This window comes from Chiloscyllium punctatum, chromosome 9 (assembly GCF_047496795.1).
Source record: "Chiloscyllium punctatum isolate Juve2018m chromosome 9, sChiPun1.3, whole genome shotgun sequence".
NCBI classification, from domain to species: Eukaryota; Metazoa; Chordata; class Chondrichthyes; order Orectolobiformes; family Hemiscylliidae; genus Chiloscyllium; species Chiloscyllium punctatum.
The window spans coordinates 115,148,708-115,220,796 of NC_092747.1; the positions used below are offsets into that span (position 1 = coordinate 115,148,708).

The 72,089-nt window shown below is 41.6% G+C and overlaps 1 protein-coding gene across 1 annotated transcript; it reads left to right on the top strand.

Annotated features, from left to right (window-relative positions):
* The first annotated feature begins 12,275 nt into the window (after positions 1-12,275).
* On the top strand, positions 12,276-55,483 carry LOC140481033 (DNA (cytosine-5)-methyltransferase 3-like). Its single transcript, XM_072576630.1, has 12 exons — positions 12,276-12,323; positions 12,486-12,559; positions 12,675-12,719; positions 26,214-26,293; positions 27,183-27,295; positions 29,066-29,237; positions 37,348-37,432; positions 41,370-41,464; positions 41,578-41,650; positions 43,330-43,469; positions 47,063-47,136; positions 54,871-55,483. Exons 2-12 carry the CDS (start codon positions 12,535-12,537, stop codon positions 54,995-54,997), a joined length of 1,029 nt encoding a protein of 342 aa, XP_072432731.1. The 5' UTR covers positions 12,276-12,323; positions 12,486-12,534; the 3' UTR covers positions 54,998-55,483.
* Positions 55,484-72,089: the final 16,606 nt, after the last annotated feature.

Genomic DNA, 72,089 nt, shown 5'->3' on the forward strand with positions numbered 1-72,089 from the left:
AGTTACAGGGCGATTTGCTCATTAATAATAGCCTGCATGATTAGATTCATTTATTTCTTTCTTCAGGTCTATTCAATGATAGATTGTTGTGAACGGGCAGTTTTCAAATTGAAGGGTAGCTGTTTGGTAGGTGTCCGGATAAAGGCTTGATCAAACTTTTTAACAACAGAGGAATTTCACTCAAAACGTATCAAACAATTCAGCAAACTCAGGCTGGTAACTTGGGGCTGTGAACATTTAGCAGATATGTGCCTGTATAATTTATGTAACCATTTATACATCACATATTAATAAGTACAAGATTCTCACATGGGATTACAAGTAATTTATTAGCTTGAATAGAGGTTAGGCTAACCAACAGAAAGTGGAGTTTTGGGATAAATAGGTATTTTTCTGGTCGGCAAGATGTGACTAGTGAAATGCCACAGGGTTTAGACATCAGGTCCCAACTATTTACAATCCATATAAATGATTTAGATGCTGGGATAGAACATACTAGAGCCAAAATTGCCAATGACACTGAAATAGCTGGGAAAATAAGTTGTAATGGTGAGATAAGAAATTTGCAAATGGATGGTGGATAGATTAGGTGAATAGGCACAATTTGGCAGATGAGGTTTAACGTGGATAAGTGTGAGGTTATCCATTTTGTCAGGGAAATAGAAACACAACTTATTATCTCAATGGAAAGTAATCTCTGTATGTTTCAGTGCAGAGGGATCTGTGTGTCCTCGTGCATAATTCACAGAAAACTAGTATGCAGGTGCAGCAGGTAAAGAGAAAGGCAAAAGGAATTTATTGTTAAAGGAATGAGTATAAAAGTGGAGAAATGTTGCTGCAATGTTAAAAGGCATTAGTGAGACCTTACCTGGAATACTGCTCACAAGTTTGGTCCCGTTACTTGAGTAGGGATGTAGTTGCATTGGAGGCAGTTCAGAGCAGTTTCACTTGATTGATTTCAGAGATTAAGGGTTTGTTTATGATAAAGGATTGAGCAGTTTAGAATTATAATCTCTGGATTTTAAAAGAATGAAAGGAGATCTAATTGAAATACATCAGATGCTAAAGGGGATTGACAACATTGATGTAGAAAGGATGTTCCCTCATGTGGGACAATCTAGAATGAGAGGTCATCGTTTTAGGGTAAGGAGTGACAGATTCAAAACAGAGATGAGTAAAAAAAAGACTTCTCTCAAAGGGTCATGAATCTGTACAATTCACTACTCTGGAGTGTGGTGAATGTTGGGACATGGAGTAAATTTAAGGAAATTTAGGATAAACAGATATTTAATTAGTTATGAAGAGCAGGCAAAAAAGTGGAGTTGAGGCTGAGATCAGACATGATTGTATCAAACAAGATGAAGGGGCTGAATTGCCAACTCCTGCTAGTTCTTATATGAAGCTTTTATGTTAGAATACAACTCATCGAGCAATCCAGTAGAGATCTGAGTTTTTGACCCATGCTCTGCTGTACCTGTAGCACAAATAAAAAAGCTGCATACCGCTAGTCCAGAGTCACACACCCATTCTTTTTATTGAATGGAAATTGTTATGCTATGGATGGGATATCCCAAAATGGAATTTAATGCTTATATTCCTCATTACAAAACAATTAATAGGGTTAAAATGGTAATGTCACTCTTAACAAGATTGCATAAATCTGACATTTAAATGATTAATATGATTCCAAAATAGTTCATAGTAAAAGCACAGTTTCTTCAAATGAAAGCTAAAATGCATGAAGGTTAAGGACCTTACCTATAGCACTGAGTAAATGCAGAATTATTTCAGCGTAGAGGAATGGTTTATACAAATAAGAAGACTTCTTAGTAGAGTCAGAAGGAGCACATCAAGTGGCCCAGCCTATTATTTCACAACAGAGATACAAAGACTCAGTAACACCAAAACTCATGGATTTTCTTTCCTGTGACAGTGCATGACTAATTCTTCCCCTCCCCCCATTAATCAGTTGGTATTGTTAAAAAAAGCTCAAAGTAACATTGGCCTGAATCTTCCCAGTCCCTGAGTGATGTGGGTCATGATAGGTCTGGGAAAATGAGATTCTTGTTGTTGAAAAGAAAAATTTCAGCCACCCACGGTTGAGAAGGGAAGATGGGAATGTCTCTACTGAGCAGCGAGAAGTCTCTTTCCATACATGCAGATTGTTATTAGTGCCTATTCTCATTTTATTTATGCACAGTTTCCTTCTGTCCCATGAGCTGGGGAGAAAACTGGATGGATACAGTTGCCTGACAAGTAAGGTTGAGTGGGAACAAGACAGATCCAGTTACCGCCTGTTCCTCCTGGTCTGCATCTTGGTCACAACATCTCAAGGTGTGCTCCATGTCTGCACCACACCCCCTACCCTCCCCCCGCCACCCCATCCCCCACCATCATCATCACCACTATCACCCACTACTGAGGCTGGCATCAGACACATACCAGCCTCACCACTTCCTCAACTCTGCATGACCCATCTCGCAATCACTGAGAGTATAGTTGTCCATCTCAATGCTGCGGTTTGGAGTGCACCAGCACCTTGCATTGCCATGCTGCTGCCAGGTCACTTTTCTTGCAGAGACAGGAATCTAACTCTTGCATTAGAGTAGGGCGTGTCTCAGGGGCCCCTCACTTGCTCTCTTGGCATTCACTTACTTCAGGCCAATATGCATCCACACACAATCTCTGTCTTGACTTTATGAACATTGCCACCTCATTTAGAAATTAAACGCTCATAGTCCTTGCTTTGACATCTAAAGCTAATGTTGTGGCTGTCAGCATTGATCGGTAAAGTGTGTTGACATGTTGCTGTAAGGCACTGTCTATTGTCACTGTCACAGCTACAGCAGAAGCTGGAGTAGAAAGCACACGGAATATGCTTCGACCAACAGGTAGGTCCTCAAATGCTAAGGCAAGCAGTCCTCAGTCAAATCGAAGGGGACCAACCAGAGCCAGTGAGTGTCCAATCTCAGTTCAGGCTCTTGACAATGTCAGTCAGACTCTTGGGGCCATCAGGGTCCAGGGTTCCATATCGCTGAGTCCAGACAGTTGGCCATGGTCAATACTGCAGGTCCAGTGCAACCAATCCAGAGATTCACAGTTAATCACTTGGGAAGCTGCACAGTTGGGATTCTGGCACTCATCAGACAAGGCTCTCCTTCCAAGTCAGTCAGTGTCAGGACCACGGTCAGTCCTAGGGGTCAGCTAACTGAAAGTCAAGGAGGCTGTTTAATACAGATTAGAGAAGCTGGGGAGGTCAATTGTAGATGTTGAAGGTGGTATCCCAGGAAGTGGGGAGTGGGGAGCAAATTCAATGTATAAGGCTGGAAGGTGATAGTGCAGTGGAGAACATTGGTTACTGCTGAAGAGGATAGTCACCACTGTCCCGGTTTTGATGGGAAGAGTGGCACAATACAAGGGATGGCTTGGACTAAGCTGTAGGGCTGGGGTTCAAATGGCAGGAGATGAAGATGGGAATATGTGGAAACTCAGAACTGATGGAGTTAAAAGGGAGTGGAAGGAAGAAAAGGATATGAAATTTGGGATGGCATTGTAGTGTACTCAAGAAAGAGCGTGCTGCATAATTCTAGCTTGCACAAATTAATCAATCAGAGACCTGAATGGTGGATTCTGAAGAGGTAGGAGAGTGATAACAGTATTCCGAGGAGGATAATGAAGGCATTGAACAGGATGAACATCAGTTGATTAGATCAGTTGGCTGGATAGCTGGTGAATCATGTCAGCAACACAGGTTCAATTCCTGTTCAGGCTGAGGTTAACATGAAGTTTATGCCCTCTCAATCTCACCTGAGGCATGGGTGACCCCCATGTTAAGCTGAATACCAGTCATTTCTAGTGAGAGAGCAGCCAATGGTCTCCTGGGCTTACAGTGACTCTACCTTTATGTAGCTACTTAAATACCGATATAAAGGTGGGATGCTAGTGACCAGCAGCCCAAAGTGGGAAAGCGAGCAATCCACCGACTGTTTCCCGATATCCAATCATCCTCAGTGATATTGTACTCTGTGACATCCAAGACCCAATCAATGCCAAACTCCAACCATGTTCCTTTAATTGGAGATTAACTGAACAACAACAAGGAAATTATTATGAAACTTCATTAAACAGCGGTTCCACCTCAGCTGTAATATTGTGTCTTATGTGGCTATTATACTTTGGGAAAGACATGAAAACATAAAGAGTTTGTTAAAATGCTTCATGACAATTGATCCAATTTTGAAGGACTTTGTGCCAGGTGTATACATTGCAGAAGCTGATGTTGTCTTCAAAGAAGGTTGAGAGGAAGCTTAAAGGAGTTTTTCAAAATCACAAGAGATCTAGCCAGAATAGATCAGGAGAAACTGTTCCCATTGAAACAAGGTCAAGAAACAGAATGAGCAGATTTAAAATGCTTTGCAAAAGAACTAAGGAAGATATAATACTTCTATGTAGCAATTAAACACTAAGTGTTGCAGATGCTGGAAATATAACACAAATGCAGAATAAACTCGGAGAAACTCAACAGATCTGGTAATATTTGTGAGGACAGTCTAGAGTTGATGTTTTGAGCCCAATATGACTCTGCAGAAGAGTCAACTCCCTTTCTCTCTCCACTGATGCTGCCAGACCTGCTAAGTTTCTGCCAAGTTTTTCAGTGTTTATTTTTATGCAGCAGGTGTTTATATGTGGAAAGCATTGCGTGAAAGGAGAACAGGGTAGATTCAACTGTTGCTTTCAAGAAAAAAAAATTAGTTAAACATTGGAAGGTTAAAAAATGCAGAAAGAGGCAGGAGAATGAGACTAGTTAAATTGCCTCACAGAGATAAGCACTTGTTCTTCAGGTCGAATTGCCTTCTTCTGTAGCGTTTCATTTTAAGCCCTTATTCTATGATCCTTTTATAAGGAACAGATTGCCAAGTTGAACTTCGGCTTGATATTTTTTAAGTGAAAACATGAAGTGATATTTATTAAAAATTGGGATTAGTATTTTGCTGACAATGGTGGCTTAAGTGTACGTTCCAGAGGAAAACCTACCCGAAGGACATGTGGTGGAATTCGAATTCAAAAAAATCTGGAATTTAGAATCTAATGATGACCATGAAACCGTGAGAATGATTTCAGAAAAACTCATTTGTTTCAGAAATGCCCTTTTAGGGAAGGAAAGTACTATCTTTACCTGGTGTGGTCTACAGGGACCAAGAGAAAGCGAGGACTGCAGATGCTGGAGATCAGAGTCCAAAAGTGTGGCGCTGGAAAAGCACAGCAGGTCAGGCCACATCTGCAGAGCAGGAGAATCGATGTTTCAGGCATAAGATGTGACTCCAGACCCATAGTAATACAGTAAATTTGTAACTGTCCTTTGGGCAATTAGTGATGGGCAATAAATGCTGGCCTAGCCAGTGATGCCCCTAACACATGAATGAGTTTTTAAAAAAAGATAATCCATTCACTGATTTCAATGGAAGGATGCAGTTGATATTGTAAGAGTGTGGAATCCTTCTGTACCTGGTTTCACTTTCTGTATTCCCACCAGTTGGCATAAAATCCCACAAAAACATGAAAAATGGGAAAATTTAATAGTTATCTCCTTGACTGTTCATGAGAAGCCAGGGACTGAGTCTGTAGAGAACACAATGCGACAAAATTCTGAGAGTTGGAGACTTATTATTATTACATTTTAGATTGGGTGTTACAAACAAAAAGTGCTACCTTTTCTGTTAAAAGCTTACTATAAACTTGTGTTTATCTTTTGCAGTTTCCACCACTTATACAGTTAAAATAAATCACTGAAATTGGTAAACAGCAAGCCAAAGTCAAACAAGTTGGAAATAGAGAGGATCCATTCAATGCACTCTCACCTGATTGTAATATTAAAAACAAAGTCTGTGCTGCAAAGATATGAAATTTGGAAATGCTCACACCATCAGGATGGCTGATTGTTACTATACTGTCAACTATACTTTGACAACATTGTGATAAGTGAACACTATTGAGAGGAAATGGAACTCAAAATGTTCAACTCTAACCAAGGTAAGATATTCAGTCATAAATATGCAGTGTGTGCAAGGTATTTTTAATGTAATTATTCCCATGCTATCCACATAAGACAGCATTCTGAATATTGCTAAACCTTTTTATTAGTCTAGACACTGATTGTTTTAATTATGAGAGACAAATAAATGGCCACAGTACAAAATAAAACAGCTGACAGTGGTGAAATCAGACTCTGTGTGAGTGGTTGCAAAGCTGATATTTACTCTAGCATTAGAGACAATACCTTTATATATGTTCACTGAATAGACTGAAGGCGTAGTCAGATATAAACAAAAGTATGCACCTGGTATATAATTTATTTCTCTTTGATAATGCAGGAAACAGGATTCATTACCTTACAGTGTTACATTTTGAATTGTGTTACATTAATAACAGAAGTTGAAAATGGTAATGTAGGTCACAGTTTAGAAATAGTCACAGATATACAAACAGGTTTGTACAAGTGGTTATGGTAAAAATGCGCAACTTGGAAAGTTCTCAACTTCAATATGGTTTTGTCAAGCTGACAACAAGAAGGTGGAACTCCTCCCCGGGTAGAAAAGCCAACCATAGAAATGAGATTCTTGAGCTACAGTTGAGGGCAACAGAACAGACCAAGGTTCCTGACCTCTCAGGAAGTATTGAAAAGCATATAGCCTAATCTTATGAACAGTGATTAAAGTTACCTACTGGGAACCTCTTCCATTTGGTCACAGATATAAGAAAATCAATATCTATCTGCTGATAAGTTTCATTAAAATGAGTGGATGCTAAATTCTGGAGAGTATTTCCAGTTGCCTGCAGGTAGTGTCACATTCCAAACATCAGTCTCAGTGCTGACTGTTGTTATTCATGAACGTTTCTGCTAAATCACTGTGCGTGCCTTAAAGTTCTGCAAATCACAGCATAATCAGCAAAGCACTATTGAAGCTGTGTCAAACCACAAACGTGAAAAAAACAAACCATATTGAACCAAACTACAGTATGAGATTGAAATTATTTTTCATTTATTCAATCATTCATAGCAAATGGGTTTCATAGGCTGGGTACTAATTATTGCTCATCCCTAATATTGAGAAGATGATGGTGAAATGCCTTCATGAACTGCTGCACTCTGTTTGTGGTTGGTAGACCCACACTTTGCCTTTAGGAAGGATTTCCAGGATTTTGACTCAGTGTCACTGTAGGGACGGTGATATATTTCCAATGGGGTAGTGAGCAGTTTGGAATGGAATTTGCAGGTGGTGATGGTGTTGCCATCTATCGACAGACCTTGTTTTTCTCGGCAGTTGTGATGGTAGGTTTGGAAGATCCTGACGAAGGAGCATTGATGAGTTGTTGTAGCGTATCTTGTCAGTGATGTACATTGCTGCTACGAAGCATCGCTGTTGGAGGATTTAAGTATTTGTGGATGGAGTGCCAATCAAGAGGGTTGCTTTATCCTGGATCATGTCACATTTCTTGAGTATCACTGGAGCTGCACTCATCAAGACAAGTAAGGGGTATTACATCACACGCCTAATGGGTGCTTTGTAGAGTCAGGAGGTGAGTTTTATATGCTGCTGGATTCCTTGCCTCTGGCTTGCAATTGTAGTTACAATATGTATGTGGCTAGTGCAGTTCTTTTTACCATCAATGGTAACCCCAAGGATGTTGATTTGTGAGGCTTTAGTATTAGCAATGCCACTGAATGCCAGGGGTGATAGTTGTTTCTCTCTTGTTGGAGTTGGTCATTGTTGACACTTGTTGGCAGGAATCTTACTTACCACTTGTCAGGCCAAGCTTAGATATGGTCCAGGTTTTTTCAGCATTTGAACATGGACTGCTTCAGTATCAGGGGAGTCACAAATGATGCTAAACATTAAGTAATCATTGGAGGACATCCTCATTTCTGAACTTATGTTGTAGGGAAGTCACTGATGCAGCAGCTGAAGGTGGTTACACTGAGGAACTGCTGCAGAGATGTCCTGGAGTTGAGATGACTGACCTCCAACAACCACAACCATCTTCCTTTCTGCCAGCTATGATTCTAACTGTTGGAGAGTTTATCTCCTGATTCAATTGACTCTGGCATTGCCAGCACTCTGTGATGCCACACTCAGTCAAATGCAATCCCTGATGACAAAGGCAGTCATTCTCTCTTTACCTTTAGAAGTCAGATCTTTTATCCATGTTTGAACCAAGGATGTAATGAGGTCAGGAGCTGAATGTGGCCCTGGGTGGAACCAACTGAACATCAGTGAGTAGTTTATTGCTAAAAAAGGGCTGATTGATGGCACAGTTGATGATTTATTTCAACACTTTATTGATGATTGAGTATACTGATTGGCTGGGTTGGATTTGTCCTTTTTTTTTGTATAAAGGACACAGCTGACCAATACTATTATTGTTGGGTAAATGTCTGGGTTGTAGCTGTTCTGGAGCAGCTTGACTTGGGATGTGGCAAATTCTGGAGCACAGGTTGTTCGTACTATTGCTGGAATGCTGTCAGGGCTGGGACTATTTGCAGTATCCAATGCCTCCAACAATTTCCGCATATCACATGGAATGAATCAAATTGGCTGAAAACTGGCATCTGTAATGGTAGGGACCTCTGGAGCAGGCCAGGATCCATTGTCTCCATTGCACACATGACTGAAGATTGTTGCAAATGCTTCAACCTTACCATTTGCGATGAAGTGTTGGGGTCCCCCATCATTGAGGATGGGATAGTTGTGGAGCCTCCTCCTCCAGTATATTGTTCAATTGTCCGTCACCATTCACAATGAATGCGGCAGCACTACAGAACTTAAATCTGATCCATGGAATCCCTTAGCTCTGCCTATCACTTGTTCTTTAGGCTGTTTGGCAGGAAGTAGTCCTGTTTGGTAGCTTCACCAGTTTGGCACCTCATTTTTAGGTATGCCTGGTGCTGCTACTGGCATGTGCTCCTGCACTCTCCATTACACCAAGGGTTGATCTCCTGGCTTGATAGTAATGTAGAGTGGGGGGATATACCAGGCCATGAGATTGCAGAAGGAGCTGGAATACAATTCTTCCATTACTGATGACACGTAGCACCTCATGGGTACCTCATAGATGTCCAGTCTTGATTTGCTGGATCTGTTTGTCGTGTTTATCATTGAATTTAAGCTACCTATAACTCTGAACTGAAAAAGAACATTAGATGTTGTTTTAATGTGGAGTAAGTGCATTTGATTCAGCAACAGCATGTTCAACAAGAGGCAATGCCTCTAACTTGGATGATGATTCACAGCAGGAATGGGAGGTGACATATTGTTTTGAAGTGTTTTATTGCCCATCCCTAGTTGCCCTTGAGAAGGTGGTGTTGAGCTGCATTCTTGAACCACTGCAGTTCATTTGATTTAGAGACACCTATAATGTTGTGAGGGAGGAGTTTCCAGGACTTGAGCCCAGTGACACTGAAGGAACAGTGATATATTTTCAAGTCAGGTTGGTGTCTGTCTTTGAAGAGAACTGGCAAATGGTTATGTTTCCATGTGTTTGCTGCCCCTGTCCTTTTTGATTTGATTTGATTTATTATTGTCACACGTACCTAGGCACAGTGAAAAGTTTTGTTTTGTGTGCAGTACAGGCAGATCATACCATACAAAGTACGGAAGGGTAGTAGAACAACCGAAGAATACTATTTGTCTAGATTTGAGTGGTGCTGGAAAAGCACAACAGGTCAAGCAGCATCCGAGGAGCAGGAAAATCGACGTTTTGGGCAAAAGCCCTTCATCAGGAATAGAGGCAGGGTGCCTGCAGAGTGGAGAGAGGAATACTATTTTACAGCTGGAGAGAAGGTATACAAAGAACAAGGTCAACATTAAATTTGAAAGGTCCATTCAGAAGTGTAATAAAAGCAGGGAAGAAGCTGTTCTTGAATCTGTTGGTATGTGTATTTATGTTTTTATACATAGATGTTAGCAGTTGTGGGTTTGGAAGGTGCTGTACAAGGAGACTTGGTGAACTATTGAAGTTCATCTTGTACACATTCATGCTACTGAGCATCGGTAGTGGTGGAATTTAATGTTTGTAGATGTGGGGCTTATCAAGCAGGCAGCTTTGCTCTGGATGTTGTGAAATTTTTCAAGTGTTTTTTTCTCCAAATCTTTTGTGCATTTATTTTTCCGCTCTAATCCTACACTTGAGTTTCTGCACCACAGCACCGATCCACAAACCACTACTCCCGGCATTACCCATCCCATCCTCAACAATCAAATTAGCGTCAGCATTCCCCTAACAGCACTAGCTTCTCCAATCTTCATCCTGCTGTACTGCACAGCTGAGTCAGTCATTACGGCTACGCACCCTGGATGAACTATCCTGATGTACGTTTGTGAAACTAGAATGAGTACTAAATAAGAGAAGGAGATGCATTCTGAGGATACCTGCATCATCTTCCTAGTCGTCCTTGACAGTAGAGCACTCACGCTCTCCACCTGAATACTCTTAAGCTGCACTGTGACCACATCTGGAAATGTTGTGGAGATGCCGGTGTTGGACTGGGGTGAACAAAGTTAAAAATCACACAACACCAGGTTATAGTCCATCAGGTTGATTTCAAAGTACAAACTTTTGGGGCGCTTCTCCTTCATCAGGTACCTAGTGGGGCAGGATCATAGGACACAGAATTTATAGTAAAATATCAAAGTTTCAAAGTATCAGTTGTAAGACACTTTGATCTTTTACTATAAATCCTATGACCCTGTCCCACTAGCTACCTGGCAAAGGAACAGCGCTCTGAAAGCTAGTGCTTCCAAATAAACCTGTTGGACTATAACCTGGTGTTGTGTGATTTTTAACTTGTTCACCCAGTCCAACACCAGTGCCTTCACGTCATTTCTAGATGTGGTCACAGTGCAGCTTAAAGGTGTGCAGGCGGAAAGAGTGAGTGATGTGTTGCGTGATTTTTAACAACATCTAGAAATGTGAAAGCAACTTAGCTCTCAGCCTTCTCTGTGCACCTCCACAGCTCCCCCTGTTGCTCAAGTTCTTTGGAATGAAGCAGTAGGTAACTTTGTTAAGACTCATCAGTGATCTATGCTCTGCCATTGATAATTAGGCACTCCCATAGATTCTGATGCACTTTGTGGTTTTCTATTTCTTAGCCGATGAAGTAAATGCGACAGAGTTTGGTTCCTGTTGAGGTACATGTCTTGAAGTTTCTTCATAACACTAACTATTTACAAGGTTACATTATCCTAGAGCTACACATATGGTATGTGCTTATGTGCTTACTAATGTTACTGTACATTGGTTATGCATTGCTGACTGACTGAACACACTGCACTGATTCCATGACACAGAGTGAGACTGAGTGGAAGGCTTTACGCCAGAATGTCAAGTCCTGAAGTCAGGTAGTTGTCTTAAAGATACAGGCCTTTCTGCTCTGAAATCTGTGCGATAATACAACAGTTTCACCCGAGACAGGAGAATTAGTGACAATGCTAGATTGCAAAAACTCAGAGCGTAATGGACATTAGATGAAGTTAAAACAAAGGACAGTGGATGCTGAATATCTGAACAAAAGAGAAAACAAGAGAAATTGCTGGCGAAATTAAATGGGTCTGGCAGCATCTGAGGGGAGAAAGCAGAATTAATGATTCCGTTCTGCTGAAGAGTCAGCGGACTCGAAACAAACTCTGCTTGCTCCCCACAGATGCTGCCAGACCTGCTGAGATTCACCAGACATTTCTATTTTTGTGACATTGTATTAATGATCATCTTCCCTTTCAGTGACATCATGTTTTGAGTTTTTATTCATAATCGCTTACTTTGCTGTTTGGATCTACAGGGAAATTCCTCAATTTCGGTGCTCCTTACTTCTCTGTTCTCCCACGTTGTCCTGAACATTGAAGGTACACTGTTTTATCCAGCTGTAAAATTTAGAGGTTGCTGGCAATCTTGAATTGCATTGATGGAAGGGATCCATTGAACAACAGTGTGAGGATTGTCCAGTCTGTTTATAACTAAATTCTCCCGAGTGGTTCCAACTGGGAGGTGGAGCTGCGGATCGTGAGGTTGTCCAGCAGGTGGCGGTGCCTGCTCTGTGATCAGGGCGAAGTGTGGCTGAACCAGACTGAGACAGTGAGAGTGAAGACTGAAATCATTCCAAATGGTTCAATTATCAGTAACAATTTCTGTGCACAGTTTCTAATTTAAACAACTTGGTTGACATCGGTTGGAAATCAAAACGACAGCAGATTCTCCGTTTATAGCACTCTTTAAATTAATATTCATTTTGACGTGTCCCAATTGAAATCTTCACCTATTGAATGCGGCAGGTTATTTATACCTGGGGTTTCCATTTCACCTTTGTTGTTGTACAGGGTTAATCTTGATCCTCACCTTTGGACCTGGGTTAATTCTTGCAGAGCCTGTTTGGAAGGTTGCACGGTGCTGTTTACATTCATTTAACATTCCTTTTTATTTTAATTTCTTTACAGCAGAGCTTCAGCATTCAGTAAAGGAGGCTGTAATTCTAGAAAAAAAGTTATGCACCAAGACACCCGGGGCAGAGGTAAATAGTGCAGATGGTTTGCTCGCTTTTCCAGTGTTTTCCACTCTCATCCCCCCCCCCCCCCCCCCCACCACCGTTATTAATCAGTTGCTAATTGAAACGCTTCTTCTTTCAGATCAGATATTCTTACAGATCATTAATAATAAAAAGACTATAGAAGGTGAGTCAATCTTTTAATTGAGAATTACTGTCTGTAACATGAAGCTGCTGTGTTTCCTTCTGACCATTGTTTAGCTGCCTCATCTCCAGTCCTTATTTCTCACGATTGAGCCAGCGATGTCCGCTGGGTTAACCCAAGCTGTACTGTAATGGTTTGTATCAGAAAAATTACATTCTGCTTGAACCAAGACCCACCTACTCTAGATGTCTGTTATAACATCTCTGAACGGGTCCTTTAGAAAATATTTCAATTATTTGGTAACCTTTAGGGCTTTTGTGGGGCCCTTAGGGCACAGTGGTATTTATTCCTGATGAAGGGCTTTTGCCCAAAACGTCGATTTTCCTGCTCCTCAGATGCTGCCTGACCTGCTGAGCTTTTCCAGCACCAGTCTGATCTAAACTCTGGTTTCCAGCATCTGCAGTCCTTGTTTTTGCCACAGTGATATTGCCCCTAACTCTGAGTTAGGAGGTCCCAACTTGCCACACAGAGGTGTGACATAATATCCCTGGTCAGGTGGATTAAAACAATTCCTAAACTCAAGGGTCACTCCATCCAAAACGTTTTCTCTCCACAGATGCTGCCAGACCTGCTGAGCTTTTCCAGCAATTTCTGTTTTTGCCTCAAGTCTGTTTGGCTGAGCCCTTTATAGCACAGTGGTGGTGTCCCTATCTTTGTACCATGAGGGCTGGGTATACTTTCCATCAACTCCTGGAGTGTGTTCTAACAGCTCTGGACATGTTGGTTAAAAATAAATCAGTCTGTTTCATCATGCCGAGGGCACGTTTCGCATGGTCAAAAATCCGGACTCTTACTCAAATCAGGAGCTTCTGGTCTTCGGGGTAAGGGGGGGCTTACTGCAGTGTCACAAGACCCACTTGTTACATTTGTAGATGTTTATTTGAAATGCTTGCTTTTGGGATGTAAGCATAACTGGCAAGGTCAATACTTATTGCCCGTGCTTATTGTCCAGGTTGCTCTTTGAATCGGGGTGAAAATCGAAACTGACTGCAAAGGAAAGTGGGGTCAGTCCTCAAACTAAAACAGAAATTGTCGACGAAACTCAGCAGGTCTGGCAGCACCTGTGGCCAGAATGCAGAGTTAATGTTTCGAGACCAGTGACTCTTCATGAGAACTCAGACTGCCTCCTGCAGAGAGCTTCACTGTGGTTTAAGTCAGGCCGAGCCCTGGATTCACAGTGCAACATGAATGGGAAATGCAATTGTGTAATCAGAAGAAGGCTTTGTGGGCTCTCATTCTAACGCAATGCAGCAGTTCATCCAGTTCCACTATTCCAACTGCACTTGGTTGTTTTGCATTTTTGTTTTGAAAACCATAATTGAATCTGCTATTACCACACGCTCTGAAATTCAGCATTCTAGTTTCTAACCACTCATTGCTTCCAAAAGTTTTTCTCCAATTTACTTTGTCAGTCACCTTGAGTCTGCGTCCACCAGTGTCCTCGATCCTTTCTAGTCCTGATTTATGCAATTCTACTTTAAGGATTATGAGCTAGGCTTTGATCACGTTATCTTCCAATGAGAATGTTTATTTTAACTGCCATCTTTATTGCTTCAAAGTTTATTTTTAAATGTCAGATATTGATGTCCATTTTGAAGAAAATTGTAATTGAATCATCAGGAATGGTAATATTACTTCAATATGCCCAGTGTGCTCAGTTGTATCCATCACAAATATTCCATCAAATGATAAAACAATTTAAATGGACCTTAATATGAAGTTTATATCAGATCAATCTTAATCTCATGACTAAAACTTTTCCAGGATTGACAAAAATACTCATATGTTTGCATTATAAGAAATACAACAAAGGTCCCCTAGGCTAAATCTTGATATGAGATTAGATTAATCATTTATTTAGGAGAATGTGAAGGAATAAATTATGTTTTCATTGTAATCAATAAAATTTTAATGGTTTTGGATCAGATATATTTTGTAAGAACCCTTTTCACTGTCTGTAAAGTGGTTGCAATCTCCAAATAACGTGTCAGACAATTGGAAAGGAGATCAGGTGGAATTCCTCCATTCAAAAGCATTTTAATCTTTGGAATAGTCTACCCATGAGAGCTGTGGATGTTCAAACCTTAAATGTATTCAAGAGAGCACTGTGGATTTTCGAGCACTAAGGAGATTAAAGAATAGAAAGATTGTAGAAGAAGTTATGCTACAGTAGAAGATCAGCTACAAATTTATTAAATAATAGGACTTCTCTTAAGGGCTGAATGGACTACTCCTGTTTATCTTTCTTGTACAATTTTAAAAATCTTCCAAACAGAGAAGGACAGAGCAAAAGAAATCCAGTTAGAAATGTTGGGAACCAGAACCTACTGGGTTAAGGAAAATCACTGAAAGTAGCAGCACAGAGAGGAGACTAGAAAACAGAGAATTATAAATATGAAACAACAAAGAAAGTAAACAAAAATGCAACAATGTAGTGTGAGACTTAGGACAATGGATCAGGGAGATTCTCGCAAAAGTTAAGAAAAGAAAAGGAAAAATGACAATTTGCTCAGTTTCTTTCAAATTTCTCAATAATATCCCAAACTCTTGCCAGTTAATGATTTGGTTTTGAAATAGCACTGACACTGTGTAAACAACAGAAAGAATGGACGTGTCTAAGTGGACAGCTCAGTGACAGAATTAAGCAGGAGTGCAAAGATGGTAAAACCACGTGAAGAACTGAGAGGAAGGATATAGAGGGAGAATTGAGAGTGGATTGAGGTGGATAAGGCATTTGTTGAACTGTGTTAACACAGCACAGGGATCAGAATGGAACATTGGTAACCAAAGTCAGTGAGAGCGTTAAAATTATGTTCTGTAGGATAGAGATGGGGGTGGTTGCTCGAAGAAAGTACCCATCATGAATTACCAAGGAACTACAATAAAAAGGTGTACTGTTCAGCCCTCCGTTTGGAGGTAATGTTCAGGGACAATAAGATAGCATGGAGATAATGACAAGTGCCCATTCTTGTGTCGATCATGAGGCCTGGGGCTATTTATATTCCCTGCTATTGTTTCAGTTTTGCAAATTGTGACTATCACTGGGAAGGATGAGATGGCCAGAGGATGGGAACAGAAATACATATTGGGTACACATGTGTACACATGTTGATGTGTACCTAAAGAAATTGCCAAGCTTTGTGATTGCTGTCATGGGAAGGAAGGGAAAGCTTCCAGATGAAGCCCAAGGATGATTTTTTTGGAGCTTCCATCAATCTACCAGCTCCTGGTCCATAAACAGACAGTTTTTTCCAGAAGCAATTTTTATTATTGGCATCTCCTAGCCATGATCCGCCTGGCAGTAGCTTTCACTTTCAGCTCCATCAACAGATTCTCCCCTAAATACAATCACACTGGAGCTGAATGACATCTAATCCTGAACACTTGTTAGTAGGGGACATGCTATGACCCAAAACCCAAGATTGTTGGAGATGTGGCTGGAAATGTTTGATCACCATTCACTCACTAGGCATGGCTATAATCCAATGAACGGAATCTGAATTGTTAGAAAAGAGCTTTACCAACTGCAAAGGCAAACGGGAGAATCTAGCTCACTTGGCTTCCTCTGATAGTTGAATAGATGACAAACTGTGGGAAAGTGTGTCCATGATTTCCGAACATTCAATGTGCATAGATCAGTCTACCCTTCATTGCATCTTTCATCTTTTTTAATGCATAAGCCTTTAGCTTATGTCAATTATGGCTTTGCAGTTAGGAGCTGCTTTCTATTATTTATTTCTCATTTTGTTTTGCTCTTTCTCTGCCTCTTCTTACATTCTTTCCCTCTCACTCTTTCTCTTGTCACATATTTTGGCTGTTTTAGGGAATACTTCCCTTTATGACATTGGTTCTGTTGTTGCAACAATCCAAAAATGTAGGAGTGTGATATTTGACAGACACTCTCACTAACCTTCTTATTATTGGCTAATACTTCGCCAGGAAATAGGAATTCTTTAAAATAGATTGAAAAGTGGTCAATAATTCTATAATTGGAGTGTGCTTTATTTTGATCTTTCATGGGATGTGAGAAATTATCAAAGACAACATTTGTTGCTCATTCTTATTTGTCCTTTATTTTCTCCAAGGGCACCGTGGGCGGCACGGTGGCACAGTGGTTAGCACTGCTGCCTCACAGCGCCAGAGACCCGGGTTCAATTCCCGCCTCAGGTGACTCTCTGTGTGGAGTTTGCACATTCTCCCCGTGTCTGCGTGGGTTTCCTCCGGGTGCTCCGGTTTCCTCCCACACTCCAAAGATGTGCAGGTCAGGTGAATTGGCCATGCTAAATTGCCCGTAGTGTTAGGTAAGGGATAGGTGTAAGGGTATGGGTGGGTTGCGCTTTGGCGGGGCGGTGTGGACTTGTTGGGCCGAAGGGCCTGTTTCCACATTGTAAGTAATCTAATCTAACCTAATTTGCCACACCCTGAGATAACTGACAAATAAATATAACCCAAGATGGACTGTCTCCACAGCAAAAGGAAGTAAGAATTGCAGATTGAGAGAGCAGTTAATGAAATGGACAGGATCCTGGGCTTTATACAGAGGTGCACGTATTGCAAAAGCAAGGAAGTATGACAAAACTATTGACCATTCCTGTAGACACTTCTAACTTTTAAAAGACAAATGAATTTTCCAACAATCCATGGAAATAACTAAAGGATATAATTTTACACTTTAAGACTTTTACTGCAACAAACAAAAAAAAGCAAACACTAATTAACAGGCAACTAATACACTGAACTGAAACAAAGGTGCTTTCATTACATTCAGTGATACAATCAAAATACAGGTAGACAACCCTTTATCCAAAATCCTGAAATCTGAAAAGCTCTAAAGTCCGAAGGTTTTTTTGTGTGAAGTTTTTTTCTCACAAGGTTGTTTGGCGTGTAAGTAGTTAACCCAAATCCACACCCACTCAGATGCGACGTGTGGAGGCGTGGCCCAGCTGACAGGCCTCAATTTTGTTTAAGGGCCCGTTTTACTCACAGTAAGTCTATTCTTTGGAAAGATTTTTAAAACTTACACCATCAAACTGCCACTTATTCTGAAATTTGAAAAATTCCAAATTCCGAAAACCAGCTAGTCCCAAGCATTTTGGATAAACGATTGTGCACCTGTACTCTTACAATTCTTTTCTCTTTGCACTGAACGTCTAGCAGATATATGACCCTATTTTACTGTTGATTGTAATTTAAAATATGTTGTGTGGCATTATCACTGTGCTAAATGGGATAGACTTCAAACAGGTCTAGCAGCTCAAGACTAAGCATTCATAAGGCAATAGGAGCAGAATCATAATTCAACGCAGTCTGTGATCACATGGTCTGGCATGTGCCCTGCTTTGAGATTACCATCAAACAAGGACATCAACCCTCATTCAATAGAGAATTCAGGACAGCATGCCAGAAACAGCATTAAGCATGCCCTAAAGATGACGTGTTAATCTAGTAAAGCTTCAAAACAGGACTAATTATACACCAGGTACCATAAGTAGCAAGTGACAGACAGAGCTGAATGATTCCAAAATCAATGGATCAGATCTAAGCTCTGCAATGCTGCCACATCCAGTCATGAATATTATTGAACAATTCACTGGAGAAGGAGGTTCTACAGTATCCTCATCCTCAGTAGTAGGTAAATGCAGCATATCAGTGCAAAAGGGCACCAATCTTCAGCCAAGGACATTCAAGCAACAATCTACAGTCAGAAATGCTGAAAGGATGATCTATCTCAGCGTCCTCTGGATGTCCCCAGCATCACAGATGCCAGAATTCAGCCAATTTGATTCACTCCACCTGATACCAAGGTGTGCGTCATGATACAATATTTTCCATGTGGGTAGTAGTAGCAGTACTAGAATATTCAAAAGAGCAGGCATGGGTTTGGGACATACTCCACTTTCTAATCGCATCATACCAGGAGGTGGCTGCTCATGTCTGGGGTTTGGGGGATCATGACTCAGGCAATACTAACCTCACTGCTTCCAAGGTCACTTTATTTCTTTTGTGTGGCCTCCCATCATTGTCGTTTCGGATTTCCCTGTTCCTGACCTTTGTTATTCCTCCTCGCTCTTTTACCCATCTAACCTGTGAATGAGGTGGGTTTCCCCAAATTCATTGGTCACTTCACTCAAGAACATGAAGATAACATTATCAAACTCTTCCTTTATCTATATTCATCCTGTGGATAATTCTTTCTAATTGGTTTTGTTCTTATGTCATAGCACTTCATTATTCAAATGTAAATGTTTTACCCATAAATCAGAATGTGTGTCAATGCCTATCTGGTGTAATCAAGTGATTCACACCCAAGAGTGTGGCTCAGAGGTTAAAATTGCTGCCTGAATGTGCCAGGGACTTGGGTTCGATTCCATCCTCAGGCGACTGTCAGTGTGGAGTTTGCACATTCTCCCCATGTCTGCATGGGTTTCCTCCCACAATCCAAAAATGTGCATGTTAGATGGATTGGCGATGCTAAATTGCTGGTAGCCTCCAGGAATGCCTATGCTAGGTGGATTAGCAGGGTGAGATGGGGTGGATCTGGGTGAGATGCTCTTTGGAGGGTCAGCGTGGACTTGATGGGCCACCTACAGGGATTCCATGACTTAGTGGAGCATTCCATTAATACCATTTCATCTCATCCAGCAACTCTGAAGAAACTTTACTGCTCAATGAAAAAGCATGTAAAAATACTTCATAATATCTTTAAAACAGAAACCAGACGTTCCCCCAGCATTATTACATTTTGTTTGTTTGATCTTTCTTGTCATTTTCTCTAAATGTAACTTGTTCAATTATTCAAATAGCAGTTGTTATGCTGCCAGAATTTCTTTGTGTCCAATTTATTGCTCTTCAAAAGTGACCTCATTTTTTTTATTGCCATTTCTACTGAAGCCATCAAGACTGCGTCCATGTGTGTTTTTTAAGGTTCCCATACAATTTCTTTAAATCCAAACAAGATTAATTTGCTTAGTTCCAATTCTTATATATGATTATATTAGATTAGATTCCCAACAGTGTGGAAAAGGCCCTTCAGCCCAACAAGTCCACACCGACCCTCCGATGAGCAACCCACCCAAACCCATTCCCCTACATTTACCCCTGACTGATGCACCTAACACTACGGGCAATTTAGCATGGCCAATTCACCTAACCTGCACATCTTTGGACTGTGGGAGGAAACTGGAGCACCCGGAGGAAACCCACACAGACACAGGGAGAATGTGCAAACTCCACACAGACAGTTGCCCAAGTCGGGAATTGAACCCAGTTCCCTGGTGCTGTTAGGCAGCAATGCTACATGGAATTATTAAAGTTGCTGAGAGTCCTGTTATGCCAATATGCAAAAAGAATAACAGGCTCACTCAGATTGAGGAAGAATGAGTTAATCCAGTGACATGAAATTGTAACCTGGTAGCTGAAAGAATCCTTAGAGGCATAGCATTCCAACCAGAACTCCATCAATAAACGAATTGACTTAGATTCTATCTACCTTCCCTTGTAAAAAAGAACCGGAAATGACATTACCCACCTTAAGAAACCAAGACCTATAAATAGAGAGGTGGGACATACCACCAGTGCTTCACTGGCGATTCTCACTGATAATGTTACCTAATATGGTGACGAAATGTCTGAAAACAAACTTTCCAGCTCAGCGAGCTAACTTACATACTTATCATCAACCTGAGCTACAAATCTTCTCAAAAATTACTAGAGTTAACACCTCTTTTTGTCTATTTCTCCAAAGTCCAGAACAAACTATTTTCCATTTGACGTACTTGCATCATTTTACATATTTATTAAAGAGAACTTTCCGTGGACAATAAAGAGCAAAAGTGTGTTTCAAACACTGAATTTTAAAATCAAAAGCAATTAGTTTTCTGAATGTTTTGGGAAATAAACTGTAGCTTTCACAGTTTTGAGGATGGGTTGCTTAACCTGAAACATTAACTCTGCTTTGTCTCCACAGATGCTGCCAGACCTGCTGAGCTTTTCCAGCAATTCTATTTTTGTAGCTTTCACAGCTTTATTTATTTTCACAAAATGTCTGCAGTATTTTAGATTTAAAAATTTTCCATTCAAAAAGACGATTAGCTTCTTTCAGAAACTGATCTTTGTCAAATTCTCATATCGATACTTTGAGGCCACTGTATAAACTCAGATAACTTACTTTTAAGTTCCATTTAATGGTATGCAAAATTAAAATTCATCAGGAATAAAATTCTCAAGTCTTTAACCTTGGCAATGTTTCTAACCCAAGATCAATCCAACTCTGAATCATCCCAATTTACACAATCAACAATTGAGAAAAATCATTCTAAACTTGTGTGAACTTTTTATCCGGATTAAAAATCTCTTCATCAGAAAATCCCCTAATTATAATTCTGGCTAGTAACTGTGACTTGTGAGTTCATTCCTTGAAGAGTTTATTTATTACCCTTTTGAACGAGTATCATTACTTGTTATCTTTTCTTCAAACTACTGAAATGCAACAAGGTTAATTTCCAAGAAGGATCTTGACCTGTTTAGCCCAAACAAGCCTTTAATCTTTCACACAAAGTGCAATAATCTACAACTTAACTTTCCATAACATTTAACTGAGACAGACATGCTCAATCACAACTCTGTATCACTGGAAGATCCTTGCATTTACACACAATCTCCACAACATCCCAGTCATAAAGTCATCGAGTCATAGAGATGTACAGCACGGGAACAGACCCTTCGGTCCAACTCGTCCATGCTGACCAGATATCCCAACCCAATCTCATCCCACCTGCCAGCACCTGGCCCATGTCCTTCCTATTCATACACCCATCCAGATGCCTTTTAAATGTTGCAATTGTACTATCCTCCACCACTTCCTCTGGCAGCTCATTCCATACACCCTCTGAGTGAAAGATTTCAGAATTTTTTTAGCGACTCCCATGCAATAGCCCTACCACCTTTAGCTGCTACATTATAATGTCAGAAAAAGCGATGTTCACTGATGTATGCACAATGTTCAACAAGGCTTGCAATTACTCATATATCGAAGCAATCCAAGTCCAAACGCAACAAAACGTTAAGCCTTTCATTCCTAGGATCATTCTCATGAATCTCCTCTGGACCCGCTCCAGGATCAGTATATCCTTCCTGAAGAATGGGGCCCATAATTGTTGACAATACCCTAACTGTGATCTGACCAGAGCCTTATAAAGCCTCAGAAGTACATCCCTGCTTTTATATTCTAGTCCTCTCGAGATGAATGACAACATTTCCTTGCTCTGTACTTGGTGACGATCCCATCCACAGTATGTTTTGCCATTTCTTCATCTTTCAAATATCTGGTTTGGCTCACCAAATTGTAAAAACCCTCTTTTAGGTCTGAAGGTTCCAATTAGATATCGCAACTTGAATACAGAAACAGAAATTGCTGGAAAAGCTCAGCAGGTCCAGCAGCACTTGTGGAGAGAAATCAGAGTTAACATTTCGGGTTGAGTGACCCTTCTGCAGAACTGAAACATTAACTCTGATTTCTCTTCATAGATGCTGCCAGACCTGCTGAGCTTTTCCAGCAATTTCTGTTTTCACTTCTGACCTACAGCATCTGCAGTTCTTCTGATGTTTACAACTTGAATACAGTTCCACTTAACCTGACGCCTCTTTATTACATCAGTCAGCATTAGCATGCACTCACTGATTGCTTAGAAGTCCCATTAACTAAGGCTTGTCTCAGATGGTCAGTCCATTAATAAATCTCCTGGTGATGTCAAAGCAGCTGACCAAATCACGCTTATCTAATTGCAACAAGTCTTATTTCTTTCTATACTTTCCCCTTGCTCTGACTGTGTGTCATATAAGGCAGATAACAATTTCTGGCCCCTCTAATTGTGTTTTTACTTACATCATTGTCCTGTTTGAAATCATGGCTGTATGTATGGACTTAGGCATGCGAATTAAAGTTTTGTTCGAATAAAGATAGGCAGCTCTTAGGGGTGTCTCTCTGACTCCTGAAATATTGGAGTGAAGAAGGCGGCGTTAGTATAATGGCAGGAACAATGAGCTAAGGACTGTCACAGCTCCAGCACAGCTTTCAAAATTACTTTGCAGACTTTGGCACGGATCTGTATCTTGATCGGTATCCTCCCATCCTGCCTTTCTGCTCTCCTGCCCATAATGCAGTTCTTCAGTCAGGGCACCATTTTCCTTCTCCAATGCCCATTCCACCATCAAGGGGCAAACTCCGCACCGTAGGAGTTCACCACAACCAGTTAGTTTTCATTAATACGAAATAAGTGAAAACATGGTTACGAGATTCCAAGTGAATGACACTGAACCTTTGTGTGTGCGTGTGAGATGGAAAACACTGGATTACAGCTGTAACATTTGCAATTCCTCAGTCCCCTGTACTCCGTATACATCTCTGTACTTAAGGAGGATTGAAATAATATGGACAATACCTCTCTAAATCCTGCCTTCTCTTCCCTCAGGACTTTTGAATGAACCCAGTTCCTGGTGCCTTATCTAGTTTAAATATATCCAATCAACCCAGTACTTTCACTTCATTAATTTTAAACCCTTCCTGTGTCTGAACGACCTCCTTTTTCATTATGATGGAGGCAATACCTACTTTAGTAAAGACTGATGCAAAATATGAATTGAAGTATATGCTTACAGAAGAATATTTTACATTTGCTTAGATTTTTGCTGTCAATCTCTTCTCATGCACCCTTTCTTTTCAATCCCTTCTGAACCGAATTTTAATCTCAATTATGTCATCCACCTAACAGCTGTTGCAGGCACTTGTTTTCTTGTTCATAGAATCATAGAATCCCTTTTTGTGTGGAAGCAGGCCATTTGGCCCATCGAGTCCACACCAGCTCTCTGAAGAGCATTCCACCCAGACCCACCATCTCCCCATAAACCTGCATTTCCCATGGCCAATCCACCTAACCTGCACACCTTTGGACTGTGGGAGGAAACTGGAGCACCTTGAGGAAACCCAGGGAGAATGTGCAAACTTCACACAGAGAGAGGGTAGAATCAAGCCCGGGTCCTTGGTGCTATTGATTTTAATGAGGTAAAAACAATGACTGCAGATGCTGAAAATCAAATACTGGATTAGTGGTGCTGGAAGAGCACAGCAGTTCAGGCAGCATCCAACGAGCAGCGAAATCAACGTTTCGGGCAAAAGCCCTTCATCAGGAATAAAGGCAATGAGCCTGAAGCATGGAGAGATAAGCTAGAGGAGGGTGGGGGTGGGGAGAGAGTAGCATAGAGTACAATGGGTGAGTGGGGGAGGAGATGAAGGTGATAGGTCAAGGAGGAGAGGGTGGAGTGGATAGGTGGAAAAGAAGATAGGCAGGTCGGACAAGTCAAGGAGACAGTAACTGAGCTGGAAGTTTGAAACTAGGATGAGGTGGGGGAAGGGAAAATGAGGAAGCTGTTGAAGTCCACATTGATGCCCTGGGGTTGAAGTGTTCCGAGGCGGAAGATGAGGCGTTCTTCCTCCAGGCGTCTGGTGGTGAGGGAGCGGCGGTGAAGGAGGCCCAGAACCTCCATGTCCTCGGCAGAGTGGGAGGGGGAGTTGAAATGTTGGGCCACGGTGCGGTTTGGTTGATTGGTGCGGGTGTCTCGGAGATGTTCCCTAAAGCGCTCTGCTAGGAGGCGCCCAGTCTCCCCAATGTAGAGGAGACCACATCGGGAGCAACGGATACAATAAATGATATTGGTGGATGTGCAGGTGAAACTTTGATGGATGTGGAAGGCTCCTTTAGGGCCTTGGATAGAGGTGAGGGAGGAGGTGTGGGCACAGGTTTTACAGTTCCTGCGGTGGCAGGGGAAAGTGCCAGAATGGGAGGGTGGGTCGTAGGGGGGTGCCCCCCTACGACCCACCCTCCCATTCTGGCACTTTCCCCTGCCACCGCAGGAACTGTAAAACCTGTGCCCACACCTCCTCCCTCACCTCTATCCAAAGCCCTAAAGGAGCCTTCCACATCCATCAAAGTTTCACCTGCACATCCACCAATATCATTTATTGTATCCGTTGCTCCCGATGTGGTCTCCTCTACATTGGGGAGACTGGGCGCCTCCTAGCAGAGCGCTTTAGGGAACATCTCCGAGACACCCGCACCAATCAACCAAACCGCCCCGTGGCCCAACATTTCAACTCCCCCTCCCACTCTGCCTAGGACATGGAGGTTCTGGGCCTCCTTCACCGCCGCTCCCTCACCACCAGACGCCTGGAGGAAGAACGCCTCATCTTCCGCCTCGGAACACTTCAACCCCAGGGCATCAATGTGGACTTCAACAGCTTCCTCATTTCCCCTTCCCCCACCTCATCCTAGTTTCAAACTTCCAGCTCAGTTACTGTCTCCTTGACTTGTCCGAATGCCTATCTTCTTTTCCACCTATCCACTCCACCCTCTCCTCCTTGACCTATCACCTTCATCTCCTCCCCCACTCACCCATTGTACTCTATGCTACTCTCTCCCCACCCCCACCCTCCTCTAGCTTATCTCTCCATGCTTCAGGCTCACTGCCTTTATTCCTGATGAAGGGCTTTTGCCCGAAACGTTGATTTCGCTGCTCGTTGGATGCTGCCTGAACTGCTGTGCTCTTCCAGCACCACTAATCCAGCTATTGATTTTAATCTCCAGCTGTTTCTTTTTTCATAGAGAGGATTTTGGATTTGTTGGCTTGCATTTCCCCCCTCATAAGAGTGTCTCTTGGCTATACTGTTTCTTGAAAGTAGCCACAAAAACTGAAAATTGCGCTTTCTTCTTATGCAGGGTTAGAGTGAGCTGATAGGCAGGCTTGACAATACCAGTCATTACAGCAGACTAGCTGGTTAATGTTCATTGTTTGGGACACAGAAGAATAGTCATTTCAACAGAATACTATAAGTTGAGAATGCTCATGGAAATATCATTTTTGTGGGGAAAATATATGAAAAAATGGCAAGTATAATCAGTTATCAGACAAGTTACCTTTTCCATCCTGCCAGCTATTTGCAAGCGTTATCCACTGAGTTTGACCATTATGCATTTTATCCTCATATATCCCTAAAGTGTCTTGCCTTACCATTTTGCTGTATAACATTACTGTGAAGTGCTTTTAGACATTTCACTACATTAATGGCTCTTTTTAATCTTGTAATTTATGTCTCATTTGAATAATCTGCATAAGAAGTAAAAGGCACAAGACACCAGAAATGATACAGAATAATGCACATTGGAGTCAGAAATGTTTTTTGATGGTGGAAGGTCTGCAGATTGATGTAGATACTTTTAAGAACTTGATTGTAATTCTCTGTAAATGAGTGGTTTTGAATAAATGTAAATCCCACTCTGAATTCCAGATGAGCTCTGACATGTGCAGTATTCTGCCCTCTTGTGTAGCTATAAATTTTCACAAATGAGATATGATGCTTACTAAGTGTTTGAGAAGCTTTGCCACACCCAGTGGAGTAAATCTTGTTCATGTTTTATACAATAGAGATATGTATCGGCTGTGGGAGTCTACAAGTGATTACTCAGCATCCACTCTTTGAAGGAGGACTTTGTGATCCATGTAAGGTATTGCACATAAAATAATTTAGAGGGAAATGCAAATGAGAATTAAAGTGCATGACAACTATGTTAACTAGTGAATGGGCTGTGACTTTGTCATTGTTAGTAAACGGTACAGAGATGCCTTATATCTGTTGACGGAGTTAACTTCAGTGGAACTGATGCAACTTATTTTATAGATTGCAGGTACAAGTACAAAATCACCTTGGAAAACAGATCTTAATTTATCTGATGAAAAGGTCTGATGAAGAGTCACCTAGACTCAAAACGTTAGCTTGCTGTCTCTCTGGATGCTGCCTGACCTGCTGTGATTTCCAGCATTTTTTGCTTTACAGATTCCAGCAGCTGCAGTAATTTGCTCCAACATTGTTCTCAATTTATCTACCTAAGTGAAGAATTCAAATGCACAACAAGAAAAATGAGACAATACCATACTTAGCAAGCACTTTTAATTTTGTAGTTTAATTTACAGTTGTGAATGATTCAGGATTGAGATCAGTGGTTTTCTTTCACTCACTTAAACCTCTTTGCTATATGGATCTGAATCAATTTGATTTTGGATACAATTGCTTTTCTAGATAATTTCAAACTCGAAGATCTGTAATTTAGATTTCAGTTCAGTGTCCAGGTTTTGAGGTCTGAATAAGTCATATCAAACTCAAAATGTTCACTGTATTTCTCTTTCCACAGATGCTGATGCGACTGAGTTTCTCCAGTGCTTTCTCCTTTTATTTCAGATCTGCTTCAATTGCTGTACATTGATTGTTACAAGATGGACATTCAAAACATCAATGATTTTTTTTGTTGCTCCTTTCAAATACTGACTGAATTTCACACATTTCTCTGTGTTTATATTTTTATCTGCACTGCAAAATCTATGTATTTCTTTCACTAGGACAACTTCTTGGAGACGATGTTCCTGTATGATCAGGATGGGTACCAATCCTTTTGCACAATTTGCTGTGGTGGAACCAAAGTGCTGATGTGTGGAAATTCTGGGTGTAAGAGGTACAGGCAGTATGCTTTTAAGACATTAATCATTTTTCATTCACACCTTAACAGAAGTGCCTTCAAACACTGTTGTATTCCTTGTCATCATCGCCACTAATTGTATACTAAATACATAATTAATGTTAAAGTTATTTTTTTATATTCAATCTCTTGAACTAATTAGGAAATTGTGAACATTCTACATGCAACATGAACAGTTTGTGAAAGAAACAAAGCTAATGTTTCATCAGATTTGATGAGTTAAGTTTAGAACAGATTTTAAGCCGATACAGAGGAAAGGAAAGGGGGGAGAAACAAGAAAGCATAAAATGAGAATGATTTGGAGATGCTGCTCTTGGACTGGGGAGGACAAAGTTAAAAATCAAACAACACCAGTTTATAGTCCAGCAGGTTTATTTGGAAGCACTAGCTTTTGGAGTGCTGCTCCTTCATCAGGTGGTTGCCCGATGAGGAAGCAGCACTTCGAAAGCTAGTAATGTTGGACTATAATGTCGAAACCTGTTGGATTATAACCTGGCGTTGTGTACTTTTGATCATAATAAAATGAAAAGATCTGTAACTGGCTAGAGAGATTAAATAGCAATATTTGTCTTAATGTGTGATTTTTAAAAAATGTATGGTATACATATTAATAGATGGTGTTTGTAATTGTGTCCATCTCTAAGGATGAGCTGCCTTAATGCGGAATAGTGAAGATTAACATTGAACTTGTGTAATATCAACTTAATGCAACAGATGGAGCTCAAGCACATGAGATTGGAGCAAAAGTCCTGCTAATGTATACACCCTGTGATGTCATTGTGTGCAGGCATGCAGATAGATTTTGCAAATTTATCTTCCAAGTACAAAGTTTCATGTGGCAGAAATAGTAGGAATTTATCAGGAAAGATTTTGTTAAGCTTGAAAGAGTTCAGAAAAGATATGCAAGGATGTTGCCAGGGTTGGAGGGTGAGAACTTACAGGAGTGGCTGAATAGGCTGGAGCTATTTTCCCCGGAGCATCAGAGGCTGAGGGGTGACCTTATAGAAGTTTATAAAATCATGAGGGGCAAAGGTATGGTGAATGGTCAAGGTCTTTTCCCCAGAGTAGGGGAGCCCAAAACTAGAAGGCATACATATAAGGTGAGAGGGGAAAGACTTGAAAGGAAAGTAGGGGGCAATGTTTTCACGCAGAGGGTGCTATGTGTATGGAATAAACTGGCAGAGGAAGTGGTGGAGGCATCTGGATGGGTATCTGAATAGGAGGGTTCAGAGGGAAGTGGGCCAAATGCTGGCAAATGGGACTAGATTAATTTAGGATATCCAGTCAGCACGGACGGGTTGGACCGAAGGGTTTGTTTCCATGCTGTACATTTCTATGATTCTAATTGGGATAAATCAAGTCAGTGGATTTGGTGGTGTGATTTGTTCTATGGGGATGCATATACCAATGTTTCTGGAGAATATCCTTGTACAAGCTCTACCCTGTTTAACATTTTAACATTTTAAACCTAAAAATCTTCCCAGTGATTAGATGTAATGAGCTGTATATTTACATATTTAAAATGTCCCAATAATCGGAATGTTCTTTTTGCTCTATAATAAATCTTCATGCAACCACTATTGTACAGGTGGAATAAATAGATTATTGGTTTGATATAATTTTTAATCTATTTCATTGTTCAGCATAGTGAATAGCCTGATTCAGTTACAATATGCAGCTGCATAAAATTTGTAATAGTTTCTCATTGATGTTTCCCTAAATGAATGATGACTCCAATGCATGTAGGTGCTACTGTTGTGAGTGTTTAGATGCTCTTGTGAAGCCTGGTGCTGCAAAACAGGCTGAAGCAATGGAACCCTGGGTGTGTTTCATGTGCTGTCCAGTTCAGTCTTTTGGCCTACTCCGGAAAAAGAAGACGTGGCAACTAAAACTGAAGCAGTTCTTTGACCAAGAGAGTGTAAGTATAATGGCTGCTTCAATTGAGATATTATTGCTTACAACAGTAGTGACTGTTGCATGCTCTGGAATATCCTGGGGTTTGCATCAGGGGCCAAGTTAGTCCAAGTCTTTATTTCCTTTTCTAAAATTACTTTTGAGAGCTATGCACAGAAATCAACGTGCAGGAAGCTAAATGTGGCGACTAAGAGTGTCAATCCTACCCCATCAGAGTCATGACAAAAAAAAATTGCAGTTGGCTTCAGTTTTAACTTGCATTGTAGTTTAACATTTTCTGGGTTAGTAATATTTTCTTGCTGAGAGCATTTTCCATTAAGAGTAATAAACAATGCAAGCATTGTATGTTTTATTCATCATTTTACATCTATTTGCTTTAATGACTCTCAACTTTGACAATACACACCCCAATTTTCATTACCCTCACCTGACAGGTAAAACTCAGCAAAAGAAGTTCAACCTTTCATGTAAATCCATGTATAATTTGTCAAACTCCATAATAGAAATGTTAGTAAAATTACACACCGTTTATCTGAGGGCTTGTGGATATAAAATTAATAACAATTTGTATTTACATAACACTTTTTAATATAATAAAATATCTAAAGACACCATCAGTAACTTAGGGGTCCCCATTGACTAGAAGCCAAACTGGATCATATTTATGAATGCTGTGGCTGTAAAACAAGTCATTGTCTAGGAATTCTGCAGCAATATTTTGTGGTTAAGAAGGTTAGGTTGGAATTTTCTTTTATGGCAAGAAGATAGTAAATGAGGAGAGAGACTTACAAGTCCAATAATGAAATTACTGAAAGCTGGAAGGCCTGTTTAAAAATACAATTGTCAATGGAACAGTGACCTTTGTCTCAAATGGACGAGAAAACAAGGAAGTGGAAGTTTTATGGCTATGTAAAGCTTTGTTGGATCCCATTTAAAGCTAAGCATTTGTTCTGGAAGCAGTATCTATGGAAGAATGAACAGACCCAGGAAGAGGTGTGATGCAAGTTCGCCAAGACTTTGAAGGGCTTTGATTGGATAAGAGACTGGCAGGTTATTACCCTTATCTGTCAAATCCATAACACTCTCAGGATAAGGAACAAATTATTTAGAACTGAGATGAGGAAACGTTTCTTCCCTCAAAGACTTGTGAATCTTTGGAATCCCTTATCTCAGAAAGTAGTAATTGCTCCATCATTGAAACTTAACTAGATGCTTGACCTTTCCAGGAATCATGGGATATAGGCAGCAGGCTGGCAAAAATAGTTAAGGCTGATGGTGAGCCATGATCATGTTAAATGGCCATAAGATCCACTCTGATTTCGTATAGACTTCCTGAGATGATACCAGGCGTGTAGGCATTAAATCAGAGAAACCAATTACTTGTTAGCTTGACTGAGGGTGTATCCTAACTGAGGTGTTTAAGCTGTTAAAGAAAATGCTAGTATAATTAAATAGAAACTATTCCATCTAGTTCAAGCGTCAAGCAATGGACATAACCTCAAAATTAAAGCAACTGCTTTGAAGGATGATGATGAGTCGAACATTTTTACACAAGATTCGGAGATGCCTGTGGTGGAAGTCTGATACATACTGTCAAAACAACAGGTTAGGTCAATTGAAAATTGAATATTGAGCGTGATCTATTGTTAGGCAAGAAAAACAAAGGATATGGACTTGTGGATAAGTTACTGATGAGCTTTTATCAAATTTGTTTCATTTTGTATGGCATACAAGCATTAATAGCAAGGGTAGCATTTGTTACCCACCCCCAAACCATGCAATTAGCAGCATTGTGGACAATGACATTTTAGGAAATGCTCACATAGAAAGAGTTTCTCAGAGGTTTTGGTATGTATACAGCCTTTGATGCAATACAATCATAGGGAAAATTTTAATAAATAGAAACAAAAGTCAAGAGAGGGCATAGATTCATTTATCAGTGACATGCATCATTTATCAGACAACTGCAAATATGTAACATTAAATTTGCCCCATTGAGAGATTTTGTGTTTATGGAGTTTCATGGACAAACTGAAGTAAGGAAACAAAGTCGTCATTGTTGGGGGTGATAGGTCTTGTGGCAAAAATAACATTCAAATCAATACAATATGTTGCGCACAAAAGTGAAGGTGTCAGTACCATTATGTGGTCTGGGAAACAACAAGAAACGACTGGAGATGCAATAATGAAGACTTCTCTCTGTGACAGAGTCAGAGGCTGGATCAGCATAAAGATTGCCCTGCCAAGGATAGAGGGGTATATTCACTGGCCAGTTTAAAACAGGCTGTCATAATAAAAAGATGTTAACATCAAAACTAAAGTTAACACCCATAACAAAGAGTAGTATCAAAGAAATTGAAGAACCTCACAACAGCGAAACCACGTAACTAGCAGGGAACAAAGAATGAAAAAGGAAGCATTAAAATGTTGATGTAAGAGTAAATCGATGCCAAATGAATTTTAAACTTAGTGGGGTGACAGATGTATCAGTCCTCTCAGGCATCAAGAAACACTGTAGCTATACACCATTTGATTTTATAGACCGTGACACATTCAGTTAAAAGTAACAGGCCAGGTGACTGCATGAGTGCATGATATAAAAAGAACAATCTTCGAGTTTTTATACGTGATTCCAAATCAAGCATGCTCTTTATTGAGCAGAAAAGCAAGGACATAACTGAGATGTATTTTCAAGGTTGATGAAGTTGACAGTGAGGAGAAACAGATGATTCAGAACTGAACTCCTCAAATTGTTCGTCGGAAAGGCTAAAGCTAGCACAAAAAGCTAGCTACACGTAAGGTTGAGAGCAGATGCATTCCAGTTTTCTTATTCACACCTAAAAAAAGTTCTGCACCCACTCCTGAAAAAAAAAGCATGAGACTGAGGCATTGCTTCACCGAGCAGTGATTTTGCTGGTGACCAAATCAACAAAGATGTTTTTCACATAGTGCCAATTCCACAATCAGCTCACTCAGAATTTGCGTCCCTCTATACACCAGTAGAGAAGGAAATCCACCCTATGGCATCCAGGGATCAAAGATTAGATTAGATTAGATTTCCTACAGTGCGGAAACAGGCCCTTCGGCCCAACAAGTCCATACCGACCTTCTGAAGAGCCATTCCGTTACATTGTACCCCTGACTAATGCACCTAACACTACGGGCAATTTAGCATGGCCAACCCACCTAACCTGCACATCTTTGGACTGTGGGAGGAAACCAGAGCACCCGCAGGAAACCCACACAGACACAGGGAGAATGTGCAAACTCCACACAGACAGTTGCCCCAGGTGGGAATTGAACCTGGGTCCCTGGTACTGTGAGGCAGCCGTGCTTACCAATGAGTCACTGTGCTGCCCTGAAAAGCAAGTGAGCAGCATAATTTTCACTAAGTGTGATGCTTTTATTGGTTTCTGATTGTTACCATTGTGTAAAGAATCTGAGCTTCTCATACCATTCAGTATGTCATTTGAACTGACGATGAATGAGAAATGTGAACTCTCACAGCTGACTATCAAGTGCTTCAGAAATGTTCATGTATTAGGCATAATATCAGACCCAAAGAAGGAAAGGAATATCCAGGAGTTTACATCATTCGGAAATTCACAAAATGGCAGAGATTCATGCAAGTGGTTAAATATGTGGGCAATTATTTATCACGTTGTGGTAGTTTGGCACACTGACCTGTACACTGCTGAAGCCAGGTACCAACTCACGGACACCTCCTCCTACTGTACCCTCGACTATGACCTCACGTCCCATCACCAAACTATTATCTCCCCGAACATCCACAATCTCATCACATCAGGGGATCTCCCATCCACAGCCTCCAACCTCATAGTCCAGGAACCCTGCACCACCTGGTTCTACCTCTTACTGAAAATTCACAAACCTGACTGCCCTGGTCGACCCGTCGTTTCCACCTGCTCCTGCCCCACCAAACCTATCTCTGCATATCTTGACACTGCCCTGTCCCCCTTGGTCCAGGATCTCCCCACATACATTCAGGATGCCATTCATGCCCTCCGCCTCCTCCATGACTTTCGTTTCCCTTGCCCCCAATGCCTCATCTTTCTCATGGACATCCAGTCCCTCTACACATCCATCCACCATGACAAAAGCCTCCCAGCCCTCAGTGTCTTCCTCTCCTGTTGACCCAACCAGTACCCTACCACTGACACACTCATTTGAATGGCTGAACTGGTCCTCACCCTCAATCATTTCTCCTTCAAATCCTCCCGCTTTCTTCAGACCAAAGGGGTAACCATGGGTTCCTGCATGGGCCCCAGCTATGTCGGCCTTTTCGTCAGGTACATGGAATAGCCCATCCTCCCCGATTAGGCTGGCACCATTCCCCACCTTTGCCTCTGCTACATCAATGACTGTATTGGCGCCACCTCGTGCTCCCATGAGGAGGTTGAACAGTTCATCAACTTCACCAACACCTTCCACCCTGACCTGGACCATCTTGGACACCTCTCTACCCTTGCTGGACCTCTCCATCTCTATTTCCAGTGACCGCCTCAACAGACATCTCCTTCAAACTCACTGACTCTCACAGCTACCCGGACTACACCTTCTTCCACCCCACTCTAAAAAGATTCTAGTCCTTACTGCCAATTCCTCCACCTCTGGCTCATTTACTCCCAAGAGGACCAATTCCACTCCAGTATATCCCAGATGGCGTCCTTCTTCATGGACTGCAGTTTCCCCTCCCATGTAGTCCACGATGCCCTCCAAAGCTTCTCCTCCATTTCCTGCACCTCTGCCCTTGAATCCCACTCCTCCAACTACAACAAGGACAGAACCCCCTGGTCTTCACCTTCCATTCCACCGATCTCCAGATAAATCGCATCATCCTCTGCTATTTCTGCCACCTACTGTCAGGCACCACCACCAGAGATATATTTCCCTCCCCACCCCTATCAGCATTCCGCAGAGATCATTCCCTCCACGACTCCCTCGTTAGGTCCATGCCCCCCACCAATCTACCCTCCACTCCTGGTACTTACCCTTGCCACCGTAAAACGTGTAAAACATGCATCCATACCTCCCCCCTCACCTTCATCCAAGGCCCCAAAGGATCCTTCCACATCCAGCAAGGGTTATCCTGCACATCCAAACACCTCATCTACTGTGCCCGTTGCTCTTGATGTGGTCTCCTCTACATTGGGGAGACAGGACACAAACTTGCAGAACATTTCAGAGAATATCTCCAGGACCCACACACCAAACAATCCTACCGTCCTGTTGCTGAACACTTCAACTCCCCCTCCCACTCTGCCAAGGAAATGCAAGTCCTGGGCCTCCTCCACCGCCAAATCCTAGCCACCTGACACCTGGAGGAAGAACACCTCATCTTTCACCTTAGGACCCTCCAACCACACAGAATCAATTTGGATTTCATCAGTTTCCTCATCTCTCTACTCCCCCACCTTAACCCAGATCCAACCCTCCAACTCAGCACCACCCTCCTGAACTGTCCTACCTGCCCATCTTACTTTCCGCCTATCTGCTCCACCCTCTGCTCTGACATATCACCATTGTCCCCCTCCTTCATCTACTTATTGCACTCCCAGCTTCCTTCCGCCCCAGCCCCGGTCCCTCCCATTTCTCTGTCAGCCCCCGTGCCAACTTCACCGCCCCCAACATTCAGATGAAGAGCTTATGCTAGAAATGTTGACTCTCCTCCTCAGATGCTGCCTGACCGATAGCGCTTTTCCAGCACCACACTTTTAGAAACCATTGCTTGTGGCAGCTCCTCAGACAGGACAAGCATGTTGTTGGAATTAAAAACAGAAGTCACATGACACCAGTTTATAGTCCAACAGGTTAATTTGAAATCACAAGCTTTCAGAGCGCTGCTTCTTCATCTGGGGAAGTGACAAGGAGCAGTGCTTCGAGAGTCTTTGATTTCAAATTAACCTGTTGGAATATAACCTGGTGTCATGTGACTTCTGTTTTTAATGAGACTTCTGACTCTGTCCCTCCCAGTCATAGAGTCATAGAGGTGTACAGCATGGAAACAGACCCTTCAGTCCAACCCGTCCATGCCGACCAGATATCCCAACCCAATCTAGTCAAACAACTGCATCTCCATACCAAGAATAAAAATCAGCAGAAACCCCTTAAAAAAATATTTTTTAAATCCTCTGTTCTTAGCACAGTGTGATCCTAAACTGCCAACCTTAGTAGCTGAGTATCAATTGGACTATGGTCAATGTTATAATGAATTTTAAAAGACTTAGTAAAGCATATCAGTTTAATCTGCATCCACATTTTTAAGAGAAATTGATCAAAGATGCATTGTAATTGAAAAAGACGTGCTAGCAGCTACATGGGCATGAAACAGCGATTCTAGTCATGTCCAATTTAAAACAGAAGCATACCAAAAATCATTACGGAAAAGCTCTTTGCTAATTTGGTTACTACTAACATCACTGCTTGGAGAATTGTTGCCTCAGCCTCATGTTTTACTTTGTTTTAGAAGTGGGTGCAGAACTTTTTTTAGGTGTCAACACCAAAGAAATTGCAGAAGTGACACGCTGGATACAAACGTGCAAATTAGTGCGATATAATGCTACAAAAGAATATACACAAAAATCAAATGACACCAGAGGAAGGAAGACAAGAACTTCATTGAAGAAGTAAAGAAATCAAGAAACTAATAACCGGAGTTGCCTATCCTGTCCTTTGAGCTTGCTCTGCCCTTCGGTGTGATCATAGCTGATCCTCTATCTCAATGCCACATCCCTGCTTTCTCCCCATTCTTTAACACCTTTAAAATCTCAAAATCTACCACTTCCCTTTCTTGAATACATTCAGTGATCTGGTCTTCACAGCCATCTGTGGTACAGAATTCCACAGGTTTATATCCTTGCAGTTTTCCTTATCTCAGTCCTAAATATCCTGAGACTTTGGTTCAAGATCTTCCCTGTATCTAATCTGTCAAGCTGATTAGAATTGTATACACTTCAGTCAGATACCCTCGCATCCTTTTAAACTCTGCTGAATACAGTCAAACCATGTTAGGGATGTCACCTTATTGGACAGTCCTGCCACCATTGGTATCAACTGAGTGAACATCCAGTGCACTGCCTCTGTGGCAAGTCTATCCTTTCTTAGGTATAAAGACTAAAGCTGCACAAATGTTCCAGTTTCAGAGGCCTTCACATCCCTGCCTATAGAGCAAGTCCCTTTTTAAAAGGAGTTTGTGTTTTCACATGCAGCTGTCTCAAAAAGGACAAATTAAGTTTAAAAGACACAAATTTGCCCATTGTCTTGTTATCATGCTGCTGCATCTTTTTAAACAATATGGATGTGAAATGAATGACTTCACTGATTAGATATGGCAGTATTTGTTTTCAGTTCTGCCTCATCATGTAAATGATTTTGAAACATGATAAATAAAAGATTCAGTTAAACTAAAGCACTGTTGCTGTTGGTGTATTCCTCCAGACATTTAGTGTCTGAAACAACAGTATTTCAGATGTGATCAGACAAAAGGCTCCCTACACCTAAACCATAATTGATGGCCACTTGCAGCTTTCCTGAAAAAAGCAGCAGCATTCTATTCCTCTACCTTTTATTGCGTTTCGGCTAGTGCATTAGTTTTGAGTGATTTCTGAACCTGGACACCTAATCTCTTTCCTTCTCCAAATTTCTAGCTGTTAGTTGTTAACAATTATTCTAATTTGTTTTTCCTTGCACTCAATGGAATTGATCCTGAGCTAAATCCATTTACCAGTTTTGCCCTGTTAATTTATTTCAATTTAGTTGTGACTTCCTGCTCCGATCCACACAATTTACCATGCTATCTAACCTCTTATACTCTTTCAAATAAAGTTGGAATTGCAAAGGCTAAGCAATGTAAAATTATATTGTGATATTGACAGTTTAAATGCAAACATATTAGAAGTTATAATAAACTATTCTAATTTAATTTTAATTCATAATAACAATAGTACACTTGATTTTACTTTGATTGTAATATTCAATAAATTCCTTTAATGTGAAAGAAAACATTTGGCTTCTGAAATAATTTGTACCATTTGTCTAAATAAAAACAAGCATGTAGGTTTAATAGTATTCTGCCAAACATCCATTTTCAACAGGACCATGTTCGGATCTATGCACCAGTTCCTACAGATAAACAAAATCCAATTAGAGTTCTGTCCATCTTCAGCAATATGACTAAAGGTGAGTACCGATTCATCCTAACTGACAACAACAAACATTTTTTTTCTTTGGACATTTCCCTTGAATAGATGTGCAGACGTATATAAAATACATGAACTTATCTTGCAATCTCCATTGCAGTTCTTTTTCGAATTATCTGACCTTTCAAGCAAAGATCCATGCTATGAAAATAGAACACCAAACTTATCAAATAGGCGGAAAAACAAATGTTTTAAGTTAAATGGCATAGCCATTTAAGGGCTACTTCCAACTCTGGGAACTCCCCGACACAAAGATAACCCCCCGATGGGAAATCACTCCCTGTCCTATAGTCCACGCATCCTCACCTTTTCCCCTCCCTCAACCCTCTGTCCTATTGTCCACACATCCTCACCCTTTCCTCTCTGTCTTTTTGTCCACACATCCTCACCCTTTCCCCTCTGTCCTATTGTCCACACATCCTCACCCTTTCCCCTCTGTCCTATTGTCCACACATCCTCACCCTTTCTCCTCCCTCATCCCCCTGTCCTATTGCTCATGCATCCTCACCTTTTCCCCTCTGTCAACCCTCTGTCCTATTGCCCATGCATCCTCACCTTTTCCCCCTCTGTCAACCCCCTGTCCTATAGTCCACACATCCTCACCTTTTCCCCTCTGTCAACCCTCTGTCCTATAGTCCACACATCCTCACCCTTTCCCCTCTGTCTACCCCCTACCATAAAGACCGCGCATCCTCACCCGTTTCCCTCTGTCAACTCTCTGCCCTATAGTCCACGCATCCTCACCCTTTCCCTTCTGTCAACTCTTTCTCCTATTGCCCACGCATCCTCACCCTTTCCCCTCTGTCAACCCTCTGTCCTATTGTCCACGCACCCTCACCCTTTCCCTTCTGTCAACCCCCTACCCTATAGTCCACGCATCCTCACCCCTTTCACCTCTGTCAACCCCTTGCCCTATAGTCCACATATCCTAACCCTGTCCTCTCCATCAACCCCCTATCCTAACAACCATGCATCCTCACCATTTCCCCTCCGTCAACCCCCTGCCCCATTGTCCACATATCCTCACCTTTTCGCCTCTGTCAACCCTCTGCCCTATAGCCCACACATCCTCACCCTTTCCCCTCTGTCAACTCTTTCTCCTATTGCCTACGCATCCTCACCCTTTCCCCTCTGTCAACCCTCTGCCCTAAAGACCATGCACCCTCACCCTTTCCCCTCTGTCAACCCCCTGCCCTAAAGACCGTGCATCCTCACCCTTTCCCCACTGTCAACCCTCTGTCCTATTGTCCACGCACCCTCACCCTTTCCCCTCTGTCAACCCCCTGCCCTAAAGACCGCGCATCCTCACCCCTTTCACCTCTGTCAACCCCTTGCCCTATAGTCCACATATCCTAACCCTGTCCTCTCCATCAACCCCCTTTCCTAACAACCATGCATCCTCACCACTTCCCCTCCGTCAACCCCCTGCCCCATTGTCCACATATCCTCACCTTTTCGCCTCTGTCAACCCTCTGCCCTATAGCCCACACATCCTCACCCTTTCCCCTCTGTCAACTCTTTCTCCTATTGCCTACGCATCCTCACCCTTTCCCCTCTGTCAACCCTCTGCCCTAAAGACCATGCACCCTCACCCTTTCCCCTCTGTCAACCCCCTGCCCTAAAGACCGCGCATCCTCACCCCTTTCACCTCTGTCAACCCCTTGCCCTATAGTCCACATATCCTAACCCTGTCCTCTCCATCAACCCCCTATCCTAACAACCATGCATCCTCACCACTTCCCCTCCATCAACCCCCTGCCCCATTGTCCACATATCCTCACCTTTTCGCCTCTGTCAACCCTCTGTCCTATAGTCCACGCATCCTCACCCTTTCCCCTCTGTCAACCCTCTGCCCGATTGTCCACATATCCTCACCCTTTCCCCTCGATCCACCCTCTGTCCTATAGTCCACACATCCTCACCCTTTCCCCTCTATCCACCCTCTGTCCTATAGTCCACACATCCTCACCCTATCTCCTCTGTTAACCCTTTGTCCTATGGTCCACGCATCCTCACCCTTTCCCCTCTGTCAACCCCCTGCCCTAAAGACCATGCATCCTCACCCTTTCCCCTCTGTCAACCCCCTGCCCTAAAGACCATGCATCCTCACCTTTTCCCCCCTGTCAACCCCCTGTCCTAGAGTCCACACATCCTCACCCTTTCTCCTCCCTCATCCCCCTGTCCTATTGCCCACGCATCCTCACCTTTTCCCCCTCTGTCAACCCTTTGTCCTATTGTCCACACATCCTCACCCTTTCCCCTCTGTCAACTCTCTGTCCTATTGTCCACGCATCCACACCCTTTCGCCTCCGTCAACCCCCTACCCTAAAGACCGTGCATCCTCACCCTTTCCCCTCTGTCAACTCTCTGTCCCATTGTCCACGCATCCTCACACCTTTCCCCTCTGTCAACCCCCTACCCTAAAGACCGTGCACCCTCACCCCTTCCCCTCTGTCAACCCCCTACCCTAATGACCGTGCGTCCTCACCCTTTCCCCTCTGTCAACCCCCTGCCCCATTGTCCACATATCCTCACCCCTTTCTCCTCTGTCAACCCTCTGTTCTATAGTTCACGCATCCTCACCCTTTCCCCTCTGTCAACCCCCTGCCCCATTGTACTCATATCCTCACCCTTTCCCCTCTGTCAACTCCCTACCCTGAAGACCACACATCCTCACCCTTTCCCCTCTGTCAACCCCCAAGACCTATCTGGTTCTGGCGATGTAAAACAGGAATCCACAGTCTAATTCTCTCACCACAGAGTGGCACTCACAGAGAATACTTTCAAGAAAAGTTCACTGGATAGAAAGAACATCAACTGCCTGACCCCAATTTGTTAAGATGTCTAGCATGATGATAATCTTCACTTTTCATTTTTTTGGTTGGTGAGCAAGCTCAGCATTTTAGGATGATGAGACCGCGCTAGCACATTTCTCTGATCTTACAATCAGGCTGGGGGTTGAACTGTTACTGCATCTATTCCTTTCCACGCAGGCTCCAGGCTGGGCTGGGTGGACAATGCCATTCATAAGAATTACTAGTATCGCTGCTTGAGAGTGTTCTGGACATAGGTTCAATTGAGGCATTCAAAAGAGAATAAGAATGTTATTTATTTTTAAAATGTTTAGGGTTACAGAGAGAAAGATGGGTATGGCACGAATTGATATGTTCATTCAAAGAGTCGATGCAGCTAACATGATGGGCCGAATTGCCCCCTTGTGTACTGCACCAATTCTATTATTCTGTCACTCTGTGAATGGTATCACTGTTGTCCCTTACACTGAGGGCCCGTACATTACAGGAACTGTTCCTGGCAGAAGTGAAATTCACTTTCCTTTGGAAGGAAGGTTCTTTTGTGGCAATGGTTTTTAGAATCATCAATCATGTCTAAGAATGCAGCAGCTTCAAATTAGATTTTATCAAATTGCTCAGCTCTCCAGCTCTCCAGTAACCACTGTTTCCGTTTTATGTCCATCCAAAATATGTTTATGTTCCTGTGTCCTGTGTCTGGGACAAGGTCACAAGGGCTCCTACCTTGATCAGTCCCCTAGAAAATGAGCTAATAATTTCCAGTCTTTGCTTCCAATGAGTAACTCTTCCCACTGGGAACACGACAGTTTGGAGAGAATCTAGCCCCACTGAAACCATATAAACCCCAGGCAGAGTTTTCAGGAAATTAAAACAAAACACAAGAATCAAATGAGAAAAAAAAACAAAAAATACAATTAAGCTGATGTTGACTCAGTCATCATTTCTTGTGTTCCCAGCACATAGCCAGTTTTCAAGAATCAGTGTTGCTGTGGTACATCTCAAACTCTTTCATGTGTAGATGCACTTTGAAAATACAAAATGAGTGAACCTGTCTGTAAATATGTAGTGGCATGAGTTGCATAGTATTTGCTTACTGTGTTGATTCAGATTTACAGGACATTGGAATTTTGGACAGAGTTCATAAGGCTAATCACGAAACGTTAACATTTTTGAAGGATTTGGATAACGTTACTCGACAAAATGTAAGAACAACTAATTTAATCTTTGAAATGGATTTTGGCATTCCTTTGATATCTTTGTAAATGAAATTTGCATTGTATATGTGTTTAAATGTGTTCTGACTTCCTCATAATAGGTAGAACAGAAGGGACCATTTGACTTTGTGATTGGTGTCTGCCAGCAGAACTCTTCAGTTCATCATCATTCGGGTAAGAGCTATTAAAAGCTGTTTAGCAGTGAAAGCAATGTTGTAACACAAGTCTAAAACATCATAAGCAAGATTGCCAAATCTGCTTGCTCCTGCCCTTTACCTTGTTGCTACTCACACTACTGCTATTCCTTTCTTTGCCTTCCTATTCCTTCTTGGTTTCACTTTACAAATTTCCTCCATTAAGTTCACAGCCATGATCCTGAACTACCAGTTGTCTGGCATTTGAACTTTCCAATTTGTCCTCAGCGTTCTACAGTGTACCAAATAAGCCCGACATAACCTTGGGCATCATTGTCGCTTATTTCAATTACTGTTCTTCCAGCTCAAGTTTTCAGCAATTTCACACCATGATCTCTTCCTATTTCGCTGTATGTTTCAGCATTGCTTTTGTTTTCTCCCCTTGTTATTGATCTTGGATAGACTTATGCTCATCATTCTGCAGTATACATTTCAAGGTTTATTTTTTTTGTTCTTGACTTGTTCAATACCACTCTCTTTGATTTTGCAACACCAACTGCTTTGTCACTTGCCTGTCCTATTTTTCATAACATTCAAGGCTATGGGGTCTAGACTGGGAAAACAGGACTAATGTAGTCACTGATTTTTTTGGTAGTACAGACTTGATGGGTTGAAGGGTCTCTTCTGTACTGTATGATTCTCCCTATGCCAGATACAGAATCCTTACAGTGTGGAAACAGGCTATTTAGCCCAACAAGTCCACACTGACACTCCAAAGAGTAACCCACCTAGACCTATTCCCCTACCATATCACTCTACATTCCCCCTAACTAATACACCTAATCTACACATCCCTGAACACAATGGGCAATTTAGCATGGCCAATTCACCTGACCTGCACAACTTTGGAATGTGGGAGGAAACCAGAGCACCCAGAAGAAACCCACACAGACACAGGGAGAATGTGCAAACTCCTCAAGACAGTCACCCACGGCTGGAATGGAACTTGGGTCCCTGGCGCTGTGGGGCAGAAGTGCTAACCACTGAGCTACCATGCCACCCCAACCACTGAGCCACCATGCTGCCATAATTACATGATTCTAACCTATTATACTTCAAACCATAAAAACCAAAAATAAAAACTGCGGATGCTGTAAATCAGCGTCAAAAACAGAAATTTCTGGAAAAGCAGAGCTGAAATGTTAACTCTGATTTCTCTCCACAGATGTTGCCAGAGCCGCTGAGCTTTTCCAGCAATTTCTGTTTATATTTCAAACCGTTCTGGATTCTGAGAACTTGAAATATTAACTATTTCTTCTTTCATTGATGCAGTTATGTTTGGGTGGCATGGTGGCTCAGTGGTTATCACTGCTGCTACACACCACCAGGAACCCAGGTTTGATTCTAGCCTCGGGCGACTGTCTGTGTGGAGTTTGCACATTCTCCCCGTGTCTGTGTGGGTTTCCTCCAGGTGCTCTAGTTTCCTCCCACATTCCAAAGATGTGCCGGTTCGGGTGAATTGGCCACGCTAAATTGCCCATAGTGATAAGTGGATTAGTCAGAAGGAAATGGGACTGGGTGGGTTACTTTTCAGAGGGTCAGTGTGGACTTGTTGGGCCAAAGGGCCTGTTTCCACACTGTAGGGAATCTAATCTAAATATTTCCAGATGTTACACTTTTAATTTAAGAAAAAGTCTTACTTCTTTTTTCCTGAATTAGGCAGGATCATTTTTCAGTATTACCGTATCCTTCAATATGCCAAGCCTAAAGAAGCAGATGAGCGACCATTCTTTTGGATATTTGTAGATCCAGAAATCCTGACCCAAGATGACATAAAAGATGCCTCTCGCTTTCTCGAGGTATTGTGGTCTTTCTACCATTAATTTCATGAGTGCAATTTGATCAGTGGTTGTTCATGCGAAAGTCTCATTCCATTGGTAGTTTTAGGAAGAATTATCATTCGTAAGTCGCAACAGAGTATCAAGAAACCAGGGGAAGTATGTTTGAGGAAGGGGGAAATTATCCAAAACAACACTGGAGTAATTAAAGACCAAAAGCATCTCTGTAAATCTCTCTGTTTTTCATACACAGAGGAAACTTGATCATCTGGCATTCAATCATCTGAATATTGGATTATCCGGCAAGATTGCAAAGTCCCAATGATTGGATAAACTATGTTATTTGGCATTCGATTATCTGGAATTTGATTAACCGAGCGAAATACTCCACTCCCCATGCCCTTCGGATAATAGAGGTTCCTCTGTAAATTGTCTCCTCTGTTGAATGTCACAATATCAGTAGTGTCACAATATCATTATTACCTCTCAATTCTAACCATAAGTATGTAAGAAATAGGACTGGGGGTATATGATACAGCCTACTGTGCCATCCAGAGCAGATCATGATTGATCTTCTACATCAAATGCATTTTACTGCAAGATTTCCCCTCTTCCAATTCCATGAGAAACCAAATATCTATCAAAACAAAAATCTGTCGATCTCAGGCTTAACTTTATAAAAAGTGTACAGCCCTCTGGGAGAGAAAATTCAAAGGAGTCTCAACTCACAAGATGAATGCAGAATTTGCTTCCTCATCTCATTTTTAAATGATTTTTATGAAAATCTGGCCCTGTGTTTTAGGTTCTGAAGCCAAGGGAAATAAGCACGGTCTACCCTGTCAAACCCCTTACAATCCTGTTTGTTTCATTGAGTTCATCCCTCACTCTTGTAGATTCTAGAGCATGTAAGACCAATTTATTGAACCTCTTATCACAGGCAAATCCTCCCATCCCGAGGATCAGTCAGATAAGCATTCGGTTTAGTATTGAACATAGTGTGCACTAGTACAGGTGTGGTTCTTCCAAAGCATGGGATAATGACATTATGACTTTTGCATTCCAATCTTCTTTCAGTAAAGGCTAGCATGCTATTTCACTTCCTGGTTGCTTGCTGGTCCTGTTTGCTATCTTTCTGTGTTCTTTGTACAAGTACACTCAAATTCTTCTGAGCATTATTTGGTTTGGGATTGGCGCATTCATGGAAGAAGTTTCTGTTACCATGGCCCAGTCTGCCCATTATATCTGACTTGGTTTCTCCCAGCTCCCATAGTGCTGGTTTGGATACTAGACCTGTCACCTTACTCTCTCAATAATCTGGATGTAGACATGGTAGTCTTTATCACACTATATGCATTACCACATTCCTGGTTAGAGCCATGTCTCTTCAGAAAGTCATGATGTAGAGGTGCCAGTGTTGGATTAGGTTGGACAAGGTCAAAAGTCTCATGGTGCCAGGTTATAGTCCAATGGATTTATTTGAAACCTGGTATCATGTGATTTTTGACCCTCTTCAGATAGTGTTCTTTCTCCCTCAGTCTCCAGTTCAGATTGTTCTGTTTATGTCTTGCAGACATCAAAAGTCACATCATGGACTGATTTACTTTAACTCTTTGCACAATGTCTTCCCTCCAAAGTATCACCTCGAATAGAATTATTATTTATATTCCTACCATCTCCTCTCCCAACCCCGTCACCAAAATTATATTTCACACGTTGAATATCTGTAATGGTTTCATCCGTGTCTCTGTTTTTGTTCTTAATATTACCGATCTAAGATGTTGGTCTACTCTCAGTTGTTGGAGTCTAATATTGCCCTTTGAGGAATTTGATGAGGAGAGCATCACACCTTCTCAGTTACGATTGCCTTAATGCAAATCACCACTTGTGTTTTCTGAAAGTATCAGAGTTTGTTCACTCCTTCTGAAAATTCATTCAGACAAGTAATTATTGCAGCTGTCCATTTTTATTGATAACTGGTACCTGGATGGTTTGTTAGACTCTTATCCACATTTACTTCCCTGGTAGTAGAGGGGTTTATACCACTTCAATTGTTTGCTCTTTTATCACTCTACATGCAATTTTATATGGTCATGATATTTTACTGTAATGTTTTCTCAGACATTCAGTTTCACTAAAGGGATATGTGTTTTTAATTTTCAACCAATTAAGAATTCTGCTGGTGAAAGATCATTCATTAACAGTATTTCTTTTGCAGTCCAGTAAGAGCAATGTAATCCAAATGTTGGCTCTTTTTTAAAACCGATCCTACATGGGCTCGTTGATTGATAGGTCCATGAGGGAGTTTCCCATTTGATTTACCTTACCAAGAAATCTTTGTATGTTCCCAAAACTTTGGTGTTGTGTGAATTTACGGATCATTGAGGTTTCTGGGTGTTGATCACTGATTGACAAAGAATCTCACCTACCTTTGGCTCCGACCATCAGCACATTTTACAAGGATTTAGACATTAATACTCAAACTGTTTGGCTACATTATGTACTCACCTTGCCCACCTCCCCCCCCCCCCCCCCCCCTCTCCACCTCTCCCCCCCACCATCAGTTCTTGAAGTAAGACTGGAAACTGTAGTTCTGGTTCAGAGATAGGAATGCTACATCTGCATCACAGGATGGTGAAACAATAAGTAAGAAAATGTATTCTTCAGATTACAGTTACTATAATCCCAGAGAGCCAGGTTAGTGAAACAGGAGCAATTTCATGAGAAAGATGTCTGCATTTTAACTGTTTCAACTCATGAGAAAGAATAGGACATAATGAAAGACAATAGATGACTCTGCATAATGATCAGAAAAGTTTAATTTCCCATGTTTCATGTCATTTATCAGAGTGGAGAGAGTGTTAAATTATTTATCATAGCTCAGAAAAGACAATGATCTATTATAAAGATTCTACAGTGATCTTCAATATTGCATATTGGACCAGATGCTTATTAATTTAATGGCAACAAATGGAACTGTAATCAGTTCTCTCTGTGCTGAAATCATCAATCAAATTGTCATTGAACCAGAGGAAAGTTTGAGGGCCTTTAACATTGTCAAAGGATGTCTAGATCCTTTGAGTTATTTAATATCTTTACTATGGCAACATATAGGATGGTGTGGGAGCTCAGTAGTTAGCACTGCTGCCTCACAACACTAGCGAATTAATTGAATTGAATATCCTTTATTATCACTGGATTTGATTCCAGTCTAGGGCGACTGTCTGTGTGGAGTTTGCACATTCTCCCCATGTCTGTGTGGGCTTCCTCCCACAGTCCAAAGATGTGCAGGTTAGGTGGATTGGCCATGTGAAATTGCCCATTGTGTCCAGAGATGTGCAGGTTAGGTGGATTGGCCATGTGAAATTGCGCATTGTGTCCAGAGATGTGCAGCTTAGGTGGATTGGCCATACTAAATTGCCCATTGAGTCCAGCGATGTGCAGGTTAGGTAGATTAATCATGGTAAGTGCAGGGTCACAGAGATAGGATGGGGGTGTGTGTCTGGGCAGGATACTCTTTGGAGGGTTGGTATGGATTCAATGGGGTGAATGGCCTCTTTCCGCAGTGCAGAGATTCTATGATATGGCTGTAAAAGTGCCTTGCTCCTTTTCTGCAGTGTGATCCTGTAATCATTCATGATTTTTGTGAGTCAGCAGTTCGGCTGTGGAGTAATATCCCCTCACTCAAAAGGTAAGATGCGAATGAATTGACTAGACCATTAAGATAACTATGAGTTGGATATATTGATTAAGAGTTTGTGTTCATGCCAAGAGGGAAGCTACACTTTGAGTAATATTTTAGTAAGTTTATCAACAGTAATCACTTGTTTTAATGTCATGCTATAAATGTAACAAAATATTTCAACACTCTTCAGAGAGCCATAATGAAAATGTGGGAACTAAGCAAAACCAAGGTTAAAGTTATTTGTGAAAAATTATGAATGTTAAAGTAGTTTTACAAGAAGGGAGAGATATGGAAGAGTTCAGGAAGGGAATCGCAGATTATATGGTTTAACACATGACGATGTGCAAGGATAAGGATTATGGAACTCATAGTGGTGTGTTTGGGAATGGAGGTATTGTATAACTGGTAGAGGTTACAGGCATGGTAGTGAAAGCCAATTAAGAGATTTGAACATAAACACAACAATTTTAGGGTTTTTCAGGACTATGTGGAAAAGCACAGCAGTGGGCTGAGTTGGAAATCTGTTTCAAAAAGCCAGCATCTAAAAGGTAGACATAACGTCATTGTGCACATGGAAGCTGACCTCATGACTTAGTTTAATGACTACTTTACCACCCTGCCCTAGGGGACCAGATACTAGGCATAGAAATTAGAGAGATGGAGAGAGTGCTGTGCCCATCAGCTTCATGCCTTCAAAGGTATTTTACAAGTGATGAGGAAGGTAGTTCGGTTATCAAGATAATTAAATAGGTACTTAATGATGACTTAAGAGCCTCTTTTTATTCCTATTGACATTTCACTAGCAATGGATGGGCATCTCTCCACCTGGATGGCCTCCCAACAGATCTGGCCTGATGAGGATAAGTTCTGGTTTGGCAGCTCATGACCCATGGATGCCCACTCCACTCCATCGTGCCAAGAATCAGCCTGGCTGGTGGTTTGCCCTGTCCATGCAATTGAATCCCCACCCCGATCCACATTGAAATCTGTCCCATTGGCCTCGGTGATCCACAATCCCTTCCATGTTTGCTGGTCCAAGGTTTGTTGTAGTCCCACCATTTGCCACCATGCAGTGGTGACATTTCTAGGACAGAAGAGCTGCCAGCTTTTGGAGGTGAACCATCCAGCCTGAGGCGAGCGGGAACTATGACTGTAGGCCGCTACTTGCCGGAATATGGTAAAATTCACCCATGGTTTCTAGGACTTCAGGAAGTTGGCTCAATCCTGACAAGCCAGCTGGAGGGCAGGACCACAACCTACATATTCATTGATTTATTGTTGTCACATTAGATTAGATTACTTACTGTGTAGAAACAGGCCCTTCGGCCCAACAAGTCCACACCGACCCGCCAAAGCGTATAGCACCCAGACCCATACTCCTACAATTACCCCTTCACCTAACACTACAGGCAATTTAGCATGGCCAATTCACCTAACCTGCACATTTTTGGATTGTGGGAGGAAACTGGAGCACCCGGAGGAAACCCACGCAGACACGGGGAGAACGTGCAAACTCCACACAGAGAGTCGCCTGAGGCAGAAATTGAACCCAGGTCTCTGGCGCTGTGAGGCAGCAGTGCTAACCACTGTGCCACTGTGCCGCCCACACATAACAAGATACAGCGAAAAGTGCTGTTTTGCATGCTCTACAGGCAGGTTGTACCATATAAGGTGCATCAGGGTCGCAGAACAGAGTGTGGAATATCATGTTAAACTGTTGGGAAGGTGCAGAGAGAGCGATCAGCATGAACATTTGAGAGGTCCATTCAAAAGTTTCACAACATCAGGGAAGAAGCTGCTGTTTAATCTATTCATACATGTATTCAAACTTTTATATCTTCTGCCGGATGGAAAAGACTATAACTGGGATGGGAGGACTCTGATTATGTTGGTTACTTTCCTGAAGCAGTGGGAAGTTAGATGGAGTCAATGGATGGAAGGCTGGTTTGTGTGATGGACTGGGCTGCTTGCAAGACTCTCTGTAGTTTCTTGTGGTCATGGGAAGAGCAATTGCCATACTGCGCTGTGATGCATCCAGATAAGAGGCCGTCTAGGATCCATAAAAATCGGTAAGAGTCATTGTAGACATGCCGAACTTCCTTCGCATCCTGAGGAAGTAAGAGGTGCTGTTGTGCTTTCTTGACCATCGTGTTGACGTGAAGAGACGGGCTAATGTTGATGGAGAGACTATTGACTTTACACCATGCCACTAAGCACTCAATCCCTTTCCTGTGTTCTGTCTCATCATTGTATGTGATCTGATCAATGTGGATGATGTCATCAGCAAACTTGAAAATTGAGTTGGGCAGAATTTGGCCATGCAGTTGTGAGTGCATAAGGAGAGTAGTAAGGGGCTGAGGACGCAATCTTGCAGGGTACCGGTGTTGAGGATATGGTAGAGGAGGTGGTGTTGCCTATTAGATTAGATTAGATTAGATTACAGTACAGTGTGGAAACAGGCCCTTCGGCCTAACAAGTCCACACCGACTCGCCGAAGCGTAACCCACCCATACCCCTACATTTACCCCTTACCTAACACTACATCTTTGGACTGTGCAGGTCAGGTGAATTGGCCATGCTAAATTGCCCGTAGTGTTAGGTAAGGGGTAAATGTAGGGGTATGGGTGGGTTACGCTTCGGCGGGTCGGTGTGGACTTGTTCTTACTGATTGCGGTCTATGGGTCAGGAAATTGAGGATCCAGTTACAGGTGGGGGAGCTGAGACCTGGCTCTCAGAGTTTAGAGATGGGTTTGTTTGCAGTTATGGTGTTGCAGGCAGATCTGTAGTCAATAAGTAGGAGCCTGTTATAGATATCACTCCTCAGATGCTGCCTGACCTGCTGTGCTTTCCAGCATCACACGTTTTGACTTGTTATCCAGATGTTCCAGGGATGAGTGTAGGGACATGGGAAATCCTGGATGATGTCTATGGATGATGAGCCCAGTAAGAAGGAGAATGTTGAGAGGGCCAAGGAGACTCTCGAGGACAAAAAGGAACTTCACACTATGATTGCAGTCACAGAAAATTTTGTTCATGATCATCCAGTGCCATTTTAATTCAGTGTTGGTGATTTAGAAGGGATGGAAACTTGATTAGAGAGATTCAAACATATATCTTGGAAGATGAGGAGCAATATTTGAAAAGAGAAATTGTGTATGCTTGCTTATGGAGTCATGAATGAAAGTTCATTGTTTGTTATTTTGATGGTAATAGATTCATGGGAGCAGAACAGAGAGATTGGGGAGGCCTACAGGGTTCAAGGGTCGAGGCAAGCAAGGCACCTCACTCCATATAAAGATGCAAATCAGGAACAGGAATAGGCCATTCAGCCTCTTGACTCTCCTCTGCCATTCATTAAGATCATGGCTGATCTGATTATAACCTCAAATCTACATTCCAGGCCTACTGATAATCTTTCAACCCCTTGCCTACCAAGAATCTATCGATCTCTGCCTTAAGATTATTCAAGGACCCTTTCCAGGGAGACACTTCCAAAGACTGTCAACCTTCTGAGCGAAAAATGTTTGCCTAATCTCTCTTTTAAATGGCAAGCAACAGTTATTTAACAGTTATTTAACAGTGGTCCCAGTTCTAGATTCTTTTATAAAAGAAAACATTATCTCCATGTCTACCCTCTCATGCCCCTTCAGGATTTTATATGTTTCAATTAAGTTCTGTCTTACTCTTCTATGCTCCAGTGGATACAAGTCTAGCCTTTCTAACCTTCCCTCATAAGACAGCCCATCCATTCCAGGTCTTGTATATCTTCTCTGAACGCTCTTGAACATGATCACATATTCATGAACTATGGGTAACAAGGGCAACTCAATGTATGGTTTTCACATTGGATACAAAAAAAGTTCTTAACCTCCTACAGAAGTGTGGTTGACTCTTAAATGTCCTCTGATATAACTGAGCAAGCCATTCAGTGCCAGGGCAATTTGGGATGGGCAACAAATGATGTCCCTGCCAGAGACTCACATCCCATGACAGAATAAAAGAAAGGAGAATTGCTGACTCGAGCCAAAGCATTGATCTTGAATCTGACTGAAGCTACATTTTTTTTTTCCTATTACTTGATTTGAACAAAATTGACTTGGTAACACCCTTTGATTTTAATTGTCTTTTTAGCTTCAACACAGTGCAGCAGATCAATGTTTCAGTGCAAACCCTAAGACGTGGAATCCATCACAATTCTTGTTCTCCTCCTGCTTGGTTCCACCCGTTGCCAGCACTGATTGGTTGCTTTGGAGACTGTTCTGCCTTATGCATAGCAGTGATTGGCCCAGCATCTTGTAAATCATGGATAGTGTAGGTACCAGGTTCCTTGTTGCCAACTTTCTCATTGACTCCATTAGAGTACAGATCAGTTTGTTAGTATCAGTGGAAACACTGAGAGACAGAGGATACAACTCTCAATGCATGAGTTGAATAAAAGATTTCAGCCCAGTTTTCAATAGCATGTAGTAACCCCACTGAAGCCCAAACAAAGAAGCTTTCCATGACCATCCCCTACCCTTCTGTCACTTCCTCCAACATAACCCTTTCATAGCTACCTCTGTCTTTTCCAATAGCCACCCACAACTCTGCCATGTCTGCCCCAGGCTCTTCATTAGCTGCTCCTACCTGATGCTTCCATGATTTTTCATGAACTTTCACTAGCCATCTCTAGCCCTCCCATGGCAACTCTCAGCTTTTCCAATGCTGCCAGACTTTTATTGTCTCCTCACTATCTGTTTTGCAGCATAGACAATAGACAATAGACAATAGGTGCAGGAGTAGGCCATTCTGCCCTTTGAGCCTGCGCCAACATTCAATATGATCATAGCTGATCATCCTTAATCAGTATCCTGTTCCTGCCTTATCTCCATAACCCTTGATTCCACTATCCTTGACAGCTCTATCCAACTCTTTCTTAAATGAATCCAGAGACTGGGCCTCCACTGCCCTCTGGTGCAGAGCATTCCACACAGCCACCACTCTCTGGGTGAAGAAATTTCTCCTCATCTCTGTCCTAAATGGTCTACCCCATATTTTTAAGCTGTGTCCTCTGGTCCGGCACTCACCCATCAGCGGAAACATGTTTCCTGCCTCCAGAGTGTCCAATCCTTTAATAATCTTATATGTCTCAATCAGATCCCCTCTCAGTCTTCTAAACTCAAGGGTATACAGGCCCAATCGCTCCAGTCTTTCAGCGTAAGTAGTCCCGCCATTCCAGGAATTGACCTCGTGAACCTATGCTGCACTCCCTCATTAGCCAGAATGTCTTTCCTCAAATTTGGAGACCAGAACTGCACACAGTACTCCAGTGTGATCTCACCAGGGCCCTGTACAGCTGCAGAAGCACCTCTTTGCTTCTATACTCAATCTCTCTTGTTATGAAGGCCAGCATGCTATTAGCCTTCTTCACTACCTGCTGTACCTGCATGCTTACCTTCATTGACTGGTGTACAAGAACACCCAGAACTCTTTGTACTGCCCCTTTACCTAAATTGATTCCATTGAGGTAGTAATCTGCCTTCCTGTTCTTGCCACCAAAGTGGATAACCATATATTTATCCACATTAAACTGCATCTGCCATGCATCTGACCACTCACCTAACCTGTCCAGGTCACCCTGTAATCTCCTAACATCCTCCTCACATTTCATCCTGCCACCCAGCTTAGTATCATTTGCAAATTTGCTAATGTTATAACTAATACCCTCTTCTATATCATTAATATATATTGTAAAAAGCTGCGGTCCCAACATTGATCCCTGCGGTACCCCACTGGTCACTGCCTGCCATTCCGAAATGGAGCCGTTTATCACTACTCTTTGTTTCCTGTAAGCCAACCAACTTTCAATCCAAGTCAGTACTTTGCCCCCAATACCATGTGCCCTAATTTTGCTCACTAACCTCCTGTGTAGGACTTTATCAAAAGCTTTCTGAAAGTCCAGGTACACTACATCTACTGGATCTCCCTCGTCCATCTTCAGAGTTACATCCTCAAAAAATTCCAGAAGATTAGTCAAGCATGAATTCCCCTTCATAAATCCATGTGGACTCTGACCTATCCTGTTACTACTGCCCAGATGTGTCGTAATTTCATCCTTTATAATAGACTCCAACATCTTTCCCACCACTGAGGTCGGACTAACTAGTTTATAATTTCCTGCTTTCTCTCTCCCACCTTTCTTAAAAAGTGGTATAACATTAGCCACTCTCCAATCTGCAGGAACTGATCCTGAATCAATCGAACTCTGGAAAATAATCACCAACGCATCCATGATTTCTCGAGCTACCTCCTTCAGTACCCTGGGATGTAGACCACCAGGCCCTGGGGACTTATCAACCTTCAGACCTGACAGTCTCTCCAACACCATTCCTGGCAAATATAAATTCCCTTAAGTTCAGGTCCTTCAGCCACTGTTACCTCAGGGAGATTGCTTGTTTCTTCCCCAGTGAACACAGATCTGAAGTACCAATTCAATTCTTCTGTCATTTCTTTGTTCCCCATAATATATTCCCCTGTTTCTGTTTTCAAGGGCTCAATTTTAGTCTTACTTTGAGATGAAGCAAAAGGAGAAAGATATGTTACTTTAAAAAATTACTCCTTGACTTGACAGAGGGAAAAGAATGACTTAGTTTCAATTCTATTTTCCAATGGCCCTATTGTTTAGAAAGTGCTCTTCCAAAATTAGAAGGAAAGGAAACAAGTGCAGGGAGATTTCCCAAGGGCAGAGTACACTCATAGATAATTGCCAACAAATAACAAAAGACTAAAGGAACTGTTGGAGGTGTTAGATCAGCAGCCATATGTGTAATTGCCATTAATGGTAAATTGAAAGATAATCTAAACTAAAGCCAGAAAGACTATTAATTGACTGAGTAATTACTCATTCTGTGTCAAAAAGTAGCATGTTTTATTCTGATTTTAAAGGTTTTATCTGCTCAAGCATCCTTTTCTCTTCAGAATTCTTAATAATAGAGCAAATGTATGAGAAAGGGAAATCTTTCCCTTATTTCTACATAGGAACAAGAAGCAGCATGAATTTCAAAACACACTGAGGGTTAGTAAAAGATGCATTTACAGAATTATCGACAAAGCACAGAGTGTCACAAGTCAGAACTATTGAAAGTGGGGTAAATGCTAAGAAATTAACATTGTAATCTTGTGGGCAGACGTAGCTTAAAGTAACCAAATAGCAGAAATGTTTTTTATATGAACTGTTAGATAAACATTTCCTGGCCCACACAAAACAAAATTGCAGTGATCCTGAAAGCCAGGTAGGACCATTTGCATATCATTGTAAGTTAATATTATAGAACAGTTATATAAAATATGCTACATGTTATTCATTAATGTGAAATATTGTTATTAGAATAATTACACATTTATAAATCACAGAACTAACAAGGCATTATAGTGCCAGAGCCATATGCCCTCATTGTGTCTTAGTGGAACTGTTTCAGTACTGAAATTACATAATACTATTACTGTCAATTTCACTCTGGATGGCTAATAAGGAGAATGGAAAAGATCGAATTCTTTTTAAGTTGGGGCAGAATGGATAGCGATTTACCAACTGCCTTGAAAATGACCTGGGTTAGTGCTGATGCTTGGCAGCCAAAATGGAAAGTGTTACATTTCCTAGCTCTGGGGCAATTTATTGTAGCCATCACAAGCTTAACATGGAAAATGTAAGTAAAGAGGTTTGCTTAAAGTCATACATTTACTTTCCATGTTTTTTTCAAGTAAATTTGCTGCAGATATGTACGATCCAGCTTGGGAAAACAGAAGTCAAAACTCAGGAGAAACTTGCATGAAAATGGTCAAACAATTCTTGGTTCCATTGAAGGATTATTTTAAAAGTTACCTTTAAGATCACATGCACTGTTACTTTTATGGTTGGCTGATTTTGCTTGTAAAATCACATTTCAACTTGTTTCACACTTGTAACATGTGTACCTTTGCAGAATATATTTCTTGATCAGCATCATTCAGGATTGAATGTTTAATGTACGTAGACTGGAATTCTGTGTTCGTTTCTTTGTGTAGAATTCAATCCTTTTGGAGTAGTCAGATTAATATCTGGATTAATAAAGCACACAGAGAAATCGTGGATTAAGGGTTCATCCCAAACTTTGCTGTTCAAAAGATGGACCACATTTTTATAAGACTGTCATTCAAAATAGCTATAAAGTATTAATAATTTTACTTTATTGGAATGTTCTTGTAGAACAAAGGCTCCATTGTGCCACACATTTTTGTTCTTGTTGATTGAACACATTTTTATTTTACTTAACTTTTTAAAACTTTTCTTGTTTGTTGCATGTCAACCTTACAAATAAATATCAGTAAATTTAAAGTAGTACAGAGTTGATTCTTTTCCAGCCAAAGTGAATGGGCTAAAGTTTCCATTGGAGGCACAATTCACCCAAAATTGGTGAAATCAGTGCAAATGCTGAAGGAATTCCAAGTGGCTCATACGTCCAATGCAGATGATGTTTTTCAATTGGTTTAAAAAGGGACCCTGCCCAGCCCAGCCCAGAAGTCTGGCTGCACTCTTAATCATGATGACAACCTTCTTTTAACTGTTCCTGTTTGAAACTCTACAACTCTAAACTTACAGTCACTAATAGACAACTTTTAAGTTTTGAATATTAAAAATATTGGACTTACCAAGAAACCGAATACTGAACATAAAAGTAAATAATGCTTCTGTACAGTTAAAGTTACTTATAGTTGTGCAAAATTGTGCTGCAAATAGTGAACTACAAACATTAAAATTATGATTAAACACGTTTTAGCTGTATTAATAAAACTGCACTTTTAATGCACAGATATGAGCAATTGCTTTCTGAAGTTGAACTGTCTGATTTCAATGTTCATTTGAGATCTTATGTTTGAGATTGTGCAAATAGGTTTGAGCAAAAACTTGAAATTCAACTGCGCTTTGAAAAATTAAACATTTCTGAGCACAATTTGTGCCTGAATTATTGGTTATGCCCCAAATAGACACTAATGTATAAATTAACTGCAAATTCATCATGACCTTAACTCCATCATAAGGTCAGATGAGGGAATATTCACTTATGAATACCAAATTGTCAGCACAATTTACAACCCCTAAAATACTGAAGCAGCCCATATCCTCATAGAGCAAGACTTGGACAATATCCAGGTTTGGCTGATAAGGGACAAGTTATTTTGTGTCACACAAGTGCCTGGCAATGAGTATCTGCACCAACAGGGAATCGAACTTCTCCACTTGGTGCTGAATGACATAGCCATCACTGAATTGCTCACTATCAATACTCTGGGTGTATGTCATTGATTGGAAAATATAACTAACCACTCTAAAAATACTGCAGCTTCAAAAGCAGATCAGAAGCTTGCAATTTTGTGGTGATTAACTCACCTCTGATTCCCCAGTTCCTATCTGTCTATAAGGCACAGGTCAGGATCGTTGTGGAATACTATTCACTTGCCTTGATGAATGCAGCTCCAAGACTCAATCCTAGAGAAGGCAAGGATTGATTGATGCTCAACCCACCACCTTCAACATTCACTCTCTTCATCACTGACTAACAGTGTGCAGCATCTGCAAGGTGAACTGCAATAACTCACTGAGACTCCTTTCACCTTCCAAGCCCATGACCTCTACCATCCTAGAAGGACAAGAATGAACAGGAACACTGTCACCTGCAAGTGCCTGCCAATGTCACACACCTTCCTGACTTGGAACAATATTGCTGTTCCTTCACCGTTGCTGGGTCAAAATCCTGGAACTCATTTCTTTACAGCACTATGGCTGCCCCTATATCTCAAGGATTGCAGCAGTTCAAGAAGGAAGCTCACCAGCACCTTCTCAATGTAATTAAGTATGGACAACAAATGCTGTCCTGCCAATGACACCCACAGACAATGAATATATAGAAATTAAAGTTGGATTAACTACAGTTCCACTGTGGTGATCGTACCTTGGAAGACTACACATATGCCAACCATCCAATTGGATGGCAGCTCTACATATCAGAGCATTCTTCTGCAATCAGGACGGGGGTCTTGCTTTAAAGGAATTCATGCTGTTTTCAGTATTTAATTGTTGCAGGGCAACTATCGGGATCATGGTTGGGCCATCTCTAATCTTTCACTAGAAGGTTTGGGCTCACAGCACCCTATAAAAACTGGCTAGTAAATTGCATATCAGCTTCCAGCAAACCATCAGTCTGCTGAAGATGGGATACAGTTCCAGCAGACTGGAATTTAACACATACAACACTGCTACCCCAGAAAGGTCAGAGAGAACAATCAGGGATCTAAGGCCATTCAGCCTGATTTCAACCTTTAGTTGGAAGCTATTGTTTTGGAAGACTTAACAATGCACTTGGAAGACCACAGCATGATCAGATAATTCGATATAGGAAAAAAAATTGTTTGACAAATCTCTTTTTTTGAGGATGTCTAATTTTATTACTAGGGGATTGGAATGCAGAAATAAAGAATTTTTGTTGCAAGACTTTGGTGAAAAAATGCCTTAAAAAAGGTCATCGAGGAAGGATATATTAGCATTAGAGGCAAATCGGCATGGATTTTGCTTGATTAGTTTGAGGAATTAGAAGGTTGACCTGAGATAACAGGGTTTTTGTTGAGTCTTTCATGGGATATGGGCATCACTAGCTATACCAGTATTTGTTGTCCATCCTAACTTTGCCCTTAGAAGCTGGAGATGAACTGCTTTATTGCCCTGTGGTAGTCAGTCTCACGCAGTTAGGTTCATAATGTGACTGGCATGGAATTTCATGACAGAAAACAACAAATGCTGGACATCACAGTGATTCAGACAGCACCCATGGAGAGAAAGCAAGCTAATGTTTTGAGTCGACATGACTCAGTCAGCTCTGATGAAGAGTCATCTAGACCCAAAACAGTAGCTTGCTCTCTTTCCACGGATGCTGTCTGACTCGCTGTGATCTCTAGCATTTGTTGCTTTCAGCACAGATTCCAGCATCTGCAGTAATACGCTCCTGCAGGGAGTTTCATGTGTTTGATTCCGTAACAGTGAAGGAGCAGTGATTTACTTGTTTGTTAGGATTGAGAGTCTGTTTAATATGACAGGGATCTTAACTGCAGTGGCTTAATAATTTTACAGTTCAAAACGAAATTAAGCAGAGGCAATAAAATAACTGCAGGGATTTATAGTCACATTGATTTACGAGTGGTTGACCTGGAAAGCTGAAGTTAAATGCCATAAACACAAAGGTTTTATCTGTTTATTTATTAAAACCAATTGAATGAAATATAGGTGCTGGAAGTCTACAGGCTTGCTTTAAATGGTGATATGGTTCTGCTTTTTAAAATACAGACCAAGCCAAAGATAAGATAAAAGGTTACTTTTCTTAATTTACACCGATGATATGAGAAGAGTGATGGAGGCATTTGAACTTGAAATTTTAAAGTTATTCATTTAAACAGCATTAGAGGAAAAGCATTCGGAATATTAAGTGCACACTTGCAATGCAGAATTTCTTCTGTGTACATAAATTACACTTTGCGAATAATTAACATTGACTTTTTGCACTTAGTTCCATCCCTGTTACTGTTGGTTTGACAGGCATGCTTTATGGTAAGGGTTTGGGATAATTGGTCAGGCACTTTCATGGTCAGTGATTTGAACAGCGTAGTCCATCAATGTTCCTTGCATTTAGAACCAACTGAACTCAGTCAATCTGGAGTGGAAACTGGCAAACGTACTTGGAAACTACAGAAAAGGGAAGGAAATGTTTGATATTTCCTGTACATCAGAGCTATGCACAAATGACACTGGTTTCTATGGTTTTCCTCAGTCCAAAAAAAGTTTACTCCATGATTCTAGAAATTTCGTCCAACAACTTTCATAATTTCTTTCCTTTCCTGTGATTCCACTTCAGCATGAACTAATTAATCACAATGAGTAGTGTTAATAAACAGAATGACTTGATCAAATATGGATCAATAGAACAATTGAACCTATCAGGAGTGGTAGCCAGTGCGGGATGGGGATAATATTAAGCAACATTTACGCACATTTAAAGATTACGCACATTTAAAGAAATGTGATGTGCAGGATTGCCTGAACCATGTGGAATGGAAAAGTCTAAATTTTCAACTGCGCATTGATGAAAAACATGAAGTCAGCAGAGTATTAGCCACATCAACCCTCATGTCTGCTGATGATAGACTTCTGCTTATAATACATTTGCATTCCACGAATACTCATTAGCATAAAATCTCTTTGAAAAATTAAAACCACGTAAAAGTAAATTCAATAGACAAGAATTTCAGGGCAATGAAAACAAAAATTGTTGGAGAAACTCAGCCAGGCCAGGCAGCTTCAGTGGAGAGAAAGCAGAGTTAACATTTCAGTCATCCTTCTTTGTATTTTTCTGTTTAAAATTTCACAGTGTCCAGTTCAACGGCACCTATCAATTGTTGTCTAGAGACCAACCAGATCAGCTTCATTCAACCATACTGTACAACAGAGGAAAACAAGAGACTGAAAGCGAGCAAGCAGCAAGTCAGAACTGACAAGGATGAATCAATGTGGTGAGGGAGTGTGGTAAGAAACAGGTCCAGACATTAAGGAAGTATAGCAGGATCCAAGGGAGGACAAAGGATCGAGTTCAGGACATGGAGAAGTGAACTGGAAAGCATCTGGTCTCCTGCATCTGGTGGTAGTGGCGGAGATGGTGGCTGGAACTGTCAGTCAAGGAAAGAGAATGATGTCAGAGCTATCCCTATGTGGTTTCATCTCAGGGTACTTCCAGGACTTTGTGTTCACCCACAGTACTCCTGTTACCGGTTTTGAGCGATCTTGGACAATGTCTTTGTAATCCATAGAAGGGAGGACCACTGACTTTCATCAGTCAGAGCATTCGCTGGCCTCCATCATTCAGGGCATTGGGAATAGCAGTTGGAAAGTTATGTTGCAGTTATACAGGATGTTAGTGAGGTTGCACGTGGAGTATTATGTTCAGTTTTGGTCATCTTGCTATAGGAAGGATATCATTAAACTGGAAAGAGTGCAGAAGAAATTTACAAGGATGTTGCCAGGACTCAAGATTCTGAGTTATAGGAGGAGGTTGGACAAGCTACAACTTTTTTTCTTTAGAGCGTAGGAGACTGAGGGGAGATCTTATAAAAGTATATAAGATCATGAGAGACTAGAGAGGAAAGAATAAAAGGGACCCTGAGGGGCAATGTCTTTACACAGAGAGTGGTACGCATTTTGAATGAGCTGCCAGCAGAAGGGGTAGAGGCGGGTACATTAACAACATTTAAAAGGTATTTGGACAATTACATGGATAGGAAAGGTTTAGAAGAATATGGGCCAAGGGCAGGGAAATGGGGTTAGTGTGAAATGACATTTTGGTTGGCATGGACCAGTTTTGACTGAAGTGCCTGTCTCTGTGCTGTAGGACTCTATGGCTCTATGACTCTATGAGCAGCTGAGCTTGCATGTTCTAAAGAGCAGTGAGTACGACCACATCCATCAACAAATATGATCAATGAAGAGTAAATGAAAGCACAAAGTTATTTATTCTACAACAAAGGAAATATCCCTAAATCCCCTGTATCCATCAATGCATGCCAGCTGTAAGGCATGTCAGTACATTTAGCTCTCTTACCAAGTCATTCTCAAACAAATAATGATTCTCACATGAATTAAGTGAAACCAGTGTACATTATTTACAAGTAAAATTTACTTTTGGAAAACCATTCCCACCTTTGTGCTCCTCGGTCTTATTTTAATACCAATGGAGTTGGGCAGGAACGTTTTGAACACAATTCAGAACATTCCTATTTCATCAGTCAGCTCTTTTATAGTCTCTTGCAGTGGTTACATTGTCACTAGGCAGCAGATTTGCCAGTGAAAATGTTCCCACAATGGAATTACACATGATTCTAATGCACACCACCAACAGTTTAAATTTTCATTGTAACCACATGGGACATAGGAAAAGCAAGACAATGGAAATGGCACACAATTCCAGTTCCACCATAGAGTTTAATTTAAAATAATATCTTTATTAATACAAGGGAAAGAAGCCAAGAACTATTTAAAGTAAAAATTAACAACTTTACTTCTTAATTATAACAGAGAATAATTAACTAACAATTATTTACAACTCCATCCTCTAACCTATCTTTATCTTCCCTTCTACAATACTAGTCAGGTAAAACCCTTCAATTAAGATTTACCAAAAATTCAAATTTTCAAACCAGCCAGTGATTAAATCCTCTTCTTATATCTTCCTCGGTCTTCTTTTCTTCTTCTTAGGGACAGGCACCTTTAAGAGAACTCTTTTTTCAGGCAGTCTGTACATGCTGGTGGCATGGCAGTTCTCCTCAATTATTCAATTTTCCCCAGTCTTATACCCCGCTAAGCATCAGATTGTGTCATTGGCTTTTAAGATTGTCAACATACTAATTTCAAACTTGATTGGAGTTTGGTATTTTTCAGGGTATAATTTAAACTGATTGGCCTAATTCAAATTTGTTTTTGTTTCCAGGTACCCAGCTACCCTAGCTGCTGGACCACATGTTACATTGTATCATATTCAGAACACTTGGTGCTGTCAGATAGTGATCTTTCCAGGATTTACTTAAGATCCAAATAGACTGCGCAGTTTGTTAATCCAGCCACAACTCTGTTCATGAGTCTTTGGAATGTGGCGGGTACGTTCTTCATTCCAAAGGACACCATTTTAAACAGATATAGCCCATTTGGGATTATAAATGCAGAAACTTCTTTTGCCGTCTCTGATAAAGGTACCTGCCAGTTAGTCCAACTTGGTGATGTAACTAGCTTTTTCCGGCTTTTTCGATATAGTCCTCCAATCTAGGAATTCCTACAATCTAGGAATTGGATATGAGTCTGATTTGTAATGGCGTTAACCTTCTGATAATCCATGCAGAATCATTGAGTCCTGTCCGGCTTTGGAACTAAGACGATCAGCGAACTCCACTCACTCTGGCTTGGTTTGATAATGTCCTTGTTGAGCATGGCCTCCACCTCCATCTGGACCTGTCTGGCTTTGAAAGGATTAAGCTGATAGGGGTGTGGTTTTATCGGAGCAGTATTTCCTACGTCTACTTCATGTACAATAGCATTAGTCCTCCCCATCTGAATCTTACATATGTCCCAGTACTGCAGTAACAAATCTTTCAACCGTGTTCTATGCTCCTGAGACAGATAGCTTACCAACCCATCCCATTCCTCAAGGACTTCTTCATTTTTTAATCTATTTTGAGGCACATCAAAATCCACATCGTCTGGATTTGACTCCTCACTCTGTGGGGCAGTAACCAGCACCTGTTTCTCCAGTTCTTTCGCTCTAATATAATACGGTTTGAACATGTTCACATGACATGCCCGATACCACTTTTCTTGATCTGGCATTTTTACAAGATAGTTTACCTGACTCAACTTTTTCTCAATTTGATAGGGACCACTAAACCTAGCTTTGAAGGGATCTCCTATCACGGTAATAGTACTAACACATTATCCCTTCAGGAAAATATCTGTGTCTCAGAGATTTTATTTGCCACCTACTTCATTCTACACGGTGCCTCTTCAGGTGCTGTTTAGCTAACTCATCTACTTGATTTAATCTCTCCCTCACCTCCGAAACATAATCTAAGTGTGAGACCTCTGACTTTGGTCCTGTAAATTTTTCTTTAATTAATTTCAAAGGGCCTCTCATTTCATGATCAAATATTAACTCAAAGGGAGTAAACTGAATAGATTCATATGGGGCATCTCTAATGGCGAACAATATGAATGGGATACCTTTATCCCAATCATTTGGGTAATCCTGACAGCATGTTCTCAATGTTGTCCTCAAAGTCTGATGCCACCTTTCTAAAGCTCCCTGAGATTCAGGATGATACTTTACATTGGATATAAAGTGCTGTATACCTAAGCTCTCCATAACCTCCTTAAACAGCCTAGCAGTAAAATTTGACCCTTGGTCCGACTGAATCTCTCTAGGTAGCCCATACCGTGTGAAGAAAGCTTCTAACTCCTCTACCAACTTTTTTTGCCTTGATACTCTGTAATGGAATTGCCTCTGGAAATCTGGTAGACACATCCATTATGGTTAACAAGTATTGGTTCCTACGTTTAGTTCTCGGGAGGGCACCTACACAGTGAAGTATAACCCGTGTGAAAGGTTCTTCAAATGTGGGAACTGGCAACAAAGGGGCTGGTTTTATTACCACCTGTGGCTTACCTACCATTTGGCATGTATGACACGTACAGCAAAAGTTAACCACATCCTTGTGCATTCCAGGCCAATAAAAATGATTTTGTACCTTAGCCGGAGTCTTTCATAGCCCTAGGTGACCTCCTACAGGTAGTTCATGTGCTACCCATAACACTTCCTGTCTGTATGCTACCGGCAACACAATCTTCTTCATAATCTCTTGACACCTCACCTGAGAGCACAACAAACTCCTCACTAGCTCTGCCTCCCAGCTTAGTCTGAACTAACATTACCCATAAATCCTTGGACCACCCCATCCGCCAAGCCAATTTTTCAAATGAAATAAAGGCTTCAACATGTTCCGCATCAAAATGTGACAGAATTTTAACATATTTGTATAGAACATAGAAAAATACAGCGCAGTACAGGCCCTTCGGCCCTCGATGATGCGCCGATCCAAGCCCACCTAACCTACACTAGCCCACTATCCTCCATATGCCTATGCAATGCCTGTTTAAATGCCCATAAAGAGAGAGAGTCCACCACTGTTACTGACAGGGCATTCCATGAACTCATGACTCACTGAGTAAAGAATCTACCCCTAACATCTGTCCTATACCTACCACCCCTTAATTTAAAGCTATGCCCCCTTGTAACAGCTGACTCCATACGTGGAAAAAGGTTCTCATGGTCAACCCTATCTAAACCCTTAATCATCTCGTACACCTCTATCAAGTCACCCCTAAACCTTCTTTTCTCCAATGAAAACAGCCCCAAGTGCCTCAGCCTTTCCTCATGCAATCTTCCTACCATACCAGGCAACATCCTGGTAAACACAGGGCTCTTCTACACCCGTTCCAGTGCCTCCACATCCTTCCTATAGTATGGCGACCAAAACTGCACACAATACTCCAGATGCGGCCGCACCAGAGTCTTATACAACTGCAACATGACCTCAGGATTCCGGAACTCAATTCCTCTACCAATAAAAGCCAGTACGCCACATGCCTTCTTCACCGCACTATTTAACTGAGTGGCAACTTTCAGAGATCTGTGTACATGGATACCAAGATCCCTCTGCTCATCCACACTACCAAGTATCTGACCATTAGCCCAGTACCCCATCTTTTTGATACTCATAGCAAAGTGAATCACCTCACACTTACCCACATTGAACTCCATTTGCCACCTTTCTGCCCAGCTCTGCAGCTTATCTATATCCCGCTGTAACCTGCCACATCCTTCCTCACTGTCAACAACTCCACCGACTTTCGTATCATCCGCAAACTTGCTCACCCAACCTTCTAGCCCCTCCTCCAGGTCATTTATAAAAATGACAAACAGCAATGGTCCCAAAACAGATCCTTGCGGAACACCACTAGTAATGGCACTCCAAGATGAACCTTTACCATCAACTACTACCCTCTGTCTTCTTCCAGCCAGCCAATTCCTAATCCAAACCTCCAATTCACCCTCAATGCCATACCTCTGTATTTTTTGCAGTAGCCTACCATGGGGAACCTTATCAAACACTTACTAAAATCCATATACACCACATCTACTGCTTTACCCTCATCCACCTTTTTAGTCACCTTCTCAAAGAATTCAATAAGGTTTGTGAGGCACGATCTGCCCTTCACAAAACCATGCTGACTATCCTTGATCACATTATTCCTATCCAGATTTTCATAAATCCTATCCCTTACAATTCTCTCTAAGACTTTGCCCACAACAGAAGTGAGACTCACCGGCCTATAGTTACTAGGGTTATCCCTACTCCCCTTCTTGAAACACATTTGCTATCCTCCAGTCTTCTGGCATTCCTGTAGACAACGAGGACATAAAAATCAAGGCCAATGGCTCTGCAATCTCCTCCCTTGCTTCCCAGAGAATCCTAGGATAAATGCCATCAGGCCCAGGGGACTTATCTATTTTCACCCTTTCCAGAATTTCCAACACCTCTTCCCTACATACCTCAAAGCCATCCATTCTAATTAATTGTGACTCAGTATTCACATCGGCAACAATGTCCTGTTCCTGAGTGAATACTGATGAAAAGTATTCATTCAGTGTCTCCCCAATCTCTTCAGCCTCCACACGCAACTTCCCACTACTATCCTTGACTGGACCTATTCCTACCCTGGTCATTCTTTTATTCCTGACATACCTATAGAAAGCCTTTGGGTTTTCCTTAATCCTACCAACTAAGGACTTTTCATGTCCCCTCCTTGCTGCTCTTAGCTCCCTCTTCAGATCCTTCCTGGCTACCTTATAACTCTTAATCGCCCCAACTGAACCTTCACGCCTCATCTTTACATAGGCCGCCCTCTTCCCTTTAACAAGGGATTCCAATTCCTTATTAAACCACAGCTCCCTCACACGACTCTTTCCTCCCTGCCTGACAGGTACATACTTATCAAAGACACTCAATAGTTGCTCCTTGAACAAGCTCCACATATCAATTGCTCCCTTGCCTTGAAGCCTACTTTTCCAAGCCACGCATCCTAAGTCATGCCTCACCGCATCATAATTTCCCTGCCCCCAGCTATAACTCTTGCCCTGCAATGCACACTTACCCCTCTCCATCACTAGAGTAAAAGTCACCGAATTGTGGTCACTGTCCCCAAAGTGCTTACCTACCTCCAATTCTAACACCTGGCCTGTTTCGTTACCCAGAACCAAATCCAGTATGGTCTCACCTCTTGTTGTATATGTCACTACCTTCTCTTTTAATCTCCATCCTGTTAACTTGACTTTGCTGACTAAGTCACAACTTCTCAAGTTCAAATTCTCTCTCTTTTTGCTTAGCTAAGTACCTTCTCTCTCTTTTTTCCTCTATCTCTTTCTCTCTCCATTTCTTCTCTCTCTCTTTGCTCAGCCAAGAACATTCTGTCTCTCTTTTTCCTCTCTCTCTCTTTCTTCCCTCTCTCTTTCTCTCTCCCTTTGTTTATCTTCTAACTCTATTTTCCTCAATTGTAATTTAAGCATTTCTACCTCTATTGCACTTGTCTGTTTCTCTGACATACCTATGTGTTTGAGTAATTCCCTTAGCATTTAAGCTTTACTTTTGAGCTTGGTTAAACCCAAGTCCAACTTATTTGCTAATTCTAAAAGTATGGCCTTTTTCTTTCCTTCTAAACCTTCTTGGCAAATTTGAGAACCATCTACAAATCCTAAAACCTCTTTAGCAATTTTAAGAGCTATTTTTCTCACTTTTAATTTAATCAACCACAAGTCATTTAAAGTAAAAAATTTGCCTCACCTATGTTTTAGTTAAAGATCTAGGACTCTAATCTGCAGGTGTTTAAATCTGCTGGGAAATTTTTGTACCCTTAAATCTATTCAAATCTGCCTTAACCAGTTCAAGTCACGTACCTGAGGCCCCAAACTGTTACGACACAGGGTAAACCCTCCTGCTTAATTTAAACCATCAACACAGAAAAGATTTATCCCTTGTAGTAAGTTATGAAAATTTGAGAGACCAAGAAGTATTTAAAGTAAAAAATTAACAACTTTATTTCTTAAAGTATAACAGAGAATAATTAACTAACAACTATTTACAACTCCTTCCTCTAACCTATCTTTTACCTTTCTTTCTACGATACTCGTCCAATAAACCCGCCCCCCCCCAACTAAGACTTACCAAAAATTCAAAACCAGCCAGCAGTTGAATCCTCTTCTTATATCTTCCTCAGTCTTCTTTTCTTTTTCTTAGGGATTTCTGTTTCACAGGTTACAGATTGATAAAGGTACCTTTCAGAGAGCTATTTTTCAGGCAGTCTCTGCATGCTGGTAGCTTGGCAGGTCTCCTTCAACTGTTCAATTTTTCCTGGTCTTATATTCGTAAAGCATCAGAGTGTGTCATTGGCTTTTAAGATTGTCAATATACTAAATTCAAACTTGATTGGAGTTTGATACTTTTCGGGGTATGATTTAAACTGATTGGCCTAATTCAATAGTTTTTGTCTCCAGGCAACCAGCTACCCTAGCTGCTGGACCACACGTTACATTGTATCTCATTCAGAACAGTTGGTGCTGTCAGGTAGTTCTGCTAACTTTTAACTCTCTTAAAGGTACAGTACACTCAGATCTGCATAACAGTACTCAAGTGCAGAAGTACAAGAGTACAGTGAAAAGTTTTACAATGCTGCCTCTTAGGTGCTAGTACCCAGGTAGAAATCTTAGAAACAAAAAAAAAGAAAAGTTGTTGCATTACTTTACAGAAATAAGACATAGTTTAGGGTAGCACGGTGCCTCACAGCACCAGGGACTAAGGTTCAATTCCTACCTCAGGCAACTGCCTGTGTGGAGTTTGTACATTCTCCCCGTGTCTGCGTGGGTTTCTTCTGGGTGCTTTGGTTTCCTTCCACAATCCAATGATGTGCAGGTTAGGTGAATTGGCCATGCTAAATTGCCCATAGTGTTAGGTGCATTAGTCAGAGGGAAATGGGCCTGGATGGGGTACTCTTCGGAGGGTTAGTGTGGATTGTTGGGCCGAAGGGCCTGTTTCCACACTGTAGGGAATCTAATCTAATCTAATCTAATCTAATCTAATCACAGTTAAAAGGATAGTCATTACAGTCATATAAACAAATTACAAATTAATATTACATTGCAGTAGCAGAGTGCAGGGGCTTCCAAATGTGGTCTGACCACTTGCGACAGACCACAGTCCAACAAGCATCTTCATTCTGCTCCAAGCCCCTAGTCCGCTTTGTACCAACTCTTGGCTGCTCCAAGGTCTGTTACTCCTCACAGACCTCCGCCCAGAGTCTGTTTCCCCTCACTGACCTCTGATCAGGGTCTGTTTCCCCTCACTGACCTCTGATCAGGGTCTGTTGCCCCTCACTGACCTCTGATCAGGGTCTGTTGCCCCTCACTGATCTCTGACCAGGGGCAGTTTCTCCTCACTGACCTCCACCCAGGGTCAGTTTCCCCTCACTGACCTCCATCCAGGGTCTGTTTCCCTCACTGACTTCCACCCAAGGTCTGTTTCCCCTCACTGACCTCCGCCCAGAGTCTGTTTCCCCTCACTGACCTCTGCCCAGGGTCTGTTTCCCCTCACTGACTGCTGCCCAGGGTCTGTTTCCCCTCACTAACCTCCGCCCAGGGTCTGTTTCCCCTCGCTGACCTCTGCCCAGGGTCTGTTTCCCCTCACTGACCGCTGCCCAGGGTCTGTTTCCCCTCACTAACCTCCGCCCAGGGTCTGTTTCCCCTCGCTGATGTCTGCCATGGTCTGTTTCCCCTCACTGATCTCTGCTCAAGGTCTGTTTACCCTCACCGACCTCTGCCCAAGTCTGTTTCCCCTCGCTGACCGCTGCCCAGGGTCTGTTTCCCCTCACTGATCTCTGCCCAAGGTCTGTTTCCCCTCGCTGACCTCTGCCCAGGATCCGTTTACCCTCGCTGACCTCCACCCAGGGTCTGGTTCCCCTCGCTGACCTCCACCCAGGGTCTGGTTCCCCTCGCTGACCTCTGCCCAGGGGCTGTTTCCCCTCACTGACCTCCACCCAGGGGCTGTTTCCCCTCACTGACCTCCACCCAGGGACTGTTTCCCCTCAGTCTCCTCCACCCACTGTCCCCTTCACTTCAGTTTTAATGCTAATCTCTTATATGCGACCTTATCAACAGCCATCTGAAAGTCCACGAGAACCACATCCACTCACTCCTCCTCATCAACCCTACCATCTACATTCTCAAAAAATGCCAGTAGATTTGTCAAGCATGCTGACAAATTTCATGCTGACACCGTCTAATTTTGTCATTGTTTTCCTCATGTTTAGCTATTGGATTTTTTACAATGGGTTATAGCATTTTCAAGGTACTACAATATGTGATGCAGTCTTACATTAACAAGATACTCAACCTACAAGTTGTACTGATGAAGATGATCTGACCATCTGTAAATTCATAGGGGTCAATGACCAGGTGATGTGTGAACAATGTCAACAGATTTTGATGATTAGAGAAGAGAATGAGCATCCTACCATAGAAATATATATATTAATGTACACAAGTATAGATGCAGACCTGTGCTTCCTGCTCTCCAGCAGAGTATTTTTATTCATTCTCCAACAATAGAATAATGCGTAAGTGATTGATCGTTTACTTCCTTCTGTGAAAGTACAGCTCCAAGCCCATTTCCTCTTCAACTACTCTGACACACGTTTCCACATATGGGTTGAAATGCCCAAGGACTGATGGATTGATTTTCCATATTCAGCTTTCCCATATCAACATTGTTTACTGTGAGTTTGTTCATTCCCACTGTGTATCTTTGCACTGTAGCCATCAAAGAGCTTCCTGTCATTTCTGTTCACTGAGATGTGACTTTGTGAGAAATAATAGTAGAACAGAGGAACTCTCTCACATTAGACAGGGTCAAAAGTGCATGAATATCTTCAACATTGTTATGAGTAGGCTTTACTGCTGCTGCTGTCACTCTGAACCCTAGGAAATCCATCCTGGTTGCTATAAATGTGCATTTATCCTGCAGTGCAGCAAATTTTATGGTTCAAGTTGAGCGAGCTCCACTGATCATGTTCTACGTTTTCTGTTCCCATGTGTTGAGTAGTTTGAGTGTCCTTCACAGGTGACAAGATTTGGGAATGATCTTCTGACTAGGTGTTGTGTACTTAGTGAATGGGGCACTCTGCAGAATATGAGTAACAAAATTAGCTTTGCTCTGTTAGTGATATATGGACGTACACATCATACTGCCACATCTCAAGCTTTTTGATTACTTTGCAGTCATGCAATCATACTGATAGCTTTTGGATTTTAGAAAGTGAATACTTCTCTGCAACTCTTCTAGTTTTTATGCCCTTATGATAGTTTTATTGACCACCCTAAGGCAAGCAAAGAGTTCACCATTTTTATGTCATGTGACCCAAGATAACCACAGTAAAAGGATAATTTGCTCAATGACACTCTCTGCTTCAAGTTATTTCAGTCCTTGGTGACACATGGGCACAGATTGTAAATGACAGCTGTCCTAAATTGAGTGAAACTAGTAGAATTTATGTTTCACCCTGAAACACCTGACCGTGTTGCTTAATCTCTCAAAATCCATGTCTAGTTTGCATTCTCTGTCATATATGTTTCATATTGGTGTACTACTGTGTGTCTCTGAATCGAAGCTTACTGAAAACGTTAACTTGCATAAGACTTCTGTTTTTATCTACATAAAACATGAAACCTGTTTAAAGTGGCTTTTTGTGGTCCCCTTGAATTGTAATTGGTCACAAAATCAGAATAATTAGTTCATAGTTTGAGGAGTGTCATGGAATGAGAGAGGGTTTCAAAAAAATGCTCATCACTCAATATAGATAGCACTGACTCCAGAAGAAGCCATCTTGAAATGGGTAGGATTACAACTAAGCATTCCTTTAAATGACCTGCCACTTTATAATCTGTAATGGCATATATTTATTCTTGATTAATTTCACAAAGTGACTACCCCATGTGTCAAGCTGATGAAGTCCTCCCTGATGATTGCGTAGCTTTGTAAAATTATTCCACTTCAAACATGAGGTACACATTTTCCTTGAGCTGGCTATGGTTTTGGAAATTGATGAGCATTTCCACAGTTTAGGCATTGTGTTGGAAGTGTCTGAACATGATGAGTTATGTGTTGATGAGTCTACTGTGGTCTTCTTTCTATAACATTCTCACTTCAACTAGTTTGGTATGTGTAGCTACAACCCTGAGGGTCAATTTCTGTAGAGTCTGTTTGAATCAAACATGGCAAGTTTGACTTGCTCCACCATATTGCTGGCAGTTTAGAAGGAATGTATATTATTTGACCATCACATTTTTCTTTGGCCTGAAGTAGGCTTTAAGAACTGATCACCACATCAAGCATAGATGTAAGTTGTTCAAATATTCATTGACTTTCTGCACTGAGATAGTATATGAAGATCATCTTCTTGCCCATTATTGCTACATCCAAAATGTTCAACCATATGAGAGGAACAAATAAGTTAAGAAGGCCAAATTCCAACAATCCAGGAAGATCCTGGGGTTCCAATCCTATCAACATGCGGATGCACCAACACTAAATGGAATGCAACAGTTGAAGTCAGCAGTTCACCACCATCTTCTTGAAGGCAATTTGGGATTGGCAATAAATGCCGAAATCCCCTGAATCAAGAGTGAAAAAGAATCCCACAGTGTAAGTAGATCTTCCAGTGAGGAAAGGAAATGCACAGAGATATTGGCACCAGTACTGGGGTAGGAGGGAGCTGTTCTGCTGGGATGGGCTTCACTTAAACCGTGCCGGGATGAGTATCCTGGTGAATTGAATAACTAAGGCTGTAGAGAGAGCAATAAATTAATTAGAGAGTGAAAGTATTTGAGAGAGTGAAATACTTTTAAACTAATTTGGCAGGGGGATGGGATCCGGACTTGTAGTCCAGCAAGTAAGCTAGCTGTGTGTCAGGATGTCCAAGACTGTAGGGAGGCTGTGGAGAAGGTAGCACTGACAGGGACTACTTGCGGACACAGAGATGGGCTCAAGTGCGTATACTTCAATGCAAGGAGTATCAGAAATAAGGTGGGTGAACTTAAGGCGTGGATCGGTACCTGGGACTACGATGTTGTGGCCATCACGGAAACATGGATAGATGAGGGACAGGAATGGCTGTTGGAGGTTCCTGGGTACAGATGTTTCAGTAAGATTAGGGAGGGTGGTAAAAAAGGAGGGGTAGTGGCATTGCTAATTAGAAA

What these genes read in the sequence shown, in the direction of transcription:
- LOC140481033 (XM_072576630.1), top strand. Translation starts at nt 12,535, where the DNA reads ATGCACCAAGACACCCGGGGCAGAG. An exon ending in GGAAATTCTGGGTGTAAGAG is followed by an intron (nt 27,296 to 29,065) that starts GTACAGGCAGTA and finishes CAATGCATGTAG; the next exon opens with GTGCTACTGTTGTGAGTGTT. An exon ending in AATATCCCCTCACTCAAAAG is followed by an intron (nt 47,137 to 54,870) that starts GTAAGATGCGAA and finishes GTTTTTTTCAAG; the next exon opens with TAAATTTGCTGCAGATATGT.